The sequence below is a fragment of the Mirounga leonina genome, unplaced genomic scaffold (genome assembly GCF_011800145.1).
Source record: "Mirounga leonina isolate KUSES-001 unplaced genomic scaffold, KU_Mleo_1.0 Mir_154, whole genome shotgun sequence".
Classification (NCBI taxonomy): domain Eukaryota; kingdom Metazoa; phylum Chordata; class Mammalia; order Carnivora; family Phocidae; genus Mirounga; species Mirounga leonina.
The window spans coordinates 32,259,694-32,331,782 of record NW_023270389.1 but is presented as its reverse complement, the minus strand read 5'-3'; the positions used below and the strand labels follow the sequence as shown (position 1 = coordinate 32,331,782).

At 38.1% G+C, this 72,089-nt stretch overlaps 1 protein-coding gene across 1 annotated transcript; it reads left to right on the top strand.

The window, feature by feature from the left end:
* The first annotated feature begins 33,998 nt into the window (after nucleotides 1–33,998).
* On the top strand, nucleotides 33,999–62,857 carry CFHR5 (complement factor H related 5). The gene is made up of 11 exons (XM_035010400.1): nucleotides 33,999–34,516; nucleotides 37,218–37,409; nucleotides 38,525–38,701; nucleotides 38,910–38,915; nucleotides 45,238–45,408; nucleotides 46,724–46,906; nucleotides 47,026–47,205; nucleotides 53,424–53,600; nucleotides 57,893–58,075; nucleotides 60,973–61,155; nucleotides 62,487–62,857. Exons 1-11 carry the CDS (start codon nucleotides 34,435–34,437, stop codon nucleotides 62,681–62,683), a joined length of 1,731 nt encoding a protein of 576 aa, XP_034866291.1. The 5' UTR covers nucleotides 33,999–34,434; the 3' UTR covers nucleotides 62,684–62,857.
* The last annotated feature ends 9,232 nt before the right edge of the window (nucleotides 62,858–72,089 follow it).

Below are 72,089 nucleotides of genomic sequence, written 5' to 3'. Positions count from 1 at the left end.
TCCTAAAATTTATATGGAACCACAAAAGACTCCAAATTGCAAAAGCAATTTTGAAAAAGAAATGCAAAGCTGGAGGTATCATAATTTCAGACTTCAAGTTATATTACAAAGCTGTAGTAATCAAAACAGTATGGTACTGGCACAAAAATAGACACACAGATCAATGGAACAGAATAGAAAATCCAGAAATAAACCCACAATTATATGGTCAATTAATCTTTGACAAAGGAGGCAAGAATATACAATGAGAAAAAGAGCATCTCAACAAATGGTGTTGGGAAAACTGGAGAGTTACATGCAAAAGAATGAAACTGGACCACTTTCTAACACCATACACAAAAATAAACTCAAAAATGAATTAAAGACCTAAGTGTGAGACCTGAAATCATAAAAATCTCAGAAAAGAGCACAGGCAGTAATGTCTGTGACATTAGTCACAGCAACATTTTTCTAGATATGTCTAGATATTAAGGCAAGGGAAATAAAAGTAAAAATAAACTGTTGGGACTACATCAAAATAAAAAGCTTCTGCACAGTGCACGAAACAATAAAATGAAAGGGCAACCTACTGAAAGAAGATATTTGCAAATGACATAGCTAATAAAAGGTTAGTATCCAAAATATATAAAGAATTTATACAACTCAACACCCCAAAACCAAATAATCCAATTAAAAAATGGTCAGAAGAAATGATAGGCATTCCTTCAAAGATGACATCCAGATAGCCAACAGACATTCAAAAGGATGCTCAACATCACTCACTGTCATGCCCAGTTAAGAAATGGGCAGAAAACATGAACAGACATTTTTCCAAAGAAGACCTATAAATGGTTAACAGACACATGAAAAGATCCTCGACATCACTCAACATCAGGGAAATACAAATCAAAACCACAATGAGATACCACCGCACACCTGTCAGAATGGCTAAATTAACAACACAGGAAACAACAGATGTTGGTGAGGATATGGAGAAAAGGGAACCCTCTTACACTGTTGGTGGGAATGTAAACTGGTGCAGCCACTCTGGAAAACAGTTTGGAAATTCCTAAATAAGTTAAAAATAGAACTACCCTATGACCCAGCAATACTCCTGGGTATTTACCAAAAGGATACAAAGATACTGATTCAAAGGAGCACCTGCACCCCAATGTTTATAGCAGCATTATCAATAATAGCCAAATTATGGAAAGAGCCCAAATGTCCATCGACTGATGAATGGATAAAGATGTGGTGTATATATACAATGGAACATTACTCAGCCATCAAAAAGAATGAAATCTTGCCATTTGCAATGACATGAGTGGAACTAGAGTGTATTATGCTAAGCAAAATAAGTCAGAGAAAGACAAATACCATATGATTTCACTCATATGTGACATTTAAGAAACAAAACAGATGAACATGGGGGAAGGGGGAAAAAGAGGGAAAAAAACCATGAGACTTAACTACAGAGAACAAACTGAGGGTTGATAGAAGGAGGTGAGCAGGAGATGGGCTAAATGGGTGATGGGTATTAAGGAGGGCACTTGTGATGAGCACTGAGTGTTATACATAAGTGATGAATCACTTAATTCTACATGTGAAACCAATTTTAATATATGTTAACTAGAATTTAAATAAAAACTTGAAATAAAAACATACAGACTTACCAAATACTTCCAATTTCAAATTAAGGAATGTGGGAATTGCTGAAAGTTTAAAGGTTGGAGGTCACTAACGAATACTCCATGTAAGGTCAAAGCTGACAGACCCTTCCAAATTATACAAATAATTGTATAGAACCCTTGCCTAGATCAGAGAATCAACTATATTCATGCACCATTGTAGACACATGGTCTGGAATAGGATTACTCTTATTCTTGCAGGAAAAATTATCAAAAATCCACCATCAGAGCATTAGAAATCTGGATTGCTTGCTATGGTATCCCAACCATCATAGACTCAGATCAGGGCACCCACTTCAAAGGAAAGCAAATACAAGCATGGGCTAAGGAACAAAGCATAATGTGGAACCTCCACCTAAACCTACAAGCCAACCACATCTGGGTCAAATCAAAGGGGTAATGGCTTACTCAAGCAGGAACTTACTAATCCTGATATAAAAGCTTGGACTAAAGCAATCTGGGAGGTGGCAAGATCTCTAAACCATAAATATAGAAAGAATGGAACAATGCCCATTGAATTAATATTGCAAGCACCCACACAGATAAGGGTACTAACAATACCCCAGAATCTCAATTAGAAGGAAAAATATTCATGAAGAGAAGCCATAATGGTATATATATAGTCCTGGGGAAATTAGAGCACCTGCCACCAATAAAACCTACTAGCTGACTGAAGAAAAAACCATATTACATCAAATTAAAGACGATAATATGATGCCTCTATAAAAATGTCAGGCACGAAGAACAGCATCTTTATTGTATTAACACTAGATGCCTAATATTTAGCCTAGCATGATGCAGGGTGACTGTGCTTGGGGAAATGTTGGCAAAAATGGACATAATAATGATAGATATCCTTGAGTGGCAAGAACAACAAGAAAGAATTAAAAATGTCTAGGATACTAGCCTTATCTTGCAGGCAGGAATCCACTGTGCATCTTTAACCCTGTCAAGATGACTCAGCGGGTCAGTGCCGCATGCTGCCCGCTGGCCGCACTCTGTTGCCTGTTGCTCGCTGTTGGAGACCATACTCATTGCAGCTATGGATCCTCTTCTGCCAGCTCCAGCAGCAGCGGTTGTGCCAGCGTTCTGAATTGGAATGCCGCCTTCTGGTCCCGTACAACTGTCTCTGACATCCTCTGCCTTATCCAGGGATCACTATCCTGGTCACCTCACCGCAACGGAGGACTCATCGACATCACCAGCATCACCAAATCCAGCCTCTCCACCCCATCCTTCACTGTCAGCACCATCTACTCACTAGGAAAGCTTCCATCAGTAGAGACACTAAATATTTAGAGAAGCTGATGAAGCAGTGGACACCTCCATTTTAATCTACATAGGAATCAACAAGAATCCTGAGCAACAACTCTATTAGACACTGACTTGGAGGATGAAGATTGGCCCGAATACTAACTGGCTCTTGGTATTATAACCCAGCATATATACCAATGCAACCAGGTGCTGAATTTTGTTCTTTTCCCTTATCTTACTGAACTGAGTATAGTTTTGGACACATGACAAACTCTGTGCAAATAATCCTGATTTAATTCCTGATTTGTATGCTAGCATTTTATTGTAAAAGAGCAGTTGATGAATATGCAGAATGGGCAATCATATCTTTAAATATAAACAGGCCAAAATTGATCATTTACTACACTCCCAATTTATACTTTTTAATCCATATTCACCTACTAGAAAGTGAGCAATAGATCTATGGACATTATGTCCAGACTTTAAAAGAACAGGGGCATCAAGTATGGTGTATAGAGAACACCTAGGAAACCTAGCATATAACATGTATCAATATCCTTAGTGGTATGCATCAGGCTTCTGTCTCATATCAGATTTCTACCCCAAGAATATAGAAATCTATACTAATAAATCCATGCCAGTCATAATGCAACTTATGTAGCTTATACATTAAAATTTAATGCATAGAACTTTCTAAGTACAAATCCTCAAATTATGCTTGAGTTAACCATCTCATTTATACCCAATTTACAACATATGCCAAAAACAGATTTGCTCAAAGGAAGGAAAACCTTAAAGTTCCTTGTTGGACTGGTAGGAGGTTTAACTGGAGGAACAATGGCAGCCACTTTTTCTCAATTCCAAATCAAATCACATCAAATTTTAAAATTTTGAAATAAAAAAGTTCAATTTAACACACATGCAATGACAGTTTTGTCATCATTGGTTATACAGATGGATACAATTAGCAACATTACAAAACAAGTTCCACATGGTGGTAAAAATTCAACATAAAGCAACTGAAGAAAATGCTAAAAAATAAAATACTAAACAACATAAAAGTGTTTCTCTAACTGTAGATTATCAATGTACAATTGGTTGATATGTGGAGTACTCTTAGGACAGCTATAATCTTGGATCAATACTGATCACCTGAAAGTGCTCAACATCACTCAGCATCAGGGAAATACAAATCAAAACCTCATTGAGATACCACCTCTCATCAGTCAGAATGGCTAAAATTAAAAAGTCAGGAAACAACAGATGTTGGCGAGGATGCGGAGAAAGGGGAACCTTCCTACACTGTTGGTGGGAATGCAAGCTGGTGCCACTCTGGAAAACAGTATAGACGTTCCTCAAAAAGTTGAAAATAGAGCTACCATACGATCCAGCAATTGCACTACTGGGTATTTACCCCAAAGATACAAATGTAGGGATCTGAAGGGGTACGTGCACCCCGATGTTTATAGCAGCAAAGTCCACAATAGCCAAACTGTGGAAAGAGCCAAGATGTCCATCGACAGATGAATGGATAAAGATGATGTGGTATATATATATATATATATATATACACACACACACACACACACACACACACACACTGGAATATTATGCAGCCATCAAAAGGAATGAGATCTTGCCATTTGCAACGACGTAGATGGAACTGGAGGGTATTACGCTGAGCGAAGTAAGTCAAACAGAGAAAGACATGTATCATATGCTCTCACAGATATGAGGAATTCTTAATCTCAGGAAACAAACTGAGGGTTGCTGGAGTGGGGGGGCATGGGAGGGATGGGGTGGCTGCGTGATAGACACTGGGGAGGGTATGTGCTATGGTGAGCGCTGTGAATTGTGCAAGACTGTTGAATCACAGATCTGTACCTCTGAAACAAATAATGCAATATATGTTAAGAAAAAAAAAAAAAGAAGATAGCAGGAGGGGAAGAATGAAGGGGGGGAAATTGGAGGGGGAGACGAACCATGAGAGACGATGGACTCTGAAAAACAAACTGAGGGTTCTAGAGGGGAGGGGTGTGGGAGAATGGGTTAGCCTGGCGATGGGTATTAAAGAGGGCATGTTCTGCATGGAGCACTGGGTGTTATGCACAAACAATGAATCATGGAACACTACATCAAAAACTAATGATGTATGGTGATTAACATAACAATAAAAAATTTTAAAAAAAGAGTGACTCTGTAATTATTCTGTAACAGTCCTATATCATCCCTTTTCTAGATAAGCTTTATACATTTTTTAAATTGAAAAATGACATTTGAACTGATGAAATTGTTAGCAACTTTTTTTTTACAAAACTACTAAAAATAGTAAGAGCAAAATAAAATGACTATACATGAATAATAGGCTAAAAAATAGAATGTTTTTTGATAAGGAAAGGTATGAACTTTTTTGTTTTGTAAGGAAAAGTAATTTTGTTCTAAAGCAAAATTATTGTTCCTGAATTTTTTTTTTTTAAGATTTTGTTCATTTATTTGTCAGAGAGAGAGAGAGAGAGAGCAAGAGGGAACACAAGCAGGGGAATGACAGAGGCAGAGGGAGAAGCAGGCCTCCCGCCGAGCAGGGAGCCCGACGCGGGGCCCGATCCCAGCACCCTGGGATCACGACCCGAGCCTAAGGCAGACGCCCAACCGACTGAGCCACCCAGGTGCCCCTGTACCTGAATTTTTAAAAAAAGGACAAAGCCTAAATGGATCTTGAAAGTTGTAGAAGGTAAAAGGAGTATTAAGAAAGGAATTTTATATGTAGTCAAGATTAGAATAAATTTAAGTTTTTTTAAAAAGGTGGTTTTAGGGCACCTGGGTGGCTCAGTTGGTTAAGCGACTGCCTTTGGCTCAGGTCATGATCCCGGAGTCCCAGGATCAAGTCCCGCATCGGGCTCCCTGCTCAGCGAGGAGCCTGCTTCTCCCTCAGACCCTCCCCCCTCTCATGTACTCTCTCTCTCTCTCATTCTCACTCTCTCAAATAAATAAATAAATCTTTAAAAAAAAAGGTGGTTTTAACATCAAAATACACTGGTGCATAATTAGAATTTGGTTTTCTGTTAAAAGAATAAAGTTTTAGATTATTGGTCCACTCTCAAGAAATTGTGAACAAAGACTTTTCTTTGTCTTTAATGTAATCTGCCTAGAAAACAAAATTTCTATGGTTGGTCTTCATCAGATTTTTGATTACTCAAGGAAACTGAGGTCTTCTGGATATTAAAAGAGGTAAGTTTTGCTTATAAGTATGTGACCATTGTATTTGACTTTGAAATCTTTGTCACTTTGATCAAATAGATAATTAAATATCACTTCATAATGGTCTATGATTCTATTCAGTCAAGTGTCCAAAACATTTTTATATATTTGAGATTTTATTTATCTTTTTTTTTTTTAGAGAGAGAGAGAGGGTGGGGAGGGAGTATGAGCAGGGGGAGGAGCAGAGCGAGAGAGAATCTCAAGCAGACCGTGCTGAGCACAGAACTTCACATAGGGCTGGATCTCACAATCCTGAAATCATGACTCAAGCCAAAATCAAGAGTCAGATGCCCAAATGACTGAGCCACCTAGGCACCCCAAAAAAACATTTTGACATTTTTGACAAACTTCCCCAAATCAAATTCTAAGTCATTTTTTTTTTTTACCTAAAAGTAACTGAGAATTTCCAGAGACCCTCTAGATTTGTTCCCTCTCCTTGTAAAAAGGGAGCTGTTACACTAATTAGGCTTATTTGGTATGTTAAATTATATAGGAAGCATTGTCAAATAAGTGATGCTAAAATTTCTTTGATTTGTATAGATATTTGTATAGATATTGTTAAGTGTTTTGGAAATGGTATGAAACTCTTAGAAATCTGATATGTCCTGGTATGTTACTATCTTGAAGTGTTGTCTACTACAAAATAACCCAATTTCCTTGTCAATTACACCATAATGAACTCTCATCAGATCTCTAATCATTCCTATTTTTATGTCTTTGTCATTTATGGACAGTTATTGTTTAAGCATTTCATCTTCAAAGAGATTCATGAAAAAGATTTGACGAGTACTGTAGAAACAGGTTTTGGTAAATTTAAGATCATAACACAACTTGATAGAATTTCCAAAACTCTAATGGAAAACTGATTGCTTTAATATATTTTTCCAGATTTAATGGACTCCTTTTTCTTTAAGCTGCCTATAACTTAACAGCAATTTGTTAAAATATATCTTTACAACAAAGGTTAAAGCATTTATCCTTTTCTATTTGATCCCTCCAGAATTCTGAAACTCTTATTAAACATTCTTAGTTTTCATGACAATGTATGTATTTACATAAATTCGTAAGAATCTGTTCTCTTTGTAACATGACACTCAATATACCTAACCCCTGCTTCTTTGACTTATAGTTTATAAAAGGAGATACACTTCAATATTGTAAAGAACTAATTGCCTCTATTAAAAATAACCACACTTTGTATAGCAATCTTTTCAGTGTACTCCCAAGGGATGAAGACCTTAAACATCATACCTTACAACCTGGGGAATTCGTCTATTGAAAAAGGCAGCTCCAGAAAGAGTCTCTTCAACCCCATGAGAAAAACCCAAATCAAGTAGTGTTAACCAATCCTTGTGCTGCCAAACTCCATGGAATAGACTCTTAGATTCACATCTTATAGCTAAAGAAAGCACCAAACCCTGACTGGGTCTGCACCCCGACTGGTTACTTTAACATAAAGATTTCCAGGAATTGAAGCTTTCCCAAGATGACGAGACTAAGCCTGTATACACTTTTCTCACTGCTGCTTCTTATCTTGTTCTCTTCTTTTCTTCAGAGAAACAATACTCTTATCTGCATTCCTCAGTCTATGGCAAAAGGGGAAACCTCTCTGACTATTGGATCTGACACCAGAAACTCTGATCTGTTCACAATATTGGAGACTTTTGATCTTACTTGGACCTAACTTCTCTTTAGTCCCAAATGTAACCGTCATTTATACCTGCCCGTCTATGGATACTACCTTCTGAGTTAAGTTGTTATGACCAGTGTTCCTATACCTTGCTTCAACCTTTCCCCAGTCATACCTACTAACTCAACTAAACATCTCCACCTTTGTCAATTGGACAACCCTTGCTCCTGCACATTATTTTCCTTACTACCTGTTTCCCTGCACCAAATGGGCTTATACCTCTTTGTAAGGATTTTAGAAAAGACTCCTTTAAGAAGGGATAGGCTTTCACATAATGTCATTCCAACTCCTTGATTCGTGGATTGAATGGGTCAATCAAAATACCACCTAATAAATCTGTCAATAATTATACCTTAGCTGGAGTCCTCTACACTCTACCTAGTTATTTTTCTTTGAGATGGACAGTACTTCCCATGGGCAAATGAATGTTTAGATAGCTGATGAATCAGAAGCCAATGTTTATTGGGACATTTAACTATTCCTGTTAAAATCCATAACAAATCAGGGGCATCTGAGTGGCTCAGTCCATTAAGCATTGAACTCCTGATTTCAGCTCAGGTTTTGATCTCAGGGTCAAGAATTCAAGCCCTGCGTTGGGCTCCACATGGGGTATGAAAACTACTTTAAAAAAAAAATCCATAACAAGTCATAAGCCTCCCACTGGTCCACGCCAGTAAGCCTCCATGGCTGCCTTAAATGGAAACTTCCAGGAGGCATACATGATTCTGAGTTTGCCTCCGTAGGGAGAGACTTTCTCCCATGGATTGAAGCATATGCCAATAAATACATGATGAAAAATCTCTCCCTAATGGTAGGAGAACTAGCTGACCACAAAAGCCCATACAATGATCACTTAATTCATTGAATAATTGCATAGCTCTTGTTTATCTACTCACTGAACAAAAAGGCATTTGCTCAATAGTGAATACCACCACAATAGTGGATAAATTTCTCTGGGGAATGTGCACATTTGTGTAGGTTAGCACTCGGAATTAATTAGATTCCATGGACCCTCAAGACCCTGTTCCCAAGACCCAGCCTCTCCTGACGTTTGCCCTGTTCCAGGTCTCTGTCTAACCTGACCTGTGTGGCCCACACTGTGTGGCAGGGTACACCCCATTTGCCGGCCTTGGGGAGCTGGGGTCCTCCAGGCCTGGAACTCAAGCCTGTCCACAACCACCTGTATAGATGTCAGGCTCGAAGCATCTTCAAAGAGTGAGGGCGGGCAGTGGCAATCAGACTGGTTTTCCTGATTTGTAGCTTGAGTGTTTCTAGTGATCTTTTTGAGTGGTCCATAGAGCAACAGGTATGAAGACTGTCTACATATGAGCTGTTATAGTGATTTCCCTGAAGCTTACATAATGTCATTCATATTCAGTTTGTAGGGCTTCAGGAAAAATGGCATTTTACTTCTTAGTAATTCTAAGTCAAATAGGTGGGAAAAAATTGGAAATGCCATTTTGGAGAGTTGTAGCCAGATGTTAGAAGGAAGTAGAAGAATTCAGGATTTAGTCTAGTTTATAGGTAGGAAACAAAACCTCAAAATCAATGAACAGAACTAGAATCTACTATCCACAAAGGTGTGTTACTGAAACAACCTTTTTTTTTTTTTTTTCCTCTGAAGTTACCCTCATTTTCAAAGTTAGCCAAGTTAGGACCAAATTGTTTGTAAAATAATTTTAGTTTTTATAAACTTGGCCTGATTATTGACATAGGTGTAGTAATAATAGTGATTAATCGTATAGGTTCTTTTAAATCTGCTTTGCTGGAACTTTTTATAAAGAATCCTCAGATTGAGTTTTTAACAGCTTCTCAAGGCTAAGAAGCCAACCCAAATACTCACCATCAGACTTTGCCTGTAATACCTATAGGTTTGGGTTACTTCTCTTCTCAAGGTCCTCAAAATATCCTGATGTTCTGGCACCTGCCATGAAGTGACCTTTTTTACTTAGCTGGTAAGGCTTTTGGGAGCCCTGTAAGCAACGTAGGAGGCTGATTTTCCAGGAGGCTTTATTAGCTCTATAAAGTCAATCTTAGTTCCTTGAAAGTATTTAGTTATATGTAAGTCTATGCATTTTTCTCTCAAATATGACATTATAGTGAAAGCCTTGGTAATATTACCTATATTTCCAATTGTGTCCTGTTATAAGGAGAACAGATTCTTATTGAACTTATGCAAATAGTACATTGCCAAGAAAATAAAAGAATGCTCACTGAGTGTTTCTGAATTCTGGAGGGATCAGGTAAGGAGAAAAAGATAAATATTTCAATATTGCTTTAAAAGGTGCAATTCAACAATTGCTGTAAATCAGTTAAGAGAAAATGTTTCCTGAAATCTGGAACAAAACATCAAAAAATCAATATTTCTAACAAACAGTCATAATATAATAATCATCTTCCTCAATATTCAGTCCCATGTAATTAATTCTTGGTTTGCTTAAATCTGGTTTTTCCATTAGTCCTGGAAATTGCTTACCCAGTTCAGTTTTTGATCTTAAAGTCATAAAAAACCTGTGTTCTAGAGTCATTTTCATGAATCTTCTTGAGGAAGAATTTTTGCAGGAACACTTTTATAAAAGCATCTGAGGGAAAGTATAATTATCTGTAAATGATAAAAGACTTAAAAGTGGCAATGATTAAAGATCTAATCAGAGTTTATTACAATGCAGTTGAGAAGGAAATTTGGTTATTACTGTGACACACATTTTAAGATAATAACTAGAATTACAACTGGTAAGAGGACATATCAGATTTTTAGGAATTTCATACAATTTCTAAAACACTTATTTTAACAATATATCTACACAAATATAATCAAAGAGGGTATCACTTATTTGACAATGCTTCTCATGTTATTTAGTACACCAAATACACCTAAATAGTTTAATATCTCTCTTATATTAGAAGAACAAATCCTTCCAAATGTTCCAGGGACCCTCTAGAAAGTTAGTTTATGGTCAAAAGACTTCATTTTAGAATTTGATATTGGGAAGTTTGTCAAAGAATATAAAAAGGATTGAACATTTGATTAAATAGGATCACAAATCATTATGAAACAATATTTATCTGTTTAAACAAAGTGACAATGAAAGATTTCAAAGGCATGGGGCGCCTGGGTGGCTCAGTCGTTAAGCGTCTGCCTTCGGCTCGGGTCATGATCCCAGGGTCCTGGGATCGAGCCCCACATCGGGCTCCCTGCTCAGCGGGGGGCCTGCTTCTCCCCCTTCCTCTGCTTCTCCCCCTGCTCATATTCTCTCTCTCTCTGTATCTCTGTGCCTCGAATGAATAAATAAAAAAACTTAAAAAAAAAAGATTTCAAAGGCAAATGCAGAAGGTGACATAGTTGTGAGCAAAACAGTATTAAGAAGACTCAGTTTTATTCAGGAATCAAAGATCTGATGATAAAGATATCATAAAACATAGATTTTGATAAAACATAAAATCTTTTCTAGGCAGAAAAGCTGAGACCTTTTATAATCTCTTTTTTTTTTTTTAGATTTTTATTTATTTATTTGAGAGAATGAGAGACAGACAGCACGAGAGGGAAGAGGGTCAGAGGGAGCAGCAGACCCCCCGCTGAGCAGGGAGCCTGATGTGGGACTCGATCCCGGGACTCCAGGATCATGACCTGAGCCGAAGGCAGTCGCTTAACCAACTGAGCCACCCAGGCGCCCCCATTTTATAATCTCTTACCAAGAGCAAACCAACAGTTCAAGAAAACTTTGTCCTTTTACCAACGTGAAAACCTAATTTTAATTTTGTACCAGTGTACTTTCGATACTAAAGCTCATTTACTTAATTTATATACTTTATTTGAATCTTAGGCAGTCCTGACGTCACATACAATTCCTTTTCAAAGACTCCTTTTCCATAAACCTTTACACTTTTTTTTTCTTTACATTCAGGTTTTGTCCTATATTTTTCCTCTTTTCCAGCCTCTCTTTAGGACAAAATTACTTTCTTTTCCCTCAAAAAAAAAAAATGCATTTCTGTTCCTCATACCTTCTTTTACTGAAGGCATATGTTTTACTTTGTTTGCATATGAAAATGTTTTTCTTATTTGTAGTAGCTTTAACCACATATATTAATTAGAATTCTTAACCCATAGAAACCTAAATTTCTAATGAAATATAAGTAGTAAGCAATTGTGAACTGTTGTTACACCAGCATTTTTGTTTAGATTGGCAGATCTATGAACACATTTTATAATTTCTAGAAACACGCTTCTTCATAGTGCAATCTTTCAATAAAGCATGAAACATGTTTACTAACAGACCAGAATTTTATCTTTAGTTTCTTTGAAATAGGGAAGCCAAAAGTAAATAAATCTATGTTCAGTAATTAATGTTTCATTATTTTGTCCTATTTGGAAATGATCTAGATAGTCAATGAATTTAATTTATCCCTTAAGAAAACTTAAAGGTTTCAGGTTACCAAAAACATTTTGGGAGTTAATTTTAATTATGCATGCTAAAAAATATAATTATTGCTAAAACGTTTATGTATAAACTCTTATTCCTCTTACATATATGTGAATCATTTGCTCCCAAGAGTTATGTTTAGATTACCAATGAACATTTCATGAGATATTAGACAGTCAGTTATCATTTCTAATTTATTTTTGCTGACACATTTTGTAACAGGGATAACATGAAGTTATTTGATTAGTGAAGTCATGTAGGATAAAAGTGTTATACTGAAGGCTGTTAACTCTAAAGACATGCCTATTTTAATTAAACAGTAACCTTAAATTAACTCTAATACTGTGAAAATTAATAAAGGGAAACCCCAATGGAATTGGGAGGTTCAGCAGGAGACGCTCTCATGCTATTCCAGCGCGAGGAAGAAAGCCTTTCCCCCTCCCCCACCAACAGCCCAGCCAATGACAGACAGGCACAACTTAGCCAATGAGAAGCCACTATACTTCAAATTCCCAGTTTACTCCAATAGACTTTTTGTTTATAATGGCCTTCCCGACTTCTCCTTTCCTCTATAAAAGAGCATAACCACCCCCCCCCCTTTGTTCTCCAGATTTGCCTATGGTTTTGCCAGTGCTTGCTTGTCCTGGATTGCAATTCTCTGCTATTCCTAATAAACCTATATTTTGCTGGCAAAATGACTAGCAGTTTAAGTTTAACATTACTTGGTGATCAGAAGGGGGATCCAGAGAAGACCCCCCAAGAACTCCAAGGCTAGTGAGCACACAGGTGCTGGTACACACAGAGCTGATTGGGCTCACCACTTTCTCCCTGACCTTAGAGTTTGAGGGTAAGTTTTCTCCTAGATTTTGAGCTCTATACTTTGTGTTCAATCCCTCCAGGCTTTATTTGGGATATGTTTTCAGCCCTGCCTCCCCGTTTCTAAAAACATCTCTGAGAGTAGTCTTTTGGCCTTTGGTCCAACTCTTTTTTGGAATTGGACTGTTCCTAATGGAACTGTTCTGGCCTTTGGTCTGACTCCTCTTTGAGACTGGACTGTTCCAGTTGGAATGGTGCCTGTTGGAACTGTGCTGGCCTTTGGTCTGACTCCTGTTTGCAACCAAGCTGTTCTTACTGGAACTGTGCTGGCCTTTGTTCTGATTCTTTCTGGAACCAGGCTGTTCCTGTCAAAACAGTGGTCTTTAGAAATTTTCTTTTTGCTCTAGAGAAAAACAAAACAAAACCTCTAAGAAATGGGATCCCAGTCATCCAAATACTTTGAAGGTGCCCACCCCAACTTCTGGGACTTCAGTCAGTTTTATGTTTAAAAACTATCATCCCTCTGCATGGACATTTATAACTAAGTGGACTGACTTAACCAAAAGTAATTTAGAACTTCAGTAGCCATTATGGGGAACTTTCAGTCTCCCCAAACTTAATTTTCTCAAAACTGAGTTGGACAGCCATGATCTAAAATTGACAAAGCTGAATGAGTTTCCCATTTGAATTGGTATTTTGAAGCTTCCAAACCTCATTAGGAATCTAAAATCACCTCTGCAAAATACAATCTATTAATGGAGGCAAAAAATTAAAAAAAAAAAAAAAGGAAAAAGGCTTCTGAGGCTTTTTTTCCCCCTCCCTCATCTTCTTGACAGGTGTCTTATGCTCAGGCCCCACCTCTGGTATTACCTTCCTCTATTCTCTCTGCACCTTTCACATCTCCTCTATACCCTCTGATCCCTCATTCTAATCTTTTTGCTGAATTTCTGTTTTCCTTCGAAACTTCCTCCACCCCCTCCTCTCCTGAGCCTATTAAAACCTGCCCCTTTAAAGTTAAGTCTTCTGAGGATCTAAATAAATCCCAAGTTTCTTGTGTTCCTGGACTAAGGCTGAATTGTGAGCCATATAGAGATTCCTATAGTGACTGAGGACCCTTATATGTTTGCTGAAGAATTTAACATAGTTTTTCAAACTTGCCAACCTGATTTCTCAGATTTATATCAATTAGTCCACATGCTTGCTGAGGAAGATCAGTTCAAATGTTAGATGAAACTAGCCTGATGGGAACATCTTGAAAGGGATTTAGAGAAACAGAGCCCTAACTTTTGGCAAGATGCTAGAACTCTTGCTGGAGATCTCCACTGAGGAATTCTAGTAGATTTTTATTTTATTTTATTTTATTTTATTTTATTTTATTTTATTTTTTAAAAGATTTTACTTATCTGAAAGAGCACAAGCAGGGGGAGCAGAAGGCAGAGGGAGTGAGAGAAGCAGGCTTCCTGCTGAGCAGGGAACCCAGATGCCAGGCTCCATCCCAGGACACCGGGATCATGCCCTGACTGAACACAGATTCTTAATTGACTGAGCCACCCAGGCACTTCTATAGCAGCTTTTTTAAAAAGTCTGTTGATTGGAAGAAAATTCAAGCTTGAACACAAAAGCCTGATGAATCTGTTCATGATTATTACACTTGATTCCAAACTATCTTTAAAAAAAAAAAAAAATCCTGGTCCTCTGTTAGATGTTGAATCCCCTTGGGTAGCATTTAACACTTTATTAATGGGCAGATCTGAGATCTTTCCCTTTTAAAAGGTTAAAAAGACCATGATGGAATGGGAAATTATATCCACTCCAGATTTAGTTAATTTGGCAAACCAGCTCATTTGCACCCTAGATAAATTATTTAAAGGAAAGACCACTAAAATCTTCAATTTCAACTTCAGGGAATGAAGGCCTCTAAACAAAACTGGAAGCTTAGTTTCTGCTATTACTGCAAAGAACTAGGACATTGGAAGAAAAGACTGTTACAAATTTAAGTGCTTCAGGTGCCTTCGACCCTCTGGCCAACCTTTTTTTTTTTTTAAAGATTTTATTTATTCATTTGAGAGAGAATGAGACAGAGCATGAGAGGGGGGAGGGTCAGAGGGAGAAGCAGACTCCCTGCCAAGCAGGGAGCCCGATGCGGGACTCGATCCCGGGACTCCAGGATCATGACCTGAGCCGAAGGCAGTCGCCCAACCAACTGAGCCGCCCAGGAGCCCCTGGCCAACCTTTTTAATGTCCTCCTAATTTCCACTGATGGGGCTCCAAGGAGCTACAGGGGCCCTTCCCAATCCTCTCTCTCAATCAGATCAGAGAAACCACTCTTCAGATTGGGAATGAATCTCTCCCTGCTCCTACTGACACCAGAGTTACATTCTTGGTGCTCAACCCCATTGCTATAAAGCAGCCCCTGTCTTGGAGTACTAAACCAGTTCAAACAGTGAGGGGCTCTAATAAACTCCAACAAGTTCCTGTCTCTGAACCTATTCCCTTTTGTCTAGGCCCTTTGAGGGATACACATTCTTTTCTCTTTAGTTCCTCCACCTGTATTTATTTCGAGATTTCTTAGAAAAATACCATGCAGGAGTTTCTTTTTCTCTAAAGGGGAAAATACTTCTAGAATTTGACAGTAGTAACTAAAAGAGTCAAGCAGGGAAAATAAATGATGCTTTGGCATTTTTTCTATCCTTAGTCTCTGAGGGCGCTATAGCTGAATCTGAGGACACTGATCATTTGTTCCTATTAGATCAACTACCGTCCTCCTTATGGGCAAAATCTTCAATGATATTGGCAGAGTCCACAGTGTACCTCCCATCAAGATTCAAATAGATCACTCAAAACCTCTCCCTAGAATTAATTCCCTACAAATGGAGAACCCCTTCAAAGTATCAAGCCCATTACAGGAGATTACAAGGCTCAGGGTCTCATTATCTGCTACACTAGTCCCTGTAACACTCCTTTTTTACTTGTGGAAAAACCTAATGGCTGAGGATGGAGATTTGCATTTTTTGACTCCTTGTGACAATTTACAGGAAACGCCTCTAACCAACCCCACTAACCAATGCATTTTCATGGTTTACTGATGGTTATTAAAGAATAAAAATGGTAAATATTATGCCAGGCATGCCATTACAACTCCTTTTGAATTCATTGAGGCAGCACCTTTATCTTTGGCTACTTCAGCCCAACAGGCTGAGTTATATGCCCTTATCTGAGTGTGTACTTTAGCCAAGGGTAAACTAAAAATATTTATACTGATGCCTTTGGGGTCTCTAATAATTTTGGAATGCTATGGAAACAATGAGGTCTCCTTACCTCCAATGGGAATACATTTAAAAATGGTTCCTATGTCCAAAATGATATTAGATACCAAACTTTTGCCAGGGACTCTAGCTATTATTAAGCTTCTCAGAAATTCCAGACTTGACTCTCAGCGTATCAAAAGAAACTACCTTGCTGATATTTCCAAATATGCAGCTCTCACAGAGACCAATAGTTAAACCAGTGTCATGTTTCAAAGGGATATTCTCTCAAATGACAATTGAGAAAAACTGATTAGAGATGCCCAACAATTGGCCCCAAAAAAGAAGAAACAATATTAGAAATGTAATAATTCTTGGTTTGATAAAAATAACTCTGGTTTGGACCAAATAACTTTCCAGCTATTCCAGAAATTCTAAAATTCCTACTACTTTCAACTGTTTATGCATTAAACTACTGTTCTACTGATAAAATGGTAGTGTTCATGAACCAGTATTGGTGGGGAAATATTAACCATACCACAAAAAGTGCCTTCCTTGGTTGTTCCTCTTGTCCAAATTACAATACTGGGAAACCTATCCATACTGGCCCTGGGCATGTTAAATTGCCAAATGAACAATTTGAGGCTTAGTAAATGGATTTCATACAGCTCCCTCCAACTCATGGGTAAAATGTTCTAGTAATGGTTTGTATGTTTTCTCACTGGACTGAAGCTTTCCAATGTCTCTTCTGTGGCTAAAATCATGTTAGAAAAGATTATCCTTACTTGGGATACCTCTCTCAAACTTCATAGTGATTAAGAAACCCATTGTACTGGTCAGGTGCTTTGACACATCTGTGCTGTTTGGCTGATTTTACAACACTTTCATTATGAACATCATCCTCAATCCTCAGGGTTAGTTGTTTGCACTGACAACACTATTAAGACTAAACTGGACAAAAAAGACTTTAAAACAAAGACTATAGGGTGCCTGGGTGGCTCAGTTGGTTGGGCGACTGCCTTCAGCTCAGGTCATGATCCTGGAGTCCCGGGATCGAGTCCCGCATCGGGCTCCCTGCTCAGCGAGGAGCCTGCTTCTCCCTCTGACCCTCCCCCCTCTCATGTACTCTCTCTCATTCTCGCTCTCTCAAATAAATAAATAAATCTTTAAAAAAAAAAGACTATAACAAGAGACAAAGAATAACACTATATAATCATAAAAGGAACAATCCAACAAGAAATGTAACAATTGTAAATATTTATGTACCCAACATGGGAGTACCCCAATACATAAAGCAGCTACTAACAAACAAAGGAAGCAATTTATAGTAATACAATAATAGTAGTGGACTTTAACACCCCATTTACATCAATGGAAAGATCATCCAGACAGAAAGTCAACAAGGAAACAGTAGCTTTGAGTGACATATTGGACCAGATACATCTAAAAGATATTTTCAGAACATTCCATACTAGAAGACCAGCATACACATTCTTTTCAAGTGCACATGGAACATTCTCCAGAATAGATCACATATGAGGCCATAAAACAAGTCTTGACAAATTCAAAAATATCAAAGTCATACCATGCATCTTTTCTGACCACTATGCTATGAAATTAGGTATCAATGACAAGAAAAAATCTGGAAAGAATGCATTTACATGTAGATTAAATAACATTCTACTGAACAATGAATGGGTCAACCAAGAAATCAAAGAGGAAATAAATGGAGACAAATGAAAACACAGTCATCCAAAATCTTTGGGATGCAGCAAAAGCAGTTCTAAGAGGGAAATTTATAGCAACACAGGCATATCTCAAGAAGCAAGAAAAATCTCAAAGAAACTTACCTTACACCTAAAGGAGCTAGAAAAGAACAACCTAAAACCAGCAGAAGGATGGAAATAATAAAGATCAGAGCAGAAATAAACAAAATAGAAACTAAAAAAACAGAATAGATTAATGAAACCAGCAGTTGGTTCTTTGAAAACATCAACAAAATGGATAAACCTCTAGCCAGACTCCTAAAAAAAAGGACCTGAATAAACAAAATCACCAATGAAAGAGGAGAAATACCAACCAACATCACAGAAACACAAACAATTGTCAGAAAAAATTATGAAAAGCTATATGCCAACAAACTAAACAACATAGAATAAATGGATGAGTTCCTAGAAACCTAAATTACCAAAACTGCAGGAAGACATAAAAAAATTTGAGCAGACCGATTACCAGCAAGGAGATTGAATCAATAGTCAAAAAACTCTCAACAAGCAAAAGTCCAGGACCAAACAGTTTTACAGGCAAATTCTACCAAACATATAAAGAAGACTTAGTATCTATTGTACTCAAACTATTCCCAAAAATATAAGGAAGCTCCCAAATTCATTGAGGTCAGCATTACCCTGATACCAAAACCAGATAAAGACCACAAAAAAGGAGAACTATAGGCCAGCAACTCTGATGAACATAGAAGCAAAAATCCTCAACAAAATACTAGCAAATACAATCCAACAATAAAATGAAAAAAAAAATCAATAAAATGGTATTTATTCCTGGGATACAGGGTGGTTCAATATTTGCAAATCAATCAATGTGATACATCACATCAATAAGAGAAAGGATAAAAACCCGTATGATCATCTCAATAGATGCAGAAAAAGCATTTTACAAAATACAACATCCATTCATGATAAAACCCTTGACAAAGTAGGTTTAGAGGGACTACACCCCAATGTAAGAAAGGTCATCTATGAAAAAGCCACAGCAAACATCATACTCAATGGGGAAAAATTGAGCGCTTTCCCCCTAAAGTCAGGAGCAAGACAAGGACCGTCTCACCACTTTTATTCATCATAGTACTAGAAGTCCTAGTTATAGCAATCAGATAAGAAATAAAATGCATATAAATTGGTAAGGAGGAAGTAAAACTTTTATTTACAGATGATATGATACTATATACAGAAAACCTAGAAGACTCCACCAAAAAACTACTGAAGCTAATAAATGAGTTCCATGAAGTCACAGGATACAAAAATCAATGTGCAGAAATCTGTTGTTTCTATACACTAAAAATGAAGCAGCAGAAAGAGAAATTATGGGAAAAAATCCCATTTACAATTGCACCGAAAATAATAAGATACCTAGGAATAAGCTAACCAAAGAGGTAAAAGAGCTATACTTTGAACTATAAAACATTGGTGAAAGAAATTGAAGATGACATAAAGAAATGGAAAAACATTCCATGCTCATGGATTGGAAAAATATTGTTAAAATGTCTATACTAGCCAAAGCAATCTACATACTCAATGCAATCCCTATCAAAATACCAACAGCATTTTTCACAGAACTAGAACAAACAATCCTAAAATTTATATGGAACCACAAAAGACCTCAAATTGCCAAAGTGATCTTTGAAAAGAAAAGCAAAGCTGGAGGTATTATAATTCCAGACTTTAAGTTATATTACAAAGCTGTAGTAATCAAAACAGTATGGTACTGGCATAAAAATAGAAACATAGATCAATGGAACAGGATAGAAGACTCAGAAATAAACTCCCAAATATATAATCTAGTTGACAAAGGAGGCAAAATATGCAATAGGAAAAAGTCTCTTCAGCAAATGGTGTTGGGAAAACTGGAGAGCTACATGCAAAAGAATGAAACTAGACCACTTTCTAACATCATACACAAACAAACTCAAGATGGATTAAGGACCTAAATGTGAGATCTGAAATCATAAAAATCCTAGAAGAGAGCACAGGCAGTAATTTCTCTGATATTGGTCATAGCAACATTTTTCTAGATATGTCTAGATATGAAGGCAAGGGAAATAAAAGCAAAAATAAACTACTGAGACTACATCAAAATAAAAAGCTTCTGCATAGCAAAGGAAACAACAAAACTAAAAGGCAACCTATGGAATGGGAGAAGATATTTGCAAATGACATATACGATAAAGGGTAGCCAAAATATATAAAGAATTTCTATAACTCAACACCCAAAAACCAAATAACCCAATTAAAAATAGCCAGAAAACATGTACAGACATTTCTCCTAAGAAGACATCCAGATGGCCAACAGACACATGAAAAGATGTTCAACATCATCATGGAAATGCAAATCAAAACTACAATGAGATATTACCTTATACCTGTCAGAATGTCTAAAATCACAAACACAAGAAACAACAAGTGTTGCTGAGGATATGGAGAAAAAAGAACCTTTGTGCACTGTTGGTAGGATGTAGGAGTACACTTACCTTGAAGGGCACTAAGTAATATATGGAACTCTTGAATCACTGTATTGTACACCCGAATCTAATGTAACATTGTATGTTAACTACACTGGAATTAAAATTTTAATTAATTAATTAAAAAAAGACTGGAGCCACTCTCCAGGTTTAGACCATGGACACAAGAAGCGTCCCTGGAGAAGGCATAGATAACACAGCCCCCATGATCCAAAAGTTTACTCCCAAAAATAGTCTAAGAAAGCAAAGATCTTCATTCGACAGGTAGTGAAACCAAAACCCTGAATTAACAAATGCTTGACTGTTCTACCCTAAGGAAACTCTAGTTAACCTGATTGACTTATGAGCTTATTTTGCAGAAGTTGACTGACCACCAGCAAGACTAGCTGAGACTGGAGCAAACCAGGAAGAATTCTTGCAGTTGCACAGAAGGGACCAAGACTGAATGAAAGTAACTTCTGTGATGACACACCCTGAGATCTCCCCCATCATCATGCTTATCCTGCCATTTAATGAACATGTGTCCCATGAAAAGACAGGATTCCTGAATTCCCATACTCAAAGAGGAGTACACCTCTCTTTCCCCCTATATCTAATCAACATAGTCCATTCAGCTCACATACCTGTGATATCCTGACCCCTTATCCTTAAATACACCCAACTGCAACCCTTTGCAGAGGCAGATTTGAGAAATTTTCTCCCATTTCCTTGCTTGGTGCCCTGCAATAAAACCCTTTTTCTCTACCATAAAAGCAGCTTCAGTGTTATTTGCCTTGCTGAGCACTGAGCAATGGACTCGTGTTCAGTAACAAAATTGGTGACCAAGAAGGGACTCTGAGTCCTCTCTGGACACCTGTCTATGGTTCACTGCCCCTTGCTTGCCCAGGATTCTGTGAAAGGATCCAGAGCTGCCTGGACCATTGATCCAGGGAGGTGTCTAGGGATTCCCGCATGGTGGGATTGTGTCACCCTTCCGCATTTTAGTTTCATTTTTGTGGTGGAAAAACAGGACTTGATTTGGAAAAAGTCTGTTGTTGAATACTTCATGTGTGACAGCACAGGACAAGTTTTTCTTCTCCTTGATCCTCTTCTAGGGGCCAACTTGATAGAGTTCCACAAGGAAACTTTGACTTCTGAAAGGAAGCCTTTGTTGGGGGAAACCCTGACATCAAGGAAGAGTTAGGGACCCTACCCATAGAAGTTCTCTTGTTTTCTTGTTTCTTGAATTTTTGATAATGTGCATCTAGTTTTGCTAGGATTGTATTAGGCAATATCTTGATTAGGATAAAGGAAGTAAATCAAAACCAAAGCATGGGTAATAGTAATTTGATCTCTTCATGCAGCCCTTTGGTATGCATACTTAAAAACTGGGCAGCTAGTAGTTATGATCCCATGAAAAACAAGATGATATTTTTCTGTAATATTGCTTGGCCACAATGCTCCCTGGACTTAGGAGAAATATGACCTGAAAATGGGCCTTTGGATTATAATACTATTCTCCAGTTAGAATTGTTCTGTAAAAGAGAGAAGAAACGAGATGGATGACATTCTGTCATGCTATCTTTCATGCTGTTATAGCAGAACAAGCTGGTACAGAAGAAACTATATGGTCCAACAGGGGGATAAACCCTCAAAGGTTTCACCAGAGTCTAATGAGTGACAGGATGACCCCTCAACTAATATAGCTGAATTTACCAAAGGCTCCAGTTTGACCTCCATAGGGAGGTGCAGCAGGGGCTTCAGCTGCGCAAACCTCAGAGCCATGGGCTCTAGGGTTCCAGGCTCATAGGAATCAGAACAAAAAGGAATAGTCTCTCCTTCTCATACCCAACAGGGCAGGCAGCAAAATTTGGCCAGGGAGCCACTCAAATTCAGGCAGGGCAATTCCCTTTAAGGCAAGTGCCCATTGGGGAAACAAATAATGGTGATCAACTGACTGAAATGATTTGGGTACATTCCCTTTTTCTCTACTTCCAACTTGCTTAATTGGAAAAATAATACGCCAACATATAGAGATGACCCCAAAGGAATGGAAAACTTGTTCTCCCCAATTTTGCCACCATAACCTCATCCGGGCAAATGTACACAGTTTACTCACCACTCTCCTTATGTCAGAAGAGTGGAGAATGATGTTAGAAGAAGCTGATAAGCTCCAGGCTGACGCTCCAGGCAATTTGATAAGGGCTGCAGCTGCCATGGTGGTGCTGGCGGCTGACCCCAACTGAGATGCAAATGACAGGGGGAATTATGCTGGTGTCCTAGATATTCAAAAGAAACGACAGAGTTTGGAAGGGGCCATAGAGATGTCTATGTCACAACTGGGTGAAATTGCCTTTAAGGTCTTTAATGGCAGAGATCAGGAACAGGAGAAAAAGGAGCGATGCAAGATGAAACACGTGACCTTGCTTGCTACTGCCCTCACACAGGAAGGACAAAGAAGAGGTAACAGACCCAAGGTAAGAATTCCTGGCAAGCAGAATCAGAAGGGGCACACTACAATAGGGCCTTGGCAATGTGCCTATTGTAAACAAGAGAGCCATTGGAAAAAAGAATTGCCCCTAGATTAAATAAAGCTCCTGGGGAAAAAAGGGAGCAAGATCTCATTACTTTTGAAATGTCCCAGCCTACTGAGACTGATCAAGAGTGATGAAGCCCTCACTCTATTACAACCCACAGGCTCCATTAACCTTTCTCACAAGGAGCCCCAGCACAACTGAAAGTGGGAAAATGGATGACTGAGTTTTTGATTGACATAGGCACCACCTATTCTGTATTAAATACTTGCTTAATAAAATTATCCTCCATGAAAGTAACAGGAGTATCAGGAGAACCTTTGCAAAGACTGTTCTTCCAACCCTTAGGTTGTCAAATTCGAAAAACTTCTTTGAAACATAGTTTTTTGTATATGCCTGAGTGCCCCAGTCCACTCTTCAGAAGGGACTTGTGGAATAAGCTCAATACTCAAGTCAGTTTTTTGTCTGGGCGAATAGATACCAAAGTACTACCAGAGAAACTTGTGCATTCCAGGAAATATTACAATAAGGAGAGGAAGAGCTGAAGGACTTGTCAGAAGAGTCTACAAAAGGTAAACCCCAACATCTGGACAGATGGGAGGACTGGATGGGCAAAAACCATAGCACCTATACAGGTGAGGTTTTGTCCTAAGGCAAGGATTCCAAATCTAAAATTGTGTTCCCTAAGGGAATATCTTAAATGAGGTTTGCAGCCTCTGGTGATTGCCTTTTTGGAACAGGACTAATTCAGTCCTGCCACTCACCTCCAACACTCCAATCTTGCTGGTTCAGAAGACTGCACAAAAGAATATCAATTTGTCCAAGACCTCAGAGCAATTAAACAAATAATGGAATATGGTCTCCTGGTGGTACCTAATCCTTATACCTTGCTTATCACCTTGTGTGGAGATTTTCACTGGTTCACTGTGCTCAACTTAAAGTGTGTGTTTATCTGTGTGCCTCTAAGTCCAGAATCTCAAGAACTATTTGCCTCTGAATGGGAAGACTTGAACACTAAGGTTAAGCAGCAATATTGCTGGACTGTACTCCCCCAAAGATTTAAGAATGCCCTATTGTTGGTGAGGTTCCGGCTAAAGATCTTAGAGAACTTCAGCTCACAGAGGGTGCCTTGCTTCAATATGTGGATGACATTTTGATAGCCAGTAAGACCAGAGACTAAAGACTATTTTGACTCAGAAATTTCTAGCTGAGATCATATGTATTATATGATCTCACTGATATGAGGAATTCTTAATCTTAGGAAACAAACTGAGGGTTGCTGGCGTGGTGGGGGGTGGGAGGGATGGGGTGGGTGATAGACATTGGGGAGGGTATGTGCTATGGTGAGCGCTGTGAATTGTATAAGACTGATGAATCACAGACCTGTACCTCTGAAAAAAATAATACATTGTATGTTAAAAAAAAAAAAAGGAAGATAGTAGGAAGAGAGAAATGAAGGGGGGGAAATCGGAGGGGGAGATGAACCTTGAGAGACTCTGGACTCTGAGAAACAAACTGAGGGTTCTAGAAGGGAGGGGGTAGGGGGATGGGTTAGCCTGGTGATGGGTATTAAAGAGAGCACGTAATGAATGGAGCACTGGGTGTTACACACAAACAATGAATCATGGAACACTACATCAAAAACTAATGATGTATTCCAGAGTGTAATAAAAAAAAAAAAACTAATGATGTCATGTATGGTGATTAATGTAACATAATAAAATAAAATAAAAATTAAAAAAAAAAAGGAAATTTCTAGCTGACGGGGGATGAGGTATCCAAAAAAGAGGGACAAATTTCTCAACCCTCTGTGAAATATTTGCTGTTTTAATGGTCTTAGAGGCAAAGAAGTTTCCTCCCTAATAGGGAAGAGGCATTAGCCAGGGTTGTGGTACCCACTACCTAGAGGCAACTGTGGAGATTGGCAGAATTCTGCCATATCTAGATTCCCAACTTTGGGTTCACAGCTAAGCCCTTCCATGAAGCCCTCAACTGAGGAAACAATAAACTCTGTAATTAGACAGGAGAATGTCACCAGGCATTCCTCGTTATTAAAAAATTTGTTAAAGGCACCAGCATTGGGACTTCCAGATATAAGAAAGTCCTTTGACTCGTCCATTCATGAAAGACAGAGGGTGAGTCTTAAGAGGGTTAATATAGACTCTTGGTAACATGAGAAGACCAGTTGCCTATGTTTCAAAAAATTGGATATAGTGACATGGGGATTCTGGGATCAGACTGGTTTTCAGGTTTATTTTCATGGATCCTCTAAGGCATTGATGTTACAGGGACTAATAAAAATGGACAGGTCCATATGCATCGTACTAATTATTAGATCTGAAATGACAAAATGTGTGCACGTTGTTCCAAGATGGTCAAAGAAGGAACTAATATCCGAGTTATGCAAAATGTACATGCAGAGCCAGGAATAAGAAAATAATTCCAAGTAAGTGCAAAATAATTTCATTCCTCAAGCCCCAAACTGTACCCCTAAGACCAGCAGGAAGTAGCCAGAGTGGTCATCATCCCATTCCCTCAAGACTGGGGAATGATCTAATGATAGAGGGGACTAAAACCGATATGCTGAGTTAAAAAATGCTTGGCTGTTCTACTCTAGGGAAACTCTGGTTAACCTGATTGATCTATGAGCTTGTTTTGCAAAAGTTGACTGACCACCAGCAAGACTAGCTGAGACTGGAGCAAACCAGGAAGAATTCTTGCAGTTGCACAGAAGGGACCAAGAGTGAACAAAAGTAACTTCTGTTATGACATACTCTGAGATACCCCCCAGTTGTCATGCTTACCCTGCTATTTCATGAACATGTGTCCCATGAAAAGACGGGATTCCTGAATTCCCATACTCAGAAAGGAGCACACCTCCCTTTTCCCATATAACCAATCAGCATATTCCATTCAACCTACATACCCTGTCATCCTGACCCCTTATCCTTAAATACACTCAACTTAAACCCTTTGGGGAGGCAGATTTGAGAAATTTTCTCCCATCTTCTTGCTTGGCACCCTGCAATAAAACCCTTTTTCTCTACCACAAAACCAACATCAGTGTTTGGCTTGCTGTACATTGAGCAATGGGCCCTTGTCCAATAACAAAAAGGATAGTGTAGTGAAGACAGTGTCTCTGGTCCCCCATGAAAATGTAAGATGTTTCCAGTCTCAGACCCCCTAAGCTATTTCATCAGGCAGGTACTACTGGAATGTGACTTTTCCAGGGTTATGAAGCAACAAAGTTCGAGATGACAAAGGTCCCTTTGGGTTGCAACCTCTTATGACAAACCCCTGGCATTACTGGACAGAGTGCTGCTTATAACCTTATATAACCAGTCTATTCAACTGACCACCAAGGTGTACCCTCTGAATGGTAGAGACAAACAGAATATTCTTGTTGGTCACAAAGTCAAGCTCTCAGGACGTAGAATAAGATGAAAGGAAAAACTTCATCTGGTTTTTACAAAGGGAGCCCACAGCAAAGTTTGTCCAAACAGACACCAGTCTGGGGAGAACTGTGAACCCACCAGTCTATGAGCCCAACTTAAACAGCAGGCTGATAGAGCCCATGCCTGCATTCTTTCCCCATAGTAATTCCTATTTATGACAGATGACACAAAGATAAGGGAAAACAGTGACCACCTCAGGGAGGAAATGATCAGTCAAACCAAGACTATTCTACCAAATTTACTAGATTTGCCAAATCCAAGCAACTGATTCCACAAATATTTTCTCCAGCTGATCTAAATTTAGAAAGAGAGAGAAAAAGGACTCTTACCACTTGCAGGTACATTAGACTCCCCCGCCCCAGGCAGAGAGCTAGGGGCTGATGTGGCAAAAATTCCTACCTACTTCCTGCTTTTGTCAGGTGTCTCAGGATCTCTCAGCTGCAGTTGTGTTCAGCCAGGGAATTTTATCCTGCCGATTACACCAAGTGTTGTGGAGGCAAAATATTTCTGTACTCTTCAACATTCTTCTAGCTGGCCTAAGAATTGAATTGACATAAGATAGATTAACAGGAGAAAAAAGCAAAATTTATTTCCTGCTTTCTGGAGACAAAGGGGGGCAATCTGGGTGTCTTTCTTGCACTGTTTCTTACATAACTTTAATTCAAAATTATTAATATGCCAAAGTGGCACATTTTGGGTGGGCTGCCTTGGCCCTCACATGTGCATCTGGGTTGGTTAGGGCTTGGAATAAAGAGGATGCCATGGAACCCCAAGAGACTACTCTTGAGACCTGGATTCTCCATACATTGCAGGTTCTAGGTCTCTGGCTTTCCAAATCTACATGGCCAACAAATGTGCAGCATGTGCCCCAATAGCTGAACTTGGCAGCCAATGACCTTCAGGCATGTGGAGCTGGGCTGGTCCATAATTACTGGCAGAGCTTCCAGGATGAAGGGAGCTCACCCCCGAAATCCTTCTGAGGTATCACCTTTAAACTTGAAACAGTCCCCATTTGACTGCTTGCCTGCCGGATGGGGTCCTGGACTTCTCTAGCAATCAAGACTCCCAGGTCTCTCTTATTAAAGGATACTCCAATCAGACTGCCCAGCCTCACCCTGGCAAGGTATCCAGTTTCCCCAAGTCTTACCTTTGGAGGAAATAGGTGCATATATGAAGGTTAGGGTTTACGATTAGGGAGATGTCTTTGACCCACAAAAGGTCACCATTCCAGGTTCCTGTCTACCCTGACCTTCACAGCCAACACATATGCTGTATGCACCACATCTTGTGCCCATGGGCCCTCCAGCTCAAGAGGGTCCCCAACCACCTACATAGCCTCTTGGGTAGAGGGATCCCTTCCCTGAAAATCTTTCTTACGTGACAGCTTTAAATGGGTGAGAGGCAGTCCTTACTTGGACTGGCTGCCTAATGAGGTCGCAAATCTTTTCCTGAAATCAAGCTTCTGAGGTGTCTTATTGGAGGATGCCCTGGCCATTCTGCCCAGCAACACCCTGCCCAGTCCAACTTCTTCCTGATCTGCCTTCAGGGGAAATAAGTGCATTTGTTTAGGTTAGGGCTTGAAACAAGGCAGGTGACTTGTAACCCCAACAGCCTGATCCTGTAACAGATCTTTGGCTACCCTGGCCTGTGCATACTGCACATGCACAGAATATACCTTTAGCTGGCCTTTGGCAAACCTGGCTCTCCAGCCAGGCCACCACCCACCTCCATAGCCTCTGACATGGAGAGAGCCCACCTTCTGAAAAATGCTCTGAAGCGGCAGCTGCAAATGGGCAACAGTCAGTCCCCATGTGGACCTGCTGCCTGATGGGGTCCAGGGCTGTTTTATGAATCAATACTCCCAGGTGTCTCCTAATGGAAGATACCTTGTCCTACATACCCTGCCCATTCCTGGCAAAGCAGTTGGAAAATGTCCAGTTCTGTCTTCAGGGGGAGTATTATATGATGGATGATGAGTAGCCTTACAATTAACCTGACACTTTGCACCACCGAGTCCACACCTGTGACATGGCCTCTCCTGACACTTGCCCTGTCCCAGGTTCCTGGCTAACCTGACCTCTCATCTTGGCCCGTGCGTGTACAGTAAGTACCACTTCAGCCTCGTGGGGTTGCTGGGGCCCTGCAGCCAAACACCTGCATAGGTTTAGTGTGGGTGGGACCAGCCCCAAACATCACCGTGATGTAGCAGGTACAACCTGGGGGCAGTCCGTCCACATTTGAACTTGCTGCCTGAGTGGGTCCAGGGCTTTTCCTTCCCACAAGGCTCTCAAGAGTCTCTTATTAGATAATACCTGGAAAGAGCTCCTGGCCCTGTACAACCAACCACAGCAGTCCAGCAACCTCGAGCTCTGCCTCAGAGGGGATAGTGCCTGTGGGGAAAGATAGGGATTGCAAGTACCCATACATCTTGTCCCTAAGAGCCACTCCTCTAATCCAGCCTCCCAAGACCAGTGCTCCGTTCCAGGTCCCTGGCTACCCTGAACACTGCTACACATGCAGTTCATCCCCGAGACAGCTGGGAACCTCCAAGGAATGGAAGTTGTACCAGACACCATTACCTGCTTAGGCTACAGTGTGGAGTGTGCCCCCCACCAAATATCACCCCGGGGGCTGCAGCGGCAAATTGGCCACTAACAGTCTCCATTTGGACTTCCTGCCTGAAGGGGTCCTGGGCGTCTTCAGCAACCAGGATTCCAGGTGTCTCTTGCTAGATAACACCCCAATGAGAAAACCCAGCCCCGCCCAGACAAGGCAGACCGGTATCCTCCAGCTCTGTCTTCAAAGGAAGCCTGTGTATTTGCATGGGTTACAGTTTGAATTGAGGCACATGCCTTTTGTCCACACCATCCTATTCCTTGACATGGCCTACCTGGATCCATACCCTTCTGCAAGTTCCTGGCTACCTTGAACTGCTTTGACCATGCACGGGCTTTCATGCTGTTCATAGCCTGAGGCAGCTGGGCCCCTCCAGGCTAATGGGGCAGGGCCCAGCCCCTAAATCACCTGGAGGCAGAAGCCACAAATTGGCCACTGTCAGTCTTGATTTGAACTTGCTGACTGTAAGGGTTCCAGGGTTTGTCACCAAGCAGGACTCCCGGGTATCTCTTATTAGATGACAGATACCCAAGCTGGCCTGCTCAGCGTTGCCCTAAGAAAGGAGGGCAGTATCCTCCAGATTTACTTGCAGGGGGAATATGCCCTAGGGAGATGTCATGGACACCCTAGAGTTCATTCTTGAAACCAGGCCTCTCCAGACACTTGTCCTGCTGCGGGTCCCCAGCTTCCCTGACTTGTGTGACTTGCACTGTGCAGTATGCACTCGGGTAGTCAGTTTGGGGGCAGCATAGGTCCTCCAGCCGGGGCCAGTATCCAACCACCTGCATAGCCTCCAGGACAAAGGAGCCCAACCCTGAAAATCTTTCTAAGGCAGCAGCTTTAAATTGATAATGGCCCCCATTTGGATTGGCTGCCTGGTGGGGTACCTGGCTCCTCCAACAATCAAGGCTCCAAGTATCTCTTATTGGAGAGTGAACTGGCCATCAGGCATAGCCCAGGCAAGGCCAACCAGATTTCCCCAGCTCTGCCTTCCAGGGCAATGTGCACATCTGGGTAGCTTAAGTCTTGGAAACAGGTAGATGCCAGGTACTTCTGATAGCCTGCTCTTGTGCCTCAACAGTGGGGGGCACCAAACCCACCTCCCGAAAATTGCTCTGTAACAGCCATGGAGAAGGGCAACAGTTAGTCCTCACGTTGACTTACTGCATGCTGAAGTCCTGGGCTTCTGCGTCCATCAAAGTTCCCAGGAGTCTCTTATTGCAGGATACCCCTACCATCCCATTGATCTAGCCCTGCAAGGGAGTCCAGACTATTCAAAGTCTGCCTTCACCTGGAATATGCACGTTTGTATCCCAATCACTACCTGAAAACTGGAAATCACTCTGAGCTGCTGAAATGAGCGACGGTCAATCCCATGTGGCCTTACTGTCCTGAGGTCTGGGCTTCTGCATCAATCACCCTTCCCAGGTGTCTCTTATTGGGGGAAACTCTAGATTTCTCAAGGACTGCCTTCAGTGAGAATATGCACAATTCTGTAGGGTAGGGATTGGAATTAGGCAGATGCTTTGTAACTTCAAGAGCCTGCTCCCCTGACCTGGCATCTCCAGATGCTTGCCCTGTTCCAGGTTCCTGGCTCCCCTGACCTACACCCCCATGCAGGCACATGCATATCCTGTAAGCCAATCTTGGGCAGACCCAGCCCTCAAAGCCTGTGAAACCCTGGCTAGGCCCTCACCACTTACATAGCGTCCCGTGAGAAGGGAGCCTACCTTAAGAAAATCGCTTCTAGTTGACCCCTACTAATGGGAGATGGTCCCCATGTGGACGTGCTTCTGGATGGGGTCTTGAGCTTCTTTAGGAACCAGGACACCCTGATGTCTCCAAATGGAAGATACCCCGTCCTGTGGGCCTGGTCCCTCCCCAGCGAGGCTGTTGAAAATCCTCCAGTTGCGCTCTGTTCCAGATCCCAGGCCAAATTAACCTTGGAGACCCGCGCATGCGCAGTTGGCACACTACAGTTGGCCTTGGGCTGCAGGGGGCACTCCAGGCCTGTGGAACTCCAGCCGGAACCCAGGCACCTGAATGACCTCAGGGTGGAGGGAGCCCCACCCCCTGAAAATCTTTCTGAGGCAGCAGCTTAAAACAGTCCGCATTGCTTCCATTTGCATTGGCTTCCTGATGGGGTATCAGGCTGCTCTAGCCATCAGGGCTCATCAGGTGTTTCTTATTGGAGGATCCTCGGGTCATCTAGCCTAGCCTTGCCCAGGCAAGGCCAACCTTATTTCTGCAGCTCCGCCTACAGGGGGAATATATGCATTTGTGGAGGCTAAGCCTTGGAATTAGATGGATGCCAGGTTCCCTAATAGCCCCCTCCTGAGACCCGCCACACCTGCCATCGCCCATGTCGGGGTCCCTTTCCGCCCTGACCTGCAATGTCAGCCAACCCTTGGCTTTGGGGGCCCTCAGAGGCCTGTGGAGCTCAAGCCAGTCCTCAAATACCCACTAGCTGCCAGCGTGGGGAGAGCCTGAAATTCTTTCTGAGGCTTCAGCTTTAACTGCTGACTGTTCGTTCCCATTGGAAGTGGCTGCCCAATGGCTTCTCCAGCAATTAAGGATCCCAGGTGTCTCTTATTACGGGGTTCCTCGACCCCCCTTCTTGCCCCACTGAGGCAGGGCAGTGCAGATTCTTCCAGCTCTGCCTTCAGGGAGAATATGTGCCTTTTTGTCTGTTAAGCCTTGGTATCGGGCAGATGCCAGGTATCCCAGTTGCCCCCTCCTGTGACCCAGCCTCAGCCAACATCGCCCAGTTCCAGGTCCCTGGATACCCTGGCTACTTGGACTTGCATGGCCTGTGCTTGAGTGGTCCATATTCTGTTAGGTGGCTTCTGGCTGTCAGGGCCCTCTCTGCCTGTGGAGGTCAGGCGGGTCCCGAAACACCTGCTGGCCTGCAGTGTGGAGACAGCCACCCCTACTAAAATCATCCTGAGGCTCCAGCTTAAACTAGAGACAATGAGCCCCCATTTGGACTAGCTGCCTGTTGGGGTATTTGGCTTCTCTAGCAACCAGGGCTCCCAAGGGGGGTCTCTTACTGGAGGAAGCATGACCTCTATATGGTCCATGCAGGGCAAGGCAATCCAGACTACTTTAGCTATGCCTTCAGAGGGAATATTTACATTTGCATAGGTTGGGGCTTAGAATTAGGCAGATTCTTTGTACCCCAAGAGCATGCTCCTGGAACTTGGGATCTCTGGACGCTTGCCTTCTTTTCCAGGTCCCTGACTACCCTTACCTGGGAGGCCTGCACATGGCCAGTATGTACCCTAAAAGCTGGCTTTGGGCAGACCCTGCCCTCTAAGCCTGTGGAATTCAGGCCTCCGCTACCAGCATCATCCCTGGTGTGGAGGGAGCCCACCTTTTGAAAATCGCTCTGAGCCAATAGGTGCGAAAGGGCAACAGGCAGTCAGCATGCAGACTTACTGCCTGCCAGGCTCTAGGGCTTCTGTAGGAATCAGGACTCCCCTGGGTCTCCATACGGCGGATACCCTGTGCTGCCAGGCAGGCCATTTCCTAGTAAGGCAGTTGAAAAACCTGCAGCTCTTCTTTTGGGGAGGATGTTCCATAATGCGTAGGTAGGCCTTGTTCATTAGGCTGATACCCCGTACCCCCACTAGCTCTCCCCTGTGATGCGCCTCGCCCACCATTGCCTGTTGCAGGTCTCCTTCCTGCCTCAACTTCCAGGCCTGCTCATGTGTACTTGTATCCTGTCACCCAGCCTTGGGCTGCCGGGGCACCCCAATGACCTCAGTGCCCTCCGAGTTGGAGCCCACCCACGGAAAGTCTTTCTGAGACGCCAGCTCTAACCTGACAACAGTGTCCCCATTTGGACTGGCTGTCTGATGGGGTCCTGATGTTCATCAGCAACCAGGGGCCCCCAGGTATCTGAGAGTGCCCTGGTCAGCGCTCCTGGCCCCACTCTGCCCAAACAGTCCTGATGCCCCAGCTCTGCCCCCAATGGGAATATGCACATTTGTGTCGGTTAAGCCTTGGAGTTAGTCAACCCATAATGGGTCAGAGGTTATGTTTAAACACATCGACCCACTAAACATCCTACCTTTTGTCTCTGAAACTGTTATGTGGGTTAGGAAATGCTTTCAATGTTCAGGGAGTGTACAAGCCTGCTCCACATTTAACCAGGGACTAGCAGGTCACAGGGCCCTCTCTGATTTCTCTGGGCACAGTTGTTCTATGTCCAGTGACTTCTGGACCACCAGCAGTAAGTGTTATCTTAGTGGGGTCCTTTTTGCCTTTTTCCTCCAAATTTCCCTGTTAAATTTCCAGCTAGCCTGCCATTTTGTTACTTGCCCCAACAGTATCATGTAGACATTAGCCTTCCTGGATTGTTTCCCACTATAATCTCTATTGTATTCAACAGTGTCATTGGGTGTGGATGTTTTCCAAGATCTGCTACAAAGTCATCCTGCACGAGAAGGGCAGCAAAGCCACCAGTCACAAGGCCTGCCTGCCCATCTGAGTCAAACGTGTGAGCCACAGAAGGATGGGAGTAGCCACTCTTTTTTTAGTGAGACTTACGGAGATTTTCTTTAATAAACATTTCTCAACAGTATGCTCTTTGGCCAATTTACAGAAACTATAAATGGTTATTTTTTTTAATAATTTTGTCCAGTTTTATTTCTGCCTTTTGGAAAGGGAATCTACCACACTCCTGTCCTAGCCATTCTTGCCAGTCCCGCCTAAAGGAGTTTGAAATACACTTTGTTCAAAAATTTCAGGAAGCGTTATTTCACAAAATTATTCTTGACTACATTTAAAAAAATATCTACAAATGTATAACAATTATTAAGAGGGAGCCTGATTCCTAGTGCCAGTTTGAAGAGGAATTTATAATAACGAAAGATGGACATGACATTAGAATGACCTACACTTGGTTGCCTTCTCAAATGCTGACCTCATGGCTAGCAAGAAGAGAGGCAAGGGAGGGCTTCATTTCCCCTCCTCCGAGGTCCATTTCTGAGTGCGTCAAACGTAGAAACTTTGTAACTGCAGCAAGGAAGTTGCCCAGCTATTTAGAGTCTTGATGTGAAAACAGAATAAGAGATTATTTAGTTTTTTTGCACTACCCTGTGTGAACTTTGATATTTACAGAAAGTATTTCACTACACCAGCTTCCTGGCACTGAATGCACTGAAATTCAAAAGTCATGCGTATCACCCCAAATGAAAGCAAGATTTGGAGCAAGACCACCATTGTTGGACCATTTCGAAGTATATGTGCTCAGGAGAATCTAGCATGCTGCTTTTAATTAATGCCATTCTAATCTTCTGGATTTCTACTGTCGGGATGCAAGGTAAGTTGAAAACACGAAAGCAGACCTGAATATTTAGTTCCTCTCTCATATGTGTGTGTTGGGTGTGTATTAGTGTGTATGTTTTAAAATGAATAAATAGGTAAGAACATTTTAAATAAAGGCTTATAATTTAATCTATTTTATCAAAATGTTTTCTAATATGAAATTAAGAGAAAATAGAATGAAATTATTTTCTCTGTCCGTGTGAATAGCCACCAAATACAACATTTGGAGAGGAATTACAGGATGAAAAAGCTGCATATAATAAAGTCAAAAGGGTTAAGTACCAGTGTAATTCTCCATAAACTCTGCAATGCCACTGGCCAGAAAAAGCATCCCAAGAAAATCTGGACACCTTCAAAATATTTGCATTTTCATAGATTTGTTAATTTAAGATTTAAATATTATTAAACCAGGAAATTCCTTTTTCAATCTAATTATCATTCAACGAAGGGGAATCTCTTTTACTAAAACAGTGCAGTATATACTAATTTTTGTGTGTAATAAGCCAGTGAAATGTCAATGAGTTGTTATCTTTTTTTTTTTTTTTTTTGGTTGTTACTTGCTTTTCTGAGCTCTTCAGCAAATGTTAAAAGTGAAAAGAAATTGTCCATCCTTTATTAAAACTATAAACCACATCTTACAATATTTTAAAAACTGTCTCATCTTATTTCATGTTGAAATAAAAATCATCATATCCAAATAATTGCAAACGAAACCTCTAACAAGATCCAAGACCGCTGATTAGACCACATGTGGAAGTGGAGTTTCAGTCCTACCTTTTATTGTTTGATTTCCAGAAGGGATTTATTTTGCTATTGTGTTGCTTGCTAATTTTTGCATATAATGGACGTTCTTTGGGGAAAGTTTCTCTTTAATCCTAACTTGAGAAAAATAGGAACATTAAAAATGCTTTACTTTTTAAGAGCCACCCTCATAAAAGTTATAAAACCTTATTTCTATAGACTGGAAACTCCTTTTGTTTGTTACTACTTTTAACATTGAGATAGACTCACAGGAGAGCAATTAGCTGATGGGGGTAAAAGTACAACAGGCATTGCTTAATTAAAAATTAAAAATTAAATTAAAATTAATTAAAAGTACCAAATTCTCTGATTAGACTGTACAACAGCCTCACTGAAGAACTGTATAAATAGGTGTATTTGATTTTTTTTTAACCTGTGTGTCTGATAAATATTGTTTTAAACATCTGTTAGTGATGGCATTAAGAGAGGATTTCTAAATGGGCAAAAAGCAGGGAAAAGAAGTGTAAAATATGAGAATAATATGTAGAATTTTTACAACCCAGAGCCCAGAAAAAAGATATTCAAACTTCAAACTAGTCTCCGGAGAACCCTCAGTGAAGCTCTATCCAGAATTTGTGTCGCTGTTAAATGGCTTCTAATTTTGTGTTGCAGTTAGGCTGAGGTGCGTGTTGAGGTGCTCTGGTCCCAGAGCAAAAACAGCGCGTTAAAGTCACGCTTATATAAGAACCCTGCATACGTTCCATAGTGAAATACTGATCGAGCACTATATTATGCTGCATGTTGCAGCAAAGAAGCTCAAAAGAAGTGAGAACTCTGTGCCTCACTACAGCTTTGAGTGTCCTTGGAGGAAAGCAAAACGTGTCAATAAGTAAATAGATTGCAAGACTATGTGCGTCTATGTAGATACGTGTGATACATGTGTGTATATATATGAGGGTGTGTCTCGATTTCATTGGAAATGTAGTCATGAGCTTTTATCAGAATGTAGAGACAGCAGACATCATCTCCCACTTTTGGAGGGGGTGACTGGCTAAGGGAGGTCTGCCAAGAGAAGTTAACTTTCAGAAGTATCACATCGCTGTGCGCACAATGAATATTTTTGCTAAATGTTGCAGAATGAGTGTTGAAGGATAGGTAGAAGGGGGACGACTGGAGAATGGAAGGGACGTTATTCTGCATAGCAAAGTATACATAGGTAGAAATGCATGGAAATGCATGAGGGGAGCGTAAAGCAGGTCTGGAAAAAGCATTAGGGAGGTGTGACTGTCAATGTTTAATGGCGGGTCTTTTCCTCCGCCTCGTATCAAATTGTAAACAGATAAGTAACCCCAGGTTTCGCAGGTTAAAAAGCACAGGAATCACTAGTGTGAAATATTGTGCCACACGGAAAGTCACCTCTAGGCAAAGGCAAAAGAGAGTTTCCCGAGGTAACTGGCTGGTGAGCTGAGTTTCTGGAAGTTGTCTTCTTTATTCACATAAGGAGAAAACAAAACTGCTTCATCCTCCCAGCACCGGGAAAAACCAGACAGCACAGAGACTGAATCAGAGTAGAGAAAGGAAAGGCCCGGGGAGCCCGCACGACTCCGTCCCTGCCTGCCAGCTCGCGGTGTGCACCCGCGACCTGCTCCCCTCGGCCGCCGCTCATAGATCGCTGCGTGGGATTCTCTTCGCGAAGTTACTGCGGAAGAGAGTTTATTCCACGTGACTCCAAACATAAATCTCATGTTCATCGACAACGGACTTTTCAAATACTCTTGTACTCTTAATTAGAGACCGTTTTTCGTTCTCGACTGATTAGAACACCGGAAGGCATGTAAGGTAGAGGAACTTGAGCTGGATGAAAGAAAAAAAAAATCAAAGAGATGATTAAAAGATGACTTAATGATTCACTAATGTAGGTTAATTCTTCAGTTTTGTTTTATTTTTCCCAGCGTTTTCCTATTGTGGTTTTCCAAAAATAAACCACGGAATTATATATGGTAAAGAGTACGATGAGGAGCCTTCCCTAATTACTGTTGGGGAAATTTATTATTATTCTTGTGAATATGATTTTACATCTCCTTCACGATCCTTTTGGACTCGCATAATCTGCACAGAAGAAGGATGGTCACCAACACCCAAGTGTCTCAGTGAGTAAATGCCCTGATCAGTAGATGTGGATGCATCATTCAGTAAATAGAGATGTACCAGATGTGACGTCAGGCCCTTGGCAGGCAATCACAGGGATCAGGACTAGCCAGCGAAGATGAGAAATGTAGTCCTTTCTTGAGAAGCCCTTTATGAAAACCAAATGAAGAATAGATATGTGAACTTTCTCGTGTTACTTAGAAGTGCTTTACACATTTTAATTTTAAACTGATGATTTATGTATTTGACTATTAATATGTATTCCCTAATATTTGTTTGGTATTAGCCTGGGCATATTTTTCCTTTAAAACAAATCTTTTTACATACACATTCTGTTTTGAAACTTACCATTCTCTTGAGTATTGAAAAGATTGTGTAAGTGTAAATATTTTCACTTTCATATTTTCCGTAAAACACGTCTTTTGTTCTTACAGTGATATCTATATTAATCCTTAAGTGAATGTGATGAGCAGACTCAAGAGAGAATAGGTATATTAAGCAAAAAAGCAATGGGGGGTGCCTGGGTGGCTCAGTTGGTTAAGTATCCGATGCTTGAGTTCGGCTCAGATCATGATCTTAGGGTCATGAGCTCAAGCGCCGTGCTGGGCTCTGTGCTCATCGAGAAGTCTGCTTGTCCCTCTCTCTCTGCCCACCCCACCCCCCACTCTCTCTCTATCTCAAATAAATAAATAAAATCTAAAAAAAAGAAAAAAACAATGGCAGGCAGAAAATATGAGCCAACAGAGGAGACAGTAGTGGTCTTTCTCCTTCTGTAAGAAACATTTAGGAGAATTAAGAGAGAAATGGATATATTAAAATCTAATTTTGTACCTAGAAAAGTTTATAAAAATCAAATATTTTTTGTAAAAACCATAGAACAGAATGAAATGTTAATTTACTTCTGTAAATTAAATATCTTCTTCTAAATTACTTCTGTAAAGTAATATCATATATATAGTAGCATGATCAGAGTTCTTTAGGAATTTTGTTTTCATACCTGATTTCAGTTTTGAAAGTTTGCCATTCTTCTTAAAATACTGTAAAAAGGAAATTTAGGTTTTTTGTTTTTTTTTTTTACCACTTCCATCTTGTACATTAAACAATTTTTGGTTCTTAGGACTGTGTTTCTTTCCTTCTGTGGAAAATGGTCATTCTGCATCTTCAGGACAAACACACCTGGAAGGTGACACTGTACAAATTTTCTGTGATGTCGGCTACAGCCTTCCTGGTAATAGTGACACCATTTCATGTTTGGAAGATGGCTGGTCTTCTCCTCCCAAATGCAGCTCCACCAGTAAGTAAAATGCTGTCCTTTCACATCCTGACATGTGATGTGATTTTTAAAAAAATATATCTATTGTCAGGGGCTAAATGTAGGTATCACCACTGGCTTTTATCATTATGCATTTGTTTTTCAGTTCCAGTTGAGTCTGATAGATATACAAATAGCATAGTTTGCCTGCCTACACGAATCTGGTGCATGCAATAAATAGAAATATTAGAAGGCAGTCCCTTTATGTTAAAGGAACACCCCTTTATTGCTTACATGAAAATTATCAGGTTAGTTGGAAATCAACTTTATTTAAAACTGGAGTATTAAACTGAAAATAGACTATTTAAGTGAACGTAAGTCCAATCCTAGTTAAAATGTCTTATGAATAAGACAGTTTTTTATTTTTTTTAAAGATTTTATTTATTTATTTGAGAGAGAGAATGAGATAGAGAGAGCATGAGAGGGGGGAGGGTCAGAGGGAGAAGCAGACTCCCCGCTGAGCAGGGAGCCCGATGCGGGACTCGATCCCGGGACTCCAGGATCATGACCTGAGCCGAAGGCAGTCGCTTAACCAACTGAGCCATCCAGGCGCCCCAATAAGACAGTTTTTTATAGTTATTTTATGTGTATATTAAATTCATAGGCTTAATTCAATAAACCATCAGTTTCTATGTTTAAAATATTTTGTACCTGTGAGCATTATGCTTATTTGTCAGTGGCTTTGGAAAACAACTCCTTAAGATACTGTATAATATGAAGGCATCTCCCAGACCTGGGTGAACACTTGCAATTCTTCATCTTTACAACTCTTCTGGCAATCATTCTTAAGATAATTCATGGAATTCCAGCCTATGCTTGCACAGCTTAGTACTCAACCAAAGACTCAAGAACACTCTTCAGAAAACTTCTCTAGCTCTTTCTCCTCATAATACCCTCTCTCTGTTACTCTGCCCTGTAAACTCTAGCCATTCTAGCCACCATGGTCTCTAATACTGTGATCTTGCTCTTCTCAGTTCAGGAAGACCCCTGGACTCTGCATAGCTTCCCCCACACCCCTTGCCCCCACAACACAGTCTGGAAAGTGCTCTCCTAGTAGAAAGCTGAAACAGTCATAGACTGTGCGTTTGGGTTTGGGTGCCCCCCCCCCCCGCCTTTTTTTATCATCACAGACTTGCACTGCATAGTTTCCAGTCTTTTAGAGATATGTTTTGTACGGTCTTCTAATGTTTTTTCTGATAGGAGGGTATGCTGTTACCAGCTAATCTATCTTATCAGGAAATGAAGCCTAATGATACGCTTTTTTAAAAAAATGTTATTCCAGAACTGCATTATTTAAATTTAAACTTCTAGAAAATAGAGTCTTTTTAAAGCAGCTTGAATTAAAATGCTTACTCAGTTACCAGTTAGGCCACAATCTCTTTCAATTACAAGGGGCTTACAAGTGACGAATACTTACAGAAAAATAACAAAAGAACACATCTATTGACTTCCTACCTGAAATGTCCAGTGGTTGAACAGGGTTCATGATTTATAAGGCTTCAGTTATGGTATAAATATTTCATTGTCATCTCCATCTCGAGAACCATCTCTCTTCATTTTGTGGGATAATGGCAATTGTCAGCCCAACAATTGTATTTTAGAAGCCTGACAACTCAGTTTGACCAGTAGTAATCCACACAAGCTGGCTCCTGAGTACATTTTGTGAGACTTCATTAGCCTCTGAAAAATTCTGTGTATCCAGGGTTAGGTGTTGGATCAAGAACACCATGGAAAGTCAATGACATTCAGGCAACTGGATTCCGACATGGGTTCTGAGAAAAATCACCTCTGTGTCCATGAGTAAATGATCACCTATTTGAGCTAAGGTCACTGATCCACAAAATTAGTTATGTTAAACTCTCTAGGTAACAATGATTAAAACATAACAATTTTTCTTTAAATCCCTAAATTGTTTCCATGTGTGGTGGAAGCTCTTATTTTCTACCAACTGTGTTATATTTATGGACAAATATTTAGTGAGAAATGGCTTTTAACAAGAATTAGAGTGATAAAGGAAGAAATAAAGACTGGATAACGAAATGGTGGAGAGAGATTCAGAAAGATGAAAAAATAGGAGTACAGAAAAAGAATAGAGAAAAATAAATATCTAGAACAAGAGTTCTAAACTTTTTTGGAAGCTTGCACACCTTTTGTTCCCCAAAATAAGCTGCGGGAATGCTGATAAAATCATTAATCACTTCATTAAATCAATCATGATATACATATGCTTTTAAATTTTGTGGCAGTGTTAACATTGTAAATCACATGTTTTAAAAAAATATATTGACTTTACTCTTAATGCTACAGTCTTAAGAAGTCATCCATATTATTCATATTTAAGCAACTTCATGTCTTTAGGAAAGTAATATGCAAGTAAATTAAATTTTAAATTTTAGTAATTCTATCAGAAGGATGTTGCCACTGACTTGTCCTTTTAGATGATTTTAAAATGTGTACTTAACCTTTAAAAATTTGATCTATTTAAATAATGAAATAATGTGATAAACTACAGCTAATCACAAAAACAAATCTGACATTCACCAATGTGAAAATGAGATTTAAAAAATTCCATAAATTTTAAAACAGGCAAAATTATTCTATGGTGTTTGCAGTAAAGAGTGTTAGTGGTTAGACAGGTCATGAGGAACTTCGAACATGTGAGTCATAATTCTGTTGTTTTAGCTGGATGGCAGTTACAGAGGTGTGCTTATTTTGTAAAAACTTACTGAACTTCTGATTTTTATACTCGTCTACATGCATTTTATGCTTTAATAAGTTCATTACCACCCATTATTAGGAGACAGTTCCTATGAGGTTTTCACATTTCTGCATGGTCCAGGCTTTCTGAACGAAGAGTGCTAGCAAACTTGGCCAGAAAATGATTTGCAAACAAGCCTTGGACGTTAGAGTATATGCCCCTCAAGTGAGATTGAGAGACATCTTTCTGGAGCCATTTGCTTACGTTTCAGAGGAGTAAAAACCTTCCTCTCTCTCCCCACAAATTTGTCTCTGTTCCAGAGCAAAGGTCTCCTTCCCTTTCTCTCTTGTGGGGAGGATGGGCCAATGGGCCAGCTACCCTGTACAAGCTCCAAGTCTCTTACTTCAGAGGCTCCTTTCCTATGGTGCAGAACCACAGCCTGAGCACAACGATCACCTCGGGCTGTCACTGCATCTGATTAGTTGGCATCTGACAGATTAGAGACTGGAGCTCAGAGAACTGGCAATATAGCTCTTTGTGAGTGATAACCTATTTAGTCTCTGTCTAGAGAACTAACATTTCCTGTAAGGAGGATACATTTCCATATGCATGTACATATACACACACACACACACACATCAGGCACTTACTGTACCACCAATAGAATATATAATATACTATACATGGTAGATATATACATAGACATATATATATTTATAAGGTGAATACCTATGTATATTTAAAAATAGTATAATTTATTTAGGTGTTGATGTATAAGGAAAATGTGCATAAAATCATTTTTTACTAAATTATTCATAATAAAATTTCCTAAAAGGTCACTTATCCACTAGTACATAATGATTAAAGGTTTTTGTCCGCTTGTTGTGTGCTTGGGATAACATTAGAAATAAGACCCTGATTTTTAATACACCTTTGAGTCTTATGATATGCCAGTATTTGTGAATGCCAGAAACAAAGGTAAGGGCATATGGTTTAAACTCAGTGACAAGTTGGACTGTGAATGCCATGATGGATCTAAGACAGAGATGGAAGTACCACAGGTTCCATAAGATGTGGTGAAGATGGTAAGTCCTTTTTCTTCTAGGAAATAAAAAGCAATTCTGAATGTATTTCTTTTTAGTAGACTCTACTGAAAGATGTTTCCTAATGAACAATCATCAAAATTTAAGGTGACTCCACATAGCTTTAAGAGACCAATGTTAAATATTGATTTAATAACAGATCTTTGAAAAGCACTTAGCTCATCCAAAATAAGGTTGTTTATATGCTACATGCATTGTAATATTTACGACCAAGATGAACGCTGTTTTGAAGGTACCTTGAATTCAAACTGCCAAATAATTCAAAATGAGGCAAACATTACCCAAGTTATAGTCTGCTATGCATGCTACAGCAACTTTAGATATTTTACTCCTTGATTTTCATCCTTTTCCTTGTCATTTGATTATAAACTCAAAATTTATGGTCAAGACTTGGGACGCCTGGTTGGCTCAGTCGGTTAAGTGTCTGCCTTCAGCTCAGGTCATGGTCTTGGGGTCCTGGGATGGAGTCCCACATCAGGCTCCCTGCTCAGTGGGGAGTCTGCTTCTCCCTCTCCCTTTCCCTCTGTGTGTGCTTTGTCTCTCTCAAATAAATAAAATCTTAAAAAGAAATCTATGGTCAGAGACTTGGTTTTTTGTTTATTTTAGAGCATTTTTGGGTTTCATGGCACAATTGAGTGGGAGATACAGAGATATACCCCTTGCCCCACACATGCAATATAATCTGTCCCATTATCAGCTTGACTGATCAGCGCACTCTATTTGTACAATTGATGAACAATTTGACACACCATAATCACCCAAAGTCCGTAGTTTATATTACAGTTCAATCTTGGTGTGGCACAGAGTCTTTGACTTAAATGCAGGATAGAATGCCTTCAGGTCATGCCAAATCATACCCTTCCTTAAATATGGCTGTACATTTTTTCCCATATTTATTAGTTTTCTCCTGCTGCTGTAACAAATTACCACAACCTAATTACTTAAAACAATGCAAACTTATTATCTTACAGTTCTGGAGGTCAAAAGTCCTGAAATCAAGGATGTTGAATCACAGTTCCTTCTGGAGGTCCTAGGAAAGAATTTGTTTTCTGCCTTTTACAACTTCTCGAAGCCCTTTGCATTTCTTGGCTCACTGCCTTTCCTCATATCACTTCAATCTCTGCTTCTGTTGCTACAACTCCTACTCTGATTCTGACACCTCTGCTTCCTTTTGTCAGCACACTTCTGATTACATTGGGTCCACTATCATACAAATAATTCAAAATAATCTCTCTATCTCAAGGTCTTTAACTTAATTGTATCTACAAAGTCTGTTTTGCCAAGGAAGGTAACATATTTGCAGGTTTCAGGGATTAGGACATGGACATTTTGGGGAGGCCATGGTTCTATCTATAATACCATGTAATAACCATACTTGAATAAATCAGCTAAAAAATCCTACATCAGCCAAGATCAATCATTTTCAATAGTTTTTTTTTTGCAATTGGATTAGAAAGGGAATATAAACAACCAAAAAAGAATTGTCATGCAAAATTCTGGAATAAAATACAGAGATACAGGGGTGCAACTTTTCATAAAACTGAGTGAGTCACATTTCAGAGGGATATGAACAAACTGTTATTAAAGTATTCAATTGCCAATAACAATGCATAAAACTGTCTAGTTTAAATAATATTTCTGAGATTTAGTTAGAAAATATTTCATCATATTTTTGTGATATATGCTTGATTTATTGAGAGTATTTGTCTTGAATGTCATTTATATTTTCTTTTTTTAAATAGATTTTATTTATTTATTTGAGAGAGAGAGAATGGGCAGTGGGAGGGGCAGAGGGAAAGGGAGAAGCAGACTCCCCACTGAGGGGGGAGCCTGATGTGGGACTCGATCCCAGGACTCTGGGATCATGACCTGAGCCAAAGGCAGACGCTTAACCAGCTGAGCCACCCAGGTGCCCCTGTCATTTATATTTTCACATGTGAATTTCAATATCTAATTTTAAGAGATGAACCATGAATAACAGATTAAATGAGAAAAATACACATATATATTCATATATCTATCTATTTATATATATATATATATATATCCATTTTTACTTGAATCAGAAGGTATTCATAATGCATTGGTTTTTAGAAAGATATTAAAGATGTGGTTGGGTATAATGGAAAGATTCCGAACACCTAGAAGCAACTTGGCCATGTGTTTTTTAAAAAGTCCATATACTAAATACAGTTCCCCATTTGTAAAGTTAGGAATTATTTGCTTTTTAATGTTCCCTCCTACTTAAAATGTACTAGACATAATTCTTGTTTGGACCATTCCAGGTACTAACTTTTTAAACATACCTATCATTTAATTAAATATGTTGCACTTTAATTGTTACTACTTGAAAAACTGATTTTCATGTGATCTGTGAAAACTATTCATATGCCGTTTTATAGACAAATAAAAGTTATTAAACCTTTATTGTTAAATAAATAAATGAAATAATTTACTTTATATGATTGCTCGGGACTTATTTATTACAGTCCTGAGGAGATTGTCATACAAAATTTTACCTTGCTGTTCAACCCTAATTTCTCTAAAGGGGCTTACACATATTTGTTGGGTGTAAATAATTAGGGTTTTTTTTGAAGGTAAGAATATAAGTGCCTCTGGGTATGAAGCCCCCTGCTATTTAATAGCATGTATTAAATGTAATACTGCAGTGATTATTTCACATATATTTATTTACTTTTATTTTATTTTCAATATAGAATGTCTTCTTCCAGTTTTAAAAGCAAATCTAGATGTTTATCCAAGAAAAGCAAAATACAATGCTGGAGATGTGTTGCAATTTTTCTGTGGGGAAAGACTCAGAAGAGTTGGACCAGATTCAGTTCAATGCTATCACTTCGGATGGTCACCTAATTTTCCAACATGCAAAGGTCAATATTTATTTTAGAACTGATGAAACAACTTATATCAATTTATATTAATGTCTATGTATTTTATTGGTCTTATATATATAATCTGACAAATTGCAAAAAAATGGCAAAGGTAGTATTTTAACTGAGAAGGAGAGGAGGTGCTGGGCTGTAGATTATTTATGTTTCCTTTATCAAGGGGTAATTCTACTTCTGTTTTGAAATGTATAATGGAATTTTATAGATCAAAATATAATTGCCAGAACGGGGAAGTGTTAGGGATTTTCCCCCAAATTCAATAAAAAATCATACTTTAAAAAATATTGTATGGGTCTTGTTATATTTTATTAAGTAATCAAGAAGTAATCATAAACATATGAATTATTCAATATAAACCAATGATTTGTTACTTGCTTCAGATGACATTACTTTTTAAAAATATTTGATAAAATTATTTTATATATTTATAGATATTAATTAATAAAAACATATGTGATAAATATAATTGCATGTATATATCATACCACATATTCAATAACTACTTACTTTTATATGATATCCAGATTATTGAACTACTTTAAAATCTTCAGGGCACAATTAATATCCTGGTTATAATAACCTGCAAAATATTGGGGGTTGGGGCAATCAGGATAGTTACATATAGAAAAAAATGTAAGATGGCACTAAAAATTATTGTTAATTTAAAGAAATGCAACACGGTGTTTTGTATATGCAGGTCAATGTCCTTATTTCTTAGATAGGCATTCTGAAGAATTTAGAAGTAAAATTTTACTATGTCTATCATTTACTTTAAATTATTTTGGGGCACCTGGGTGGCTCAGTCGGTTAAGTGTCTGTTTCCATTCAGGTCATGATCCCAGGGTCCTGGGATCAAGCCTGGCATCAGACTCCCCGCTCAGTGGAGAGTCTGCTTCTCCCTCTGCCCCTCCCCCTGCTCGTGCCCTCTCTCTCTCTCTCTCTCTCGCTCTGTGCACACTCTCTCTCTCAAATAAGTAAAATCTTAAATAAATAAATTACTTTGCAAAAAAAATTAAATAAATTGGGCAAAATGTAACATTAATATATATCTAGGTGATCAGTATATGTGTTCATTTTTCTTTAATTTGTTCAGAATTGTTTATAATAAAAAGTCAATATTTGAGAAAAAGAATAGTTAATACACTATGTACATGGTAAAAAGCAAACCTAAAAAAAATAGGAATTTAGCAAAAATGTAATTTAGTTCTAGGTCAACCAAAACAGTAATTCCACATTTTGCCGGATTCATTAGACTCTTTAAGCATTATTTAAATAGTTTTTTTTTTTTTAATGATAGGAAAAGTACAGTCATGTGGTCAACCTCCTCAACTCCCCAATGGTACAATAAAAGAGAGAAGGAAAGAAGAATATGGACACGGTGAGATGGTGGAATATGAGTGCCCTCCCTATTTTCTAATGACAGGGCCTAAGAAAATACAGTGCATCGATGGAGAATGGACAAATTTGCCCACTTGCGTTGGTAAATAGATGTTAATATTTAAACAGAACAGTTTAAACTTTGCACTTATATATAAATACATATATAAAACGATTTAAAATATTTTAAAAGCAAGCAGATCTTTTATTACATTTTCTTAGGACAAGTTAAAGCATGTGGCTCCATACCTCACCTCAAGAATGGCTATGCCCGGTTCTCTATTATTCCCTTTCAACATGGTGTTTCTGTGGAGCTGAATTGCAGAGATACACATACAATGATTGGAAATAATGTAATTACCTGTATTGATGGAACATGGACTGAACTTCCTAAGTGTGTTGGTGAGAATACATTTCTTACTTTTGTATTTGATTGTTCATAATTTTTTAAATCAATAAATATATTTAGACCAGCACATGCTGGTGCCCATAAGGTATTAAATAATTAGGATATAAGATGTTAAATTCTTTGTTCCTAATTATTTAAAAAATGAATTGTTAAAGATTTTCTTTGACCTATGTACCCTGTGCAAAATTACTGAGATGCTAAGGGCTCTGTGAACCAAGAGAGTTTGGGACTTCTGCTTCAGAATAATATCAGATTGCTTTTTTCCAGGTATCTACTGTTGCATCTCATCTTCACCATGTGATGGAGCTATGCAAAACTGATTTTCCTTAGCTTCTGGATAAGCCATGTTCTTTTAAATCTCCATGCCGTTCCTCATTTGTGCCTTTGCTTTCTTCCTGAAATATCTTTCTCCATTTTTTTTAAGGATTTGAATATGTATTTCTCCAAAGAAGACATAATAAAAATTACAATACAAATCAAAAAATTTGTACAAAAAATACAAATCAAAACCACAATGAGATATCACTTCCCGCCCACTAGGATACCTATTAGAAACCTCATAAATTTCTGGTGGGGATGTATAATGGTACAGCTGCTTTTTTTTTCTTTTATTATGTTATGTTAATCACCATACCTTACATCATTAGTTTGTGATGTAGTGTCCCATGATTCATTGTTTGTGTATAACACCCAGTGCTCCATTCAGTATGTGCCCTCTTTAATACCCATCACCAGGCTAACCCATCCCCTACCCCCTCCCCTCTAGAACTCTCACTTTGTTTCTCAGAGTCCATAGTCTCTCATGGTTCATCTCCCCCTCCGATTTCCCCCCTTCATTTTTCCCTTCCTGCTATCTTCTTCTTCTTCTTTTTTTTTTTTTTAACATATAATGTATTATTTGTTTCAGAGGTACAGGTCTGTGATTCATCAGTCGTACACAATTCACAGAGCTCACCATAGCACATACCCTCCCCAGTGTCTATCACCCAGCCATCCCATCCCTCCCACCGCCCCCACTCCAGCAACCCTCAGTTTGTTTCCTGAGATTAAGAATTCCTCATATCAGTGAGGTCATATGATACATGTCTTTCTCTGATTGACTTACTTCGCTCAGCATAATACCTTCCAGTTCCATCCATGTCGTTGCAAATGGCGAGATTTCATTCCTTTTGATGGCTCTGTATTATTCCATTGTATATATATACCACATCTTCTTTATCCACTCATCTGTCAATGGACATCTTGGCTCTTTCCGTAGTTTGGCTATTGTGGACATTGCTGCTATAAACATCGGGGTACACGTACCCCTTCGGGTCCCTACCTTTGTATCTTTGGGGTAATGCTGTAGTGCAATTGCTGGGTTGTATGGTAGCTCTATTTTCAACTTTTTGAGGAACCTCCATACTGTTTTCCGGAGTGTCTGCACCAGCTTGCATTCCCACCAACAGTGAGGAAGACACAAAGAAATGGAAAAACATTCTATGCTCATGGATTGGAAGAACAAACATTGTGAAGATGTCAATGCTACCTAGAGCAATCTACACATTCAATGCAATCCCTATCAAAATACCATCTACTTTTTTCAAAGAAATGGAACAAATAATTCTAAAATTTGTATGGAACCAGAAAAGACCCTGAATAGCCAGAGGAATGTTGAAAAAGAAAAGCAAAACTGGTGGCATCACAATTCCAGACTTCAAGCTCTATTACAAAGCTGTCATCATCAAGACAGAAATAGACCCTCAACTCTATGGTCAACTAATCTTCGACAAAGCAGGAAAGAATGTCCAATGGAAAAAAGACAGTCTCTTCAACAAATGGTGTTGGGAAAATTGGATAGCCACATGCAGAAGAATGAAACTGGACCATTTCCTTACACCACACACAAAAATAGACTCAAAATGGTTGAAAGATCTCAATGTGAGACAGGAGTCCATCAAAATCCTAAAGGAGAACACAGGCAGCAACCTCTTTGACTTCAGCCGCAGCAACTTCTTCCTAGAAACATTGCCAAAGGCAAGGGAAGCAAGGGCAAAAATGAATTATTGGGACTTCATCAAGATAAAAAGCTTTTGCACAGCAAAAGAAACAGTCAACAAAACCAAAAGACAACTGACAGAATGGGAGAAGATATTTGCAAATGACATATCAGATAAAGGGCTAGTATCCAAAATCTATAAAGAACTTATCAAACTCAACACCCAAAGAACAAATGATCCAATCAAGAAATGGGCAGAAGCCATGAACAGACATTTTTCCAAAGAAGACATCCAAATGGCCAACAGACACATGAAAAGGTGCTCAACATCGCTCGGCATCAGGGAAATCCAAATCAAAACCCCAATGAGATACCACCTCACACCAGTCAGAATGGCGAAAATGAACAAGTCAGGAAACGACAGATGTTGGCGGGGATGCAGAGAAAGGGGAACCCTCCTATCTTTCTCCAGTTTAATCACATGTAAAACTATTCACCTTCAAGATTCAACTCAAAATTTACTCACTTCTGAAACCTCTCCGGGTTCATTTTCCACTACCCACTCTGATCTCAAAACTCTAGTAGAACGAGATAGTCTCTCCATGGTGCTGACTGTACATTTATCACATCACATTGTCTTGTACCTGTTAGATACTTGTCTTCCCACTTAGATTGTATAGTGTCAGAACGGCAGGGCCCGTCTGTAGGGACCCAATCTCTAATTCACTGCCTTAGTAATCATTCACTTAGGTTTACATAAAGTATTAAGATTCTGTGTCAGTAACTTATTTCATAATTATTTGGGGTTTTTATTCCATAGGTTCCTCCTCTGGGGCATGGTCCATTTGGTATCAGCTTTCTTTTCTCGTCTCATATGCCTACACTCTACTTTTTGTTGGTCTAGACTTTTTCATACACATAGGAAGTCTGTATAGGCTTTATTTGACATTTTTAATGTCTCAAAACTCGTCCTCATATCTCTCCTCCTCAGCCTACACAAGTTGTAGACCCAGAGAGGTTCTAGATGAGAAGACATAGCTGAGGTACTTTGATTTAATTTTTGCTTAAAGTTGAAAAAAATGGGGAAAAAACAAAGAGAATGCTGTAAAAAATTCATGTTCCACTATTCAGAATTTACATTTTGACATTATTTTCTTCAAATACTTGGTAATAGAATAAATCATTTAAATAAAAGCATTGAAGAAAAAGGGAAGTATCCATTATCCTATCATCCTCCTGAAGGAAATCCCAATTGAGTAGAATTTGTACTTATTTATAAATATATATAAGTAATATATATATTATTTTTTTAAACCTGTAGGATGAGATTTTTGTGTTTTTTTCCTAAACTTACACAATTATTGTCTACTTGCAAAATGCTCTTTCCTTCAACATTGTAATTTTACTGTGTTGTAATCTACCTTAAGAATGTACCTTGTTTTATTACTTCATTACCCTACTGGAAATGGAAATTATTTATTTTTGTCCTGGTATAAAAGACATGCTTCAATGTTTCCTTAAGTATACATCTACAAGTGGAGCTAATGGATTTGGGTTGTAGATACTTTTGACTTTACAAGGTACTGCCAAATATATACGGAGACCTTACTCCTCTTTGTCACCACTTGATATTTTAATATTTTTTAATTGTTTCTAGGTCAATGGGTCAAAATCATGATCTCATATTTAATTTTATTTTTCTGAATGATAGTAATATTGAGCATCAGTACAAGTATCTGTTGGCGGCTAGGATTTTCTCTTCTGTGCAATGAGCATTTTTCTTTTATTTTGTACTTTCTTACTGATTTAAGATTTATTTGAGTTCTGAACTGAATATTCTCATAATTATATTATAAATGTTTTAAAGTATTTTTGTTTTATTGTAATGTTTCTGTGATGTCTTTTTCATTGGAAGGTTTTGTTTAAACTCATTTATCAATCTTCCTTTCTTCAATTGTATATGTATATGTATCTTATTGAAGAATCCCTTACTTTTTTAGGTGCATAAAGACATTCCCTTTTTTTCTAAGCATTATGATCTCATTACTAAGATTTCTTTAATCTATCTGATATATTTACATTATATTAGAGTGCTTTTGTTTGTCTCTATGTGGAAAACTATATCAATACTAAGTGAATTGTCTGTTCTATTTTCTACTAATATTTATTTCCCCATATGCCATTTACTAGTACCCTATTTATAAATATATCTATTTCTAGATTATCTATTCTGCTCCCTTAACCTGTTTGTCTATTCTTATGCTAATATGGAAAAGTCATTATTATTATAACAACCTTTATTACTTAATTATTGGAATCATCTTGGCTATTCTTTAAAATATCCCAATCCATCTGTATTTTAAAACCAAGTTCTCTGATAATTCTGGTTTAATTTTGTTTGGGGTTGTATGAAATTTATAAATTCAGCTAACTGTAATCAATTTTATTTATTATTGATTCTTCCTCTCATGAATATAATGCTTTAATCTATTTATTCAGGTCTTATATCAAACCTCATGAAAATTATTTCTAAATAATTTTTTTCCCTAAGTCCTTTGGGATTCTATTGATAAAACAAATGAGATCTTCTATTAATTTATATATATGAAGAGTTATACTTTCTACATGCAAGATTATAATTTAATTTTGTATATTGGTCCAATTCTTGCTGAATTGCCATATTAGTTCTAATAATTAATTTGGATATTTTATTTTTATACATAATTACAGTTTAATCTCTTTTATTTTATTGCTTTAGCTCATAAAAATACCTCTGCCTGGTCCAGAAATAACAGCCAAAACAATAGTCATGTAGCCTAAGTCCCATTATGTTCTGGGTGTTTGGAGTCTCCTCTTAGAGAAAGAGTTGGATACATGATCTAGGAACTAGACCTGATCCTTGCTCTTCCTGTTCCTCTAATTCTTTTAACTCTATTCTAGATTTTCTGATTAGCTTGTCTACATGATTCTTCCACACACATAGTAAAATCCATTTCAGGTTTTTCTATCAGTCCACCAGCCTGTGTGATCTGCTCTTTCACCCTGCATTCTAGCAGTCCTTGGGCTTTCAGACATAAAGCATAAGTGTTTGCAAGTTTTCTCCTGATGTCCTCAGCTACTGTTCTCCTTTGTCCTATGTCCAGCAATCCCAATATATTCAAGCCTTTAATTTTAAGCTTTAAAGACTAGCAGACTCTGTTGCTATTCTTCAAGATTCTAAAGTAGAAAACCCAGGACCACTCTCTTCCTTCATCATCTAGATTTTTGGATTATCAACCGGCCTCCCCACTCCAGGGGATGAAAACTATAGCTGTTGCAGATACCTGGTCACTGTTCACTCATGATGATCTGCAGGGAATGTTCTCCAACCCCAAGAGACTGGACTCTGTTATAAGAAGGTGTAAATTAGATATGTTCATGGTCAACAATTTTTATATAAGGGGAATACAGACATCCAATCACTAGCATCACATAGGGTAAATGTAAAAATAGGGATTATTGGAGAAAAACACATAAATGGAGAGAAGTAGCAGAGCAATCTATGTCTCATTATCCCATCCTTTGACACCCTCAGGAAAGTTTCCATTAATGATCTATATATTTATGGACAATAGGGAAGAGTTACGGGAATAAAAACTACCTAGACAAGCAAGTGCCCATTGTAAATGCTTGTTCTGAGTGTTGTCATCAGGGTGATCTTCCTTTGAGCTTACTCTGCCTTATTAAGTCAGGGTCTTTACTAAGCTTCTGAAATGTGGGAGTAATTGAACAGACATCCAGATTTCTCTCTCCTGAGATTGTACTTCCCACAGACTTACTCATGCATCACCTCTTTTTATTATTGAAATGTTTTGAGAACATTTATTTAACATAGTTTAGTGGAAAACAATCACATATGTATGCCTTTTCATGGCCTTTAAAAATTAGGCTGAATGAAGTTTATAAGGACTGTCCACTAGTCAAGACCCTGGACCAGACTAATCCATCTTGCACTCCCATTTCCCAAAAAGACTTCGACATATTTTTCTGTCATTCAAAGATGGAATATAGGTTTTTGTTTCCTTTTTCCTTTTTCAACAGCATAGTCCATGCAATGAAATTAAGAACAGCTTTATGTGATATTGCTTGAAGGCATCAAACATAATTTAATTATACCATTAATATTTCAGATGTTTTATTGAAATAATTGCTAGTTTCTGCTCAATATTCTTATCATATATGAATTTTTTATAGCAACAAACCAACTTAAGAGTTGCAGAAGACCAATGCTTCATAGAAGAGTACTGATGAAACCATATATGAGTGAATATAATCATAGTGCCAGAATAAATTACAGATGTTTGTGGGAGGTCAAATACATGCAATCAGTCTGCATAAATGGGAAATGGTATCCTGAACCAGACTGCAGAGGTAAGGTTTGTTTTAAAGATTTTGTAGACCTTGTTACATCTTTATCAGAAAATTTCTCTTGTAATCAGTATGTTTTTAAATTAAATTATTTATTGTGATGTGTAATTTTTAAAAAAGATTTTATATATTTATTAGAGAGCACAAGTAGGAGGGAGAGGCAGAGGGAGATGGAGAAGCAGACTCCCTGCCAAGCAGGGAGACTGATACGGGGCTCAATTCCAGGACCCCGAGATCATGACCTGAGCTGAAGGCAGACCCTCAACTGACTGAGCCACCCAGGTGCTCCAACATGTAATTTTTAAGTTGATGAAGTTCGAGACAACTCATAACACTATTTTCAGACAAATATTATCATTTAAAAACCCTTGCCTTCTGGTAAAGATGATAGAGTAAGCCCATTTTTACTCTATTACAAACTCTTGAAATTATAAAAGAAAAAAAAAAAAAGAACTGCAACAATAGAACAAAAACTCAACCTTCAATGACATTAGGAAACAACTAAAACCCAATGACATTGTGAAGGACCAAAAGTAGAAAATAGGGAAGAAAAATGATCTGATTAAGAAATTATTTTCATAAGATTAAATCTCACATTCCTCAAAGGCTTATTTTCAAATTATTTGAGTAACAGGACTATAAATTACAAACAATTATAAAATGGGCACCATGTTAAATTAAATAAACCAGATATAGAGAAGATAGAGTTCTTACAGAGAAATGACCATAAAATAGAAAAAACAGAGTAGACTTCAGACTTTTCACCAGCAATATAAGAAGCCAGAATAAACACAGTAATATCTCCAAGGTGCTTAGAGAAAGTAATTGGCAACCAAATGTTCTCTATACCAAATTATTTATGATTACATGTGATTATGATGATTATAAAGAAATTTTTAAACATAGGAAAGACCAAGAGAATTTACCACTTGAAATCATCCTTTGAAAGAAATCATATAAAATATATACCAATCAGCAAGATGAAGTATTAAATTTTTTTTTAAAGATTTTATTTATTTATTTGAGAGAGAGAGAATGAGAGAGAGCACATGAGAGGGGGGAGGGTCAGAGGGAGAAGCAGACTCCCTGCCGAGCAGGGAGCCCGATGCGGGACTCTATCCAGGGACTCCAGGATCATGACCTGAGCCGAAGGCAGTCACTTAACCAACTGAGCCACCCAGGCGCCCTGAAGTATTAATTCTTAACAAAAGAGTGCGATGTCATTAGAAATTGTGAGTAAAAAGTAGAATATGTTAAATTTAAATAAGCAATAATTTCAAGAAGATAATGTTACTAATTTGTTTAAAAGAAGTAAAATGTTTTTATTTTTATTAAATTTCTTTATTGAATATATTTTTATTTTTATGTAAGGAAGAAATATTGTTCTGAGAGTTTCAAGAATTTTAAAACCTTTTCTATGCCTCTGGAATGTTTACTTAAATCAACCACTTACTGTGCATTAAATAATTCTCACACGTTTCAAATATTAATATCCTATAGATCACTTTCTATAACCACAAAGAAATAATATTTAAAATAATAACATTTATCTACTCCCCTACCCTTCAATTTGTGAAATAATGCAATTCCAAATGACTTGATAATATAGTGTTTACAATACTAAGAACTATATGATAGTTGTAAGAACATATAGTAAAACCTATGAGATGCAACCTACCCAAAATTTGGGGTGACATCATAGCCTTGGAGATATCTATCTATCTCCCCAAAAGTTAGGAAAAGTTAACTCCAGATATTAGGAGGTAAGATAATAAAAGTAAAAGCAGTGTGAATGAAATAGAATATTTTACTTATAGCTGATCCATGAAATAATACTAATTTTGGAAAAGATTAATAAATAGACCTTCTAATCAATTCTACTCTAGTCAAGAAGAATCGTGGACAGGTCCAAATATGCATTTCTATAACCAAAAAGCAGACAAAAATACAAATGTAAGAAAAATAATATAAGAATACAATTTTGAAAATAAATTAAAAACATAATTGAAAAGGAAAATACCATGAAAAGGGCATTTACAGATCTTGGGAGAATGATGTTTCTGGAGATTTCCCTCATCCAGGGGTATTTGCCTTGGCAAAACTCTACCAGCCCTGGATTTTGAGTCCATTTCTCCATTGGAGTTATTTCACTCCCCACAGTTGACTTTTTGGGGAGAGCCCTTTTAAGACAACCCACAGCTGGCCTTTTCCCATGGGTTCACTTCTAGCCACTGAGGCTATGTCTTTAGGAGTTTTACCAGACAGACCATTTCAGTTCATCTTAAATTTTATGTGGGTCAGAGACTATTCCCTGTACCATTAATTCTATAACAGTTGTTTAGAAGCTTTCTACTTTCACTTGGCTTAAGTCCAATGGGAGTTTTCCCTTCTCTCTCCCATGATATGCAGACAGCACTTTTTAAAGAAACCTTCACTACTGGCTCTTTAAAACTCATTTCTTTAGCTTCTCATGTCTGTAATACTAGTTTAAAGGTGGCAGAGTATATTTTATAATCTCTTGGCATGTGTTATAAAAGTTGTTTATCATGTTACTTTTTTATTTTATATTTTATTTTATGTTATGTTATTTTATTTTATTTTTGGAGACAGAGAGCACAAGCAGGGATGGGGGAGGGGGAGGGGCAGAAGGAGAGAGAGAGAATCCCATTCAGACTCTGTGCTGAGCGGAGCCTGACAGGGGGCTCCATATCAGGACCCTGAGATCATGACCTGAGCTGAAATCAAGAGTCAGCCACCCAACTGACTGAGCCATCCCGGCGCCCCTATCATCTCACTTTACATCTTGGTATAATTGAATTTGGAAGACTAGGCAAAAGAAATAAGAATATTCTTTTAATGCTCTGTATTATATATACAAACATATATGGGTCTTAAAACATCATAGTTCATGAAAAAAGCAGGTTGGTTTACAATATGCTATAGCATAGCCCTTATAAATGCTAAAAAAATAAATTCAGACACTAATAATATATTAAATGTGGATTCATATGTGTGTGTTTAGAGTAGAAAATAAAAACTGGAAATTACATATATGTGGTAGGATAAAAGGAAAAATGATGAAACAAGCTGGGCCACAAGAGTAACTTTACTATAGCTGTAGAATTTAGTTTCTTTTATTAAGAAAAGGAAGAAGATAATGTTACTTATACCCTGAAAACAAGAAAAATCAAGATAAACTATAAAATTACAGTATTAAAAAAAAAAGTCCATCAGAGAGCTAAGAAACCAATAAATGAAATTCCAGAAATTTCTCTCCAAGGAAAAAAGAAAGTCACGTTGCTGCTTTCATCCTTCCTAGAATGGTGAGAGGGTGAGATAGCCATCAGAAACTTAAACGTAAATAAAATAGCAGAGTTTTTAAAGAATATTTACAGGTGGAATGAAGGCCGGCATGACTGTTAAAATTTCTAAGAGCTCAGAAACAAAAAGACATGTCTTTTCCAAGTGCCCTGCTAACATCTGAGGTTAGGGCAAGAAAATCTAAATAAAGCATCCAGGAAGTCTGTCTACCGCACGCTCAGTGTTGAGATGACTTCAGATCGCACACCTCTCTTCCCCTTGCATTCTCTTTGGAGTCCTGAGTTCCCTTTCCATACAGTATTTCTTGGTCAGGTTCTTCATTTGGCAAAGTCTACACAAAAAATCTTGGGAAAAAAAAGAATGGAATTATTGTTTTATTGTTCCACACTCAGCACAGAGTCAGCTTGGGATTCTCCCTCTCCCTCTGCCCCTCCCACTTGTGCTCTCTCTCTCTCTCAAATAAGTAAGTAAATCTTAAAAAAAAAAAAAAAAGATTAGCCTGATATTACTGTTATTGTACATTTTCAATTAGTGAAGTCTGATTCACAGGCTAGAGGACAAGCTATGGATAGCACATGAAAAGAAGACCAGGCACATTCAGTAGATAGATGGGGCAGTTTATTATGCAGAAATTTTCCTACTTCAGTGTCTCATTTCCTCTTTGTTGAGGAATTTTGTAGTGTCATTTATTAACTTTTGTTATATGTTCAAATATTTTTATTTAAATACAAATTTTAATCCAGTGGTTATAACATGGAAGTGCTTTGCAAACCATAAACTATGTTAAGGTAAATTATATTTTTTACTATACCATCATATGTATACATACACAAACACACACACACACACACACATAGAGAAGGAGTTACTAGTTATTTGATGTTCCACTATACTGAAATTATAACAGCATTATGTTGTTGAGCTGCTTTCCTTAGCTTTTGTTAATGAAATAATTTAATTCCAAACTTTTTTAGAAAAACGGAAAGAATTCTGCCCACCTCCACCTCAGATACCTAATGCTCAGAACATGCTAACCACAGTGAATTATTGGGATAAAGCAAAAGTAGCTGTTCTCTGCAAAGAAAATTATCTACTTCACGGACCAAGAGAAATTGGGTGTGAAAATGGACAATGGCAGTCATTACCACAGTGTATTGGTTAGTAGTTTTTTTCTAAATAGTGCTACAAAAAAGTGTTTACTAATCTTCTTTGCTTTATCTAAAGAACAGGAAAAGGAACTTATGATTTATCTATTGCACTGTATTCTAAAGCATTAAATTGTCATCCAGTTACCCAGTTCTCTCACTTTTAAAAACTGTTTCTCTATGGGGTACTTCCAACAGTGGCCACAGAAGAAATAAGTTTATACTTGAGATACCCACTTCTATTAAGTATATTTACTTGATATGCAGCTTAAGACGTATAATGGGCAACTTGGAAATGGTCAGGGCTAGGATGTAAATTTGGCAACTGCTAGTATACAGATGATATCTAAAGCTATAGAACTGGATGGGACCACATAGAGAATTCAAATGGCTAAATAAGAGAGGAGGTCAAAGGGACAGCCTTGGAGACTCTCCATTATTAGAGCTCTGGGAAATGAGCACCCAGATAGGGTTGTGGAAGAAAACTAGTGAAGGCTGATAAAATGATTCTAGGACACAATTACATTGTGTGTGTGTGTGTGTGTGTGTGTGTAGGGGATTCCCCCACATCCAACAAGCAAGTCTAGGACACCTGCTGGGTGTCCTACAATTCACCTAAATTCAGAGACTATCTTATCTACCCAGAGATAGCATCAAACTTCATAGGTTAAGAACACAGTCTTAGAAGACTACTCCTTGCACCCCCACTTCAGAGGCCAGTCACATGTCTAGATTGTCATCTGTGCTTCTGACTGACTGGCTATACATTGGAGGTTCCCACAACCCCCCTCCTTGGGTTTGATTAATTTGCTAAAGCAGCGCACAGAACTCAGAGAAACATTTTACTTACTAGATTACGGGTTTATTATAAAAGGATTTAACTCAGGAACAGCCAAATGGAAGAGATGTATAGGGCAAGGTATGGGGAAAGGGCACAGAGCTTCCATGCTCTCTCCAGCCCACACTTTACCCACATCTCCAAAAGTTCACCAACTCAGAAACTCTCAGAACCTTGTCCTTTTGGGGTCTTATGGGGTTCATTACATAGGCATGATTGATTAAACCTTTGGCCATTGGTGATTGATTCAAACCTCCAGCCCCTCTCCCTTCCCCACACATCAGGATGGGGCTGAAAGTTCCACCTTCTAATCACATGGTTAGTCCTAGCAACCAGCCTATCCTCAGGTTACCTATGGGTTTTCCAAAATTTATCTCATTACATAACAAAAGACACATGTACCACTCTCATCACTTAGGAAATCCCAAGGGTTTTAGGATCTCTGTGCCAGCAATGGGGAGAAAGACCAAATATTTATCATAAATCACATTACCAGAGCTGGTGTCCCAGAAGCAATGCCAAGGACATATTGCAAAATGTCGTTCAACAGGACAGTGAACATGTCAAAGACTGCCTAGAGCTAGACAAAGTGAGTGATAGTTGAACAATGAATTTAGCTACCTGAAGTAATTGGTAACTTTGCTTAGAGGTACTTCAGCAGGGGGGAATACTTAATTGCGGTGTGTTCAAGAGAGAATGTGGGGTTATAAAGTCAGATCAGGGAGACTAGGGAACAAGTAGTTCTGCTCTAATGGGAATAGGGAAATGAGGCAGTAGCTAGATAGGAGGTATGGATAAATGGAAATTTTACCTTACTCTGTTGTGACGTTTTCAGCATGTTTGTATATTGATGAGTGATTTGGCAGGTAAGGAGAAATTGATAATACAGACAAAAGGGGACAATTCATGGAGTAGGGTCTTTGCTGAATTTAAAGGGGAAGGAATCTTGTGCCCACATGAAAGAGTTGGTCTGAGAAAAATGCAGGAGTGGTAACTCAATGAAACAAGAGGAAGAAGAAGTTATTTGGGATAAGAGTATTTGTCATTTCTTATCTATATCTTTGGTGAATATGGGAAGACAAATCAGCACAATGGAATGTATCCCAGCCATTCCTTTTTTTTTTTTTTAATTTATTTATTTATTTGAGAGAGAGAGAGAGCAGAGGAAGGGGCAGAGGAAGAGGGAGAGAGAATCTCTGGCAGACTCCTCACTGAGCATGGAGCCCAATGTGGGGCTCAATCTCATGAGCCTGAGATCATGACCTGAGCAGAAATCAGGAGTCAGGCGCTTAACCAATTGAGCCACCCAGGCACCCCTGTATCCCAGCCATTCTTTTTTCATTTTTTAAAAAAATTGTATTTATTTAAAAGAGAGAGAGAGTGAGAGAGCGCATGAGAGTGGGGTGAGAGGCAGAAAGAGAAGCAGACTCTCCACTGAACAGGGAGCCCAATGTGGACTCTGGCATCATGACCTGAGCTGAAGGCAGACACTTAACTGACTGAGCCACCCAGGCATCCCTATCCCAGCCATTCTTAACATGAAATTGAAACATTTATTGACAGAGAAAGATGCTATTATTTGGAATCAGAAAAATAAATGGAAAGTAGTATGTCAATAATTCATTTCAGTAAAACTAAGTTTATGATCATGTACTGATAGGCACATGCTATTTGCATAAAATAACAGTAGTCCCAGAGAATAGAAATGGAAAGGGAGTTATTTATTTTTACCTTTCCTCTTTAAATAAAAATTTTTATGAAGATGGTGGGCAACAGACCAGATCAGATTTACTTATCTCTTTATCACGCTTTAAATAAAAACTATTCTTAATACTTATACTTGCATGCCCTTATAATACAGATACACTTAATACTTAAGAGTATTTTACTTTAGGGTAAAAGGAAGCATTATAGTATTTTTTGGTTATCAGGTCGTATCACAGAAATTATGATTAGTTGAGCTCTCAGACATCATATAAGACATTGAAGATATAAGGAGATTTATTTATACAACTTCACTTAAAGTACATGTTGGTTTTCTCTCAACACATAAATGTTATTTATTTTCCAGAGTCTACACAATACTGTGGTCCCCCTCCATCTATTAGCAATGGAGATATCACATCATTCCCATTATCAGTATATCCTCCAGGATCAACAGTCCAGTATCGTTGCCAGTCTTTCTATGAGCTTCGGGGCTCCATAGATGTAATATGCAGAAATGGACAGTGGTCAGAACCACCAAAATGCATAGGTGAGTTCTTCATATTCTCCTGGAGTCTGATATTTGATATTCATAGTAAAATTTTCATGGACTAATTTCATAGGATGACTTTTACTTAAATTGAATTCAGCTGAAAACCTGTCTGACACTGATCAAGCCACTTGATGAGTATTTGGTGGAGTTAGGATTCAGACACAGCAATCTGGTTCCAAATTTCATGTATTTAAACCAGATGCTCTGGTGGCCTCTCATGTCTACAGAAAAGTCAGGGAGAAAAAAGGTCAACCTCTTCTTAACAGTACACGACTAGTCTATCATATGTTACCAGGAAAACACTTGGTAATGTATCTTACAATCTCCTGGGCTTGGACAAATCTAGGTACTAAAAGAAGTTCCTTATGGTTACCACTGCTAGGATGGCTCCTCAGATTTAACCTTGGGCTTATTTCAGCAACTTTGAATAATTCCTATATCAGAGATTATGGGCTGTAGAGAACATACTGCTTAGTAGTACCAGGGTGTGCTATTTACGCAGGGGAATGCTACCTCTCAGAATGCTGAATTTGAAAAAGAATGAGTGGACTCTGATCATGGCGGGGAGGGGGGGATGGTGGCGGAAAGTAACACTGCTTTTCTACAGAAATCAAGGTTTCACAAAAGTTAAGAACCATCGATAATTAGTTTGTAGAAAAGGAGCTCTAAACAAGCAATATAATAGCTAGTAGAATTTTTGGTCTCATTTATAGTTACCTTCAAGAATATGCTAAGTGAATACTTAAAGAGATGATTGGTTTTTATATATATTGTTGTCTTCTTCAGCCCACTTTCTGTACCATATATCTGTTAGATGGAAATAAACTTATTTTTACTATAATATTTGGTAAGAAGTTAATATATTCATGTGCTCACACTGTGCACATTTTGGAAACAATGTAAAAGAGGACCCTGAGTTGGGAAAGGAGGGTGAATAACATTGATCCTAATAGAACATTTTAATTTAATCCTATTTGGGCTTATAGGTATATAATGCATAGTAATTAAGAGCATAGGCTCTGAAGTCAAACTGCCAGGTCCATATTCTGACTCAAAATACTCACTAAATTATGTGACCTTGGAAAAATTACTCAATCTCTCTGAGTCCCCATCTCCTCTTATGTAGTCCAGGGAAATGATGTGCAGTATTTAGAGAAAATGCATACAAAGTACTAAGAATGGTACCTGGCAAACTCAATAAATATTAGCTTTTAATATTCTTTCATAATTTTATTTAATTCCAAAATATTCTTAGATGAAATTTCACTATTCTTGGAAAGGAAAAGTTATATTATTAATAATTTATTTTTTATTATTTCTTCTTTCAGATGCTTGTATAATTTCTGAAGGTAACATGAACAAAAATAACATACAGTTAAGAAATAAAGACATCAAAAAACTTTATGTGAAAACGGGGGATTTTGTTGAATTTGACTGTAAATGGCCACATAGAGCAAAGACATCAATGCAGTCATTTCGGGTACTCTGTCACGAAGGGAAATTTGAATATCCCATGTGTGAATGAAACCAGCATAGTTTTGCTGAATATAATTTTAAAAGTAATCCTACATGGGGTGCCTGGGTGGTTCAGTCATTAAGTGACTGCCTTCGGCTCAGGTTATGATCCCAGAGTCCCAGGATCAAGCCCCAGGATCAAGTCCCACATCAGGCTCCCTGCTCAGCGGGGAGTCTGCTTCTCCATCTGCCCTTCAACCTGCTTGTGCTCTCTCTCACTCACTCTCCCTCTCTCTCTCTCAAATGAATAAATAAAATCTAAAAAAAAGTAATCCTACATGTATAAGTATGCATTATGTAGTCAATTCTATACTTATTTTCCTTATTCTTTCAAGTGTTGTTTATCTCAGTTTTATTTTGAACTTGGATTTTCAGAGTTTCACAAATTTATAAGCTGAGAGCAGTGCTTCACTGATTAAGTGGACTACATTTTATCTGGCAAATCGTAGCACTAGGTCTCCTATACACATAGTACCCACAGAAAGTGAGCATGGGCCTCAACTCAGTACTTAATTCCCTCTAACCTCTTCCAGTTGTCTAAAATTTATAAGATAACTTCAAGGCTTTCTGAGTCAACTTTACTTCCTCTGAAATAAAGTTGTTAATGTAATATCTATCTTTCTATCACATCATAAAAATACAAAACCTATCACCTCTTATGCTTGTAGCAAGCATTAGTAAGTATTAATAAGTCCTCTAATGGGAGCCTAATTATTCATCAAGTACTAAATAATGCTTAAAGGCACAAATACACCATCTTCCTCAAGTGAGTAGAAGGCTAAAATATTTACAAATCCTAGTACAGAACTACTAGTATAGTCAAGAGGTGATATAAACATACACAAAGGTAACTATAGTTATAAGTGGAAATTATGAGGTTACAATATTGCATTTATAGTATTATCTAGATATATATAAATACTTAAAGAATATTGAGAGGAAATACAAAGTATGGCTCTAATAATTCTATGTGGTTTGAGGTTAATAGGCTTAAGAAATTAGAATACTTGCAAATTTTTATATTTCCTGTATTTTATAATTTTTCATTTTGAATTATATTACTTTTACAGTTAGATGAGAGTTATCAAGAACTGTGATGAGAAACCAAGAAAGTGAAGATGAGAGAGTAAAGACCCTGTAGGTCATGAAACTGATTTCAGGAAAAAACTCCATTATTTTTTGATATACCATAGTTCAGGGAAATATTGAACAGGAACTTTTAGAAATATACTTTGCATGTTCCTGTATTTTAAGTAGCATTTCATAGTTAAAATATTTTTTGGTCAACAGGTTTTCTTTCTTTCTTTTTTTTTTAAGTATCTATGAATATGCTGACAACAAATACAGGTAAAAATTAAGGCTCAAAATCTTCATGACTATGGATATAGCAATAGATTCTTCAATATGACATCAAAACATAAGCAAGCAAGAAAAAAATGGACAAATTGGACTTCATCAAGATTAAAAACCTTAATGCTTCAAATGACACTGATAAGAAAATGAAAGCACAGCAGATACAATAGAAGAAAATAGTTGCAAATTATATATCTGATAAGGGACTCATATCTAGAATTAAAGAACTCTTACAACTCAAAATAGGAAGACAGCCCAATTTTAAAATGAGCAAAAGATCTAAATAGACATTTCTCAAAAAAAATATGTATGAATGGCCAGTAAACACATGAAAAGATACTTAACATCATGAATCATTAAGCAAATATAAATCAAAATCTGTCAGATAGTAACAAGTATTGTTAAGAATATGGACAAATTGGAATCCATATATGCTGCTGATGAGAATGTAAAGAGGTACACCCAATTTGGAAAACAATCTGGAAGTTGTTGAAAGGTTAAACATAGAGTTATTATAGACTCAGTAATCTATTTCTAGATATATACCAAAAGAAATAAAAATGCATATTCACACAAGCATTGTAAATGAATGTTTCTAGCAGAATTATTCATAATAACCAAAGTAGAAACAACCCAGATGCTTATCGATATACATAAAACATATATATTATATAATATTATTTGATTATAACAAAGGAATAAAATACTATTACATGCCACAACATGGATGAACCTCAGAAACTTTATGTTAAGTGAGAAAAGCCAGTCAGAAAAGACTACATATTATGTGATTCCTTTTATAGGATATGTCCAGAATAGACAATTATATAGGGACAGAAGGTAAATCAGTAGATGCTTAAGGCTGGAGGAGGGAGGCAGGGGCTGATAGCTAACAGTGGTAAATGTTCTAAAATTGATTGTGGTGATGATTATACAACTCTGTGATTATACCAAAAAACACTGAATGCACAATACATTTTAAATGAGTGAACTGTATGATATGTGAATTATATCTCAATAAAGCAATTCAAAAAAATAGTGGCCAACATTTTAAAATCATGACAAATACCAGGAATTAAAAAAATAAAATGAAAAATTAAGACAGTATGAGAATTTATAATGAATTTATACTAACTCAAAGATTGATGGGGTTGAATAAAAAAGTAAAAACTTATAACTCACACTGGCTATCTATTAAAACAGCTGACAGGAGGAAGGCAGGTAGAAGTTTCATTTCTCCTCCTCAATTCTGAGGGGGAACTCTTGAAAGGGAACTGTTAAAATTTTAGAATGATAAAATACATAAAAATGTTTTATTTAGAGAATAGGAAACAGTATTTTATTTAAAGATTTTATTTAATTATTTATTTGAGAGAGAAGGAGCATGGGGGGGCAGAGGAAGAGGGAGAGAGAATCTCAAGCCGACTCCCTACTGAGTGCAGAGCCTGCCATAGGGCTCAGTCTCACGACCCTGAGATCATGACCTGAGTCAAAATCAAGAGCCAGATGCTTAACTGACTGAGCCCCCCAGATGCCCCTGTAACAGTATTTTAAACTTGGATATTCTCGCTCAATTTAAATAAAAAAGAAAAAATTATAAAATGAGTTTGTGGGAATGGTTGGACAATAGGAAAAGGAAATATGTACATGGAGTCTGAGAAGGAAAGGAGAGAGAGTATGGAAAAAAAATACTTGAAGAAGCAAGACCATCAATTCCTCAAATTTGATGACTGACATAACTATATAGGATCTAGAAAATTAATAAAGTCCATGCAAGATAAAGACAAAGAAAATATATTATATACGAACTACCAGAAACTAAATATAATGAGACTCTTGAAAACAGCCATAAAAAAAAAAATGATGCATTACATACAGTGGAACAATAATTTCAATGAAGGCTGACTTCTTATTGGCAGATATGGAGGCTGGAAGATAATGGAAAACAGTTTTTAAATACGAAAATAAAACATTCTGAACTCAAAATATGTCTAGTGAAAAAAATCCTTCAAGAAAAAAAAAGCAAAATAAGCACATTTTCAGAAATAAGAAAGGTAAAATAATTAACCAGGGCAAGCCATTGCCAGGAGACCTGCACTATCAGAAATAAATGTGCATCCGGAGTTAGGAGGCAGAGAAGTTAGGGGGACCCTAAGTTTGTCTGGTTCCTCTAATACAACTAGATGGTTATCAAATCATTCTGAACACCTGAGGAATCAATCAGAGATCTGAGAAAACAAATACTGCAATTCTACAAGTAGAAAAACAACCACTGTTTGGAAGGTAGGAGGTGCTGAGACTTGAATCCGGTGTGACATAGCTGAGGCTAGGCGGAGGGGAGGGAGGCTACTTAAGGAGGCTACCCTAAAGTAGAATAAGCAGCGGAGTGCAAAATCGGAACTTTTAGAAGTCTGCTACAGTGGGGGACGTGCCTGGCTTAAATGTGCTCAGATGGCGAAGCGGGGTGGAATCCCAGGTGTGGCAGGGTGGTCTGAGGATCCCTGGGGTCTCAAAAAGATCAGGTGGTGCCTGAGTGCAGCCGAGTCCCCAGGCATTCGAGCGGAGAAACCAGCTAACGGTGAATTAGGCGCCAGCTATCTGCTCTGTGTTGCCATAACCAGCGAACCACCGCAGGGTCATGCGACAGCTTTCCAGGGAGGGGTCTGGCAAAAGGCAGAAGGGTTGAAAGACCCTCCCCGGGAGGAACAGCAGAAGTCCTTAAAATTTGGAGTTTTGAAACTCGGTTGCATGGCCGAGATAAAAACGCTCGGCCACAGGCTGGGTGAACACAGAGCTCTGACGGAAACTGGGGCTACAAGAGTGCTTGACTGCTCTTCTGTGCAGGCTCAATGAAGAGTGGTGGGTGCAAATGTTCAGGAGCGGGGCTAGAGAGCAGGGCACAGCCATATTCGTCCCACCCATCAGCGCTGAAAGCTTTCAGGGATCAAAACAGCACCAGCTAGTGGAGTCCAGAGCCGCTTACACCGAGCGCGGCCTCCCTGCCCCGTGCAGGCTCCTGTCCGCTAGGGCAAGTCCACCTGAGAATCAGTACAACAGGCCCCTGCCCCAGAAGACCAGCTCGAAGAACTCTTTCACACCAAGTTTACTGATCATGGAGGACTCCAAAGCGTCAACCCTTGGGGAAAACAGTATATAGCAATCTTTGTATTTTTATTCTTTATCCTTTTAGGATTATTTTTTCAGTTATTTTCTTATTTTTTTCAATTCTTTTTCAATTTTATTTTTATATATATTTTATATATTTTTTCTTATTTTTTGTTTCCTATCATTGTATTTTATTTTATTTATATTATTTTATTTATATTTATATATAAATAATATATATATATTTATATATAATATAATATATTATATATATTATATATAATATATAGTTATATATAATTATAATGTATAATAATATATATACATATATAATATATTATATAATATAATATGTATAATTATATGTAAAATATAATCTATATTATATTATGGATAATACAATATGTAATATGTAAATATGTATGATTATATGTAATTAAAATACATAATAATATATTGCATAATATACATAATATTACATACATAATTACATACATATATTAATACATAATAATATTATGTATATATATATATCTTTCTTTCTTATTTTGGGATCTAGTTTCTTTTAACAAGCAGACCAAAACACACCCAGGATCTAGCTTGTTGTTGTTGTTGTTGTTATTGTTTTTGCTATTTTTTTCTTTTTCTTTCTTCTTTAGAGTGGAGAGACCAAAAGTAACAAAGACCAGAAAGGAACAGAAACAATCTACAGGAAGAGCGACTCTTCAGGTAATACAATGGCACTAAATTAATATCTTTCAATAATTACTCTGAATATAAAAGGACTAAATGCTCCAATCAAAATACATAGGGTATAAAAAATACCCATCAGTATGCTGCTTACAAGAGATACATTTTAGACTCAAAGACCTCCAGATTGAAAGTGAGGGGGTGGAGAACAATTTATCATGCTAATGGACATCAAAAGAAAGCTGGAGTAGCCATCCTTATATCAAACTATATTTAAAACCAAAGACTGTAATAAGAGATAAACAAGGACACTATATCATAATAAAGGGGTCTATCCAACAAGAAGATCTAACAATGGTAAATATTTATACTCCTAACTTGGGAGCAGCCAAATATATAAATCAATTAATAACTAACTTGAAATTTATTGATAATAATACAATAACAGTAGGGGACTTGAACACTCACAGCAATGCACAGATCATCTAAGCAGAAGATCAACAAGGAAAGAAGGCACACAGGACCAGATGGACTTAACAGATATATTCAGAACATTTCATCTTAAAGCAGCAGAATACATGATCTTTTCGAGTGCACATGGAAGTCTCCAGAATAGATCACATACTGGGTCACAAATCAGGACTCAACTGTACAAAAAACTGAGATCATACCATGCATATTTTCCTACCACAATGCTATGAAACTTGAAGTCAACCACAAGAAAAAAATTGTGGAAGGACTACAAATATGTAAAGGTTAAAGAACATCCTACTAAAGAATGAATGGGTCAACCAGGAAATTAAAGAAGAAGTTTAAAAATACATGGAAGCAAATGAAAATGAAAACACGACAGTTCAAAACCTTTGGAATGCAGCAAAGGCAGTCCTAAGAGGGAAGTATATAGCAATACAGGTATACCTCAAGAAGCAAGAAATATCTCAAATACACAACCTAAACTTACACCTAAAGGAGCTGGAAAAAGAACAGCAAATAAAGCCTAAATCCAGCAGGAGAAGATAAAGAATAAAGATTAGAGCAGAAATCGATGACATAGAAATAAAAAAACAAAACAAAACAGTAGAACAGATCAATGAAACTAGGAACTGGTTCTTTGAAAGAATTAACAACATTGATAAACCCTTGCCCAGACTTATCAAAAAGAAAAGAGAAAGGACCCAAATAAATGAAATCATGAATGAAAGAGGAAAGATCACAACCAACACCAAAGAAATACAAACAATTATAAGATAATATTATGAGTAATTATATGCCAACAAATTAGGCAATCTGGAAGAAATGGCAAAATTCCTCGAAACATATAAACTACCAAAACTGAAGCACGAAGAAACAGAAAACTTGAACAGACGCATAACCAGCAAAGAAATTGAATCACTAATCAAAAATCTCCCAACAAATAAGAGTCCAGGGCCGGATGGCTTCCAGGGGAATTCTACCAAACATTCTTTTGAAACTCTTCCAAAAAATAGGAATAGAAGGAAAACTTCCAAACTCATTCTATGAGGCCAGCATTACCTTGATCCCAAAACTAGATAGGACCCCACTAAAAAGGAGAACCACAGACCATTATCCCTGATGAATATGGATGCAAAAATTCTCACTAAGATACTAGCTAATAGAATCCAACAGTACCCTAAAAGGATTATTCACCATGACCAAGGGGGATTTATTCCTGGGCTGCAGGGATGGTTCAACATCCCCAAATCAATCCACGTGACATACCACAATAAAAGAAAGAATAATAACAATATGATCCTCTCAATAGAAGCAGAAAAAGCATTTGACAAAATACAGCGTCCTTTCTTGATAAAAACCTTCCACAATGTGGGGATAAGGGGAACATACCTCAACATCATAAAGGCCATATACAAAAGACCAACAGCAAATATCATCCTCAATGGGGAACAACTGAGAGCTTTTTCCCTAAGGTCAGGAATATGTTGGGGATATCCACTCTTACTGTTGTTGTTCAGCATGGTACTGAGGTACCTAGTTTCAGCAATCAGACAACAAAAAGAAATAAAGGGCATCCAAATCAGCAAAGAAGAAGTCAAACTTTCACTCTTCGCAGATGACATTATACTCTATGTAGAAAATCCAAAAGACTCCACCCCAAAATTGCTAGAACTCATATAGGAATTCAGCAAAGTCCCAGGATTAAAATAATCATAGATAAGTCTGTCACATTTCTACACATTAACAAATAAGCAGCAGAAAGAGAAATCAAGGAATCTATCCCATTTACAATTGCACCAAAATCATAAGATATCTAGGAATAAATCTAACCAAAAACGTAAAGCATCTGTACTCTGAAAACTATGAACAGTTATGAAAGAAATTGTGGAAGACACAAAGAAATGAAAAAACATTCCATGCTCATGGATTGGAAGAACAAATATTGTTAAAATGTCTATGCTACCCAAAGAAATCTATACATTCAAAGCAACCCCTATCAAAATGCCACCAACATTTTTCACAGAGCTGGAACAAATCATTCTAAAATTTGTATGGAACCAGAAAAGACCCCAAATAGCCATAATGTTGAAAAAGAACATCAAAGCTCAAGGCATCACTATTCCAAACTTCAGGTGTATTACAGAGCTATACTCATCAAGACAGTATGGTACTGGCACAAAAACAGACACATAGATCAATGGAACAGAATAGAGAACCCAGATATGGACCCTCAACTCTATGGTCAACTAATCTTTGACAAAGCAGGAAAGAATATCCAATGGAAAAAAGACAGCCTCTTCAACAAATGGTGTTGGGAAAATTGGATAGGCACATGCAGAAGAATGAAACTGGACTACTTTCTTACACCATACACTAAAATAAACTCAAATTGGGTGAAAGACCTAAATGTGAGACAGGAATCCATCAAAATCCTAAAGGAGAACACAGGCAGCAACTTCTTTGAGCCTGACTGCAGCAACTTCTTGCTAGACACATCTCCAGAGGCAAGGAAACAAAAGCAAAAATGAACTATTGGGACTTCATCGGGATAAAAAGCTTCTGCACAGCAAAGTTAACAATCAACAAAACTAAAAGACAATCTACAGAATAGGAGAAGATATTGACAAATGACATATCAGATAAAGGGTGAGTATCCTAAGTGATAAAGAATTTATCAAATGCAACTCCCCCAAAACCAAAAAATCCAGTTAAGAAATGGTCAGAAGACATGAACAGACATTTCTCCAAAGAAGACATACAAATGGCCAACAGACACATGAAAAAGTGCTCGACATCACTCAGCATCAAGGAAATACAAATCAAAACCACAAAGAGATACCACTGCACACCTGTCAAAATGGCTAAAATTAACAACTCAGGAAAACAACAGATGTTGGTGAGGATGCGGAGAACCCTCCTACACTGTTGGTGGGAATGCAAACTGGTGCAGCCATTCTAGAAAACAGTATGGAGGTTCCACAAAAAGTTAAAAAATAGAACTACTCTATGACCCAGTATTTGTACTACTAGGTATTTTCCAAGGGATACAAACATAGTGAATCAAAGGGGCATATGCACTCCAACGTTTATAACAGCAGTGTCTACAATGGCCAAAATATGGAAAGAGCCCAGATGTCCATTGACAAATGAATGGATAAAGAAAATATGGTATATATATGGATCCTCAACTCTATGGTCAACTAATCTTTGACAAAGCAGGAAAGAATATCCAATGGAAAAAAGACAGCCTCTTCAACAAATGGTGTTGGGAAAATTGGATAGGCACATGCACATATATATATATATGGAATATTACTCAGCCATCAAAAAGACGGAAATCTTGCCAATTGGAACAACACGGATGGAATTAGATGGTATTATGCTAAGTGAAATAAGTCAGAGAAAGAAAAATACCATATGATTTCACTCATATGTGGAATTTAAGAAACAAAACAGATAAACACAGAGAAAGGGAAGGAAAAATAAAATAAGATAAAAACAGAGAGGGAGGCAAACCATAAAGGATGTTGAACTCTTGGAAATAAACAGGGTTCCTGGAGGAGGGGGTGGTGCAATTGGTAGTGGGAGATGGGCATGAATAAGGGCACTTGATGTAATGAGCACTGGGTGTTCTATGCAACTGATTAATCACTAAATTCTAACTCTGAAATTAATAATACACTATATGTTAACTAAATTCTTAATTTTAAACAAAAAAATTTTTTTAAAAAGAAATATGTGTGCATCTAACATGAATTTTCAGCTATACTCTCTTCCTTCTCAGGGTTTTTTCC

Coding starts and splice junctions, on each gene's coding strand:
- CFHR5 (XM_035010400.1), top strand. CDS start 34,435: ATGTGCTCAGGAGAATCTAGCATGCTGCTTTTAATTAATGCCATTCTA. Junction 34,517..37,217: donor TACTGTCGGGATGCAAGGTA/AGTTGAAAACAC, acceptor TCCCAGCGTTTT/CCTATTGTGGTTTTCCAAAA. Junction 58,076..60,972: donor GTCATTACCACAGTGTATTG/GTTAGTAGTTTT, acceptor TTTATTTTCCAG/AGTCTACACAATACTGTGGT.